At 45.0% G+C, this 65,696-nt stretch overlaps 1 protein-coding gene across 1 annotated transcript; it reads left to right on the top strand.

The window, feature by feature from the left end:
• The first annotated feature begins 7,410 nt into the window (after positions 1–7,410).
• Positions 7,411–44,150, top strand: LOC143928124 (pancreatic alpha-amylase-like). The gene is made up of 10 exons (XM_077452787.1): positions 7,411–7,611; positions 14,610–14,756; positions 32,673–32,870; positions 33,107–33,337; positions 34,772–34,905; positions 35,697–35,819; positions 37,734–37,833; positions 37,940–38,061; positions 41,089–41,214; positions 43,755–44,150. The coding sequence occupies exons 1-10, from the start codon at positions 7,444–7,446 to the stop codon at positions 43,942–43,944; spliced, it is 1,539 nt and encodes a 512-aa protein (XP_077308913.1). The 5' UTR covers positions 7,411–7,443; the 3' UTR covers positions 43,945–44,150.
• The last annotated feature ends 21,546 nt before the right edge of the window (positions 44,151–65,696 follow it).

Below are 65,696 nucleotides of genomic sequence, written 5' to 3'. Positions count from 1 at the left end.
GGTTCATTTCTCGCCAAGTATCAATCAGACCTGCGGTGTGGATCGTGTGGGCAATTTTAACACTCTGTTTCGACAGACGATTGGGTTTGGACCCACCATTCGCAGATTTATCAAGAGAGAAATCAAATGCTACATTCGAGTCTCCTCCTATGAACACCGTGCCCTGAAGGCGGTTCTGCAGCTTCCCCAGCATAGACGCGAAGGAGCTTTGACCCTTGTTGGGCGCATAATAGGATACAAAAGTGTAGCATTCCCCATCTATGTGTCCTGATACCAAGATATATCGACCCTGAGGATCTGTAAAAATCTCGGGTTGTGACAAGTTAATATGCTTGGAGAAACACACTGCTACCCCTCTAGTTTTGTTCTCTGTGGACGCTAAAAAAAACTGAGGATAGTGCTGATGTAAATATGTGAGTTTGAAAGTAGAAGGGAAGTGCGTTTCTTGTAGTAGGAGGACGTCCGCGTGCACGGAACGGTAATGCTCTAGAAGCTTCCTACGTTTGAGCGGGGAGTTAAGGCCTTGAGTGTTGCATGAGATAATTTTAAGGTTGGGCACTTTAGCGGGTGTATCAGGCATGAACCAGAGGGGGGTGATCTACACAGTTGATCAGAAACTCACTGCTCCTACGAAGAGGGCCTCGCTGTCGACGATTCAAGAGCCACCAAGATGTCTCACAAAAGTCTGGGAGTGCTGGCTGGATGCCAAGGCTGGTGTCTAGATTTCTGCAATATACATGTGGAGAAATAAGAAGGAAAGAGATGAACATCAAGAGGGATGAAGAGTCATAGCGAGAAAGGACAGCAGCATGAGAAAAAACAAATCGCATTACCATTATATGGTCAATCATGTACATACCGGGGTCCCCTGACCCCTCCCACCCCCCAGAGTGGTTGGAACCCATCCAACCAGACCTCATCCGTAGAGAATTGGGGCAACCTTGGAGAAGGGTACCCAGTAAGTGGTCCAGAACCGCTGCAAGAGCCTCTGAACCAGGGGGAGCGCACTGAATCCACCACTGCCCCGCCACCTTTCGACTATGTAAACTAAGGGGCCAACAAGGGCCCATATCAAACTGTTAACAGAGAGCCCATTATTAACTGGAACATCAGGGGAACTATAATCGAGGCCTGTATCAAAGGGGTCGACCCCAGTAGCTCGCTCCAACCCCGCCCCCTCCCCCAAAATAGGGAAGGCGGTGGAAGGACATTTCCACATACGAACCATTCCATAAAACCAGCGCTAAAAGAAAAGCGAGTCCCCTGGAGCAACCCTATCAGCCACTGGCAATAGCCCCAACTTTAGTACAGAAAAAACAGTCACGTGTCTGTCCTCCCCGCTGTGGATTTATGCCGCAGGGCTGACAGATCAAGCAAAAGATCAAACAGATCAAACAAGGCATTACACCTTAGGCCGCGTACACACGCGGGGACTGTTCGCCCAACTTTGTCCGTCAAACAGTTTCGGCAAACAGTCCGCTCAAAATTAGCATGGACGGACATGGCCACACACGACGGACGAACAGTTTGCTGAAACCGTGCGCGATGACGTGAACGGCACGTACGACGGGACGAAAAATACGACGTCCTATACACTGCATTATAACTTTCGGCGTGAAAATCCTTTCTGAGCATGTGCGCAACTTTGTTTGACGAACAAGCCTACACACGCGGGGACTGTCCGCTGAAACAAGGTTTCAGCGGACAGTTTTTCGGAATTTCCGAAAAACCTTGTTCAGCGGACTGTTCGCTGAAACTGTCCGCTGAAAGCCCACACACGAGCGGACTGTCCGCTGAAACTTGGTTTCAGCGGACAGTTTCAGCGAACAGTCCCCGCGTGTGTACGCGGCCTTAGTCTAGTTTCGAGTGAAGCAAACCAGGACCAATGTAAAAAAAATAAAATAAAAAAAAATTCCAAATAGAAAAAGAAAGAAATCAACACGCCCTAAATGTTTCCTTACCAGCGGAGACGGTAGCTCTATGCCAAGCCAATTTCCCCTTCTCTTGGAATGCCAAGGCCATATCATACCTTGGGATCCAACTCCCGACACAATTGACTGACCTGTACTCTTTGAATTTCTTGCCATTGTTACATACAATAAAGAAAGACTTACTTAACTGGGACAACCCTTCATTTTCCTGGTTCGGTAGGGCTGCAGTCCTTAAAATGAATATTTTGCCCAGACTTCTTTACGTCATGCAGGCCGTTCCAATCCATATTCCACCAGCCTTCTTTACTACGCTGAAAACCCTATGCTCCAAATTCCTCTGGCGCAACAAACGCCCCCGCATAAAATTTGACCTTCTGGCAACACCCGTGTCTAAAGGGGGCATAGGTCTTCCCGACCTACCAAATTACTACAGGGCCTGCCTGCTCACTAGAGTAGTGGATTGGAACATCCATGCATCTACTAAAAAATGGGTAGACCTAGAAGATCAAGTAGCGGAAATGCCCCTAGCAACAGCCCCATGGCTACCAGCCAATCGCATCCCGCGCACAGCTTCCACGCACATTCTTATAGGCCCCACGCTACGTTGCTTCCACAAAGCATGCTCCAAATCACACCTAGCCACTGTACCGGGTCCTATGACACCAAACCGCACTAACCCGGATTTCCCTCCGGGAATATCCCCAAAGTTTCTGGCCTCTGGGTGGCCACACACTCACATGAGAGTTAAACACTTCTTCCAGGGAAACTCCCTTATGTCTCGGGAAAGACTAGCCACACAAATGAAGGACAAGAAACTTTCCCTATGGCCTTACTTACAAATTAAGCATTTCCTATCTAGCCCTCAACACAGATCACATTGGACCAGAGCTCTGACTCCATTTGAAGCACTATGCTCGGAGTCTGTACCACAAAGACACTTGATATCATATATTTATCAGATCCTTTTTAGTAATCACCCAAGGAAACATAAAAACTGTCATTATTGGGAAAAGGCGCTTGCGATCTCCATTACAGAAGACCAATGGGAACAAATATTTGAATACACTCTCAAGGGCTCAATAAACGTGTTCACACAAGAGAATGGTTACAAAATTCTCAATCGTTGGTATAGAGTCCCAACCCTCATCAACAAATACGCACCGGATACCTCAAACCTATGTTGGCGATGCAAATCCGATCCGGGCTCTCACGTCCACATATGGTGGTCGTGCCCCACACTCCAAAAATTCTGGCAGGAGGTTCACAAATTAACATAAAAAATTACTTCGTACTCTCTGGAATTCTCCCCAGCACAATTATTACTCCATCATACCACTTTATCTAGACGCACTTACTTTAGGTCTTTAACAATGCACCTACTAAATGCGGCAAAGTTGTGCATCCCTGTCCATTGGGGCACATCTAAGACTCCTTCAGTCAAGGAATGGTTTATAAGGATTAATAGAACTGCTGAAATGGAAGAACTCATAGCCATTGCTCAGGAAACCATCACTAAACATAATGCACGTTGGGCCTGCTGGTCCCACTTTAAGACAACCCCAGAGTACAAACGCATTATGCAATTGCATACCAACTGAACAAATGCATCCCTTCTCCCCTCTGAATTTTGCACCTATCTGTACCGTGGGGGGGGGTGGAAGAGACTGGTCAAAGTCCGGGGCTAGATTGGCGGCATGCGCCCCCTCCGGACGGGCCCAGTCTCGTCCTCCCCTTCCCTTCTCCCATTTGCTTCCTCACGCAAAAAAAAAAAAATCCTTTTTTTATTTCCCTTTTTTTTTTTGGGGAAACTCCTTTACGAACTCGAATCTTTAATGTAACAGACTCCCCCCACACACCACCTTCCCCTCTTTCCCCCCCTCCCCACTCCCAATAACATATACTCCTCTAGTAGGTACAACTAAAGAAACCAGCTGGTCTGGTTACCTAATAGCATCTACAGCACATAAGATTCAAAAGATACGCCTGACGTTAGAATGTTCCCCGGACGGACACTTACACATCCTAATTCTCGAAACACGCATCGCTGACTTTCGTGATGCATGTTTCTACATAAGAATTTGTATCGAGACTAGGGTGACATACACTCACGACTACATGAGTACGAAATAAGAAAATCCCTTTTGCATTGTGTTTACAACCATTATCTAAGGTCAGTTAAGAAAAGCTTTTCCTGTAAATCTCGCCTTATATCCTTTGCAGCCTACAGTTATTACTGTTAAAGTATTCTTTTGTAATGACTTTATTTCTGGAATATGTATGACATGTTTGTATATCCGTCACTATACCCTTTTGTTTATATGGTTGTACCTCAACGATCTGTATTATCACTTATGTTCAATAAAAATCTTGAATGGAAAAAAAAAAAAAAAAAAAAGAAAGATCATAAAAATAGTTCAAAAACAACTCTCTTCAGGGAGAACAAAGGGCCAAACATAACTGGCACAATGCGACCAGTCTTCAGCTGAACAAAAGAAACAAAAATAGGGCCCAATTAGGCAGCTCGGGATGGAGGGATTCCTCTCGCTTCCCTCTATAAGGAAGAGGGGGCAAGGGGAGCCCCTAGAATCCCCTGTATTCCGGAACCTGAGGCACAAGCAGGGGAGCTAAAAAGGTCCATCCCCAAAAGGGAGAACACGAGCAGTCTCATGGTGGTAGATTTTCTTTGGAGCGTTTAGAGCTTTGTGTCATCCAGACCTGTTGCAGCGGGCTCGCTGGGGGTGGTCTCTTGGCCAATGCAGGGGTACCTCTGTTAGAGTGTTCTGCCGTGGGTTCCAGCTGCATCAGACCAATTCGAGTCAGGAGTTTTTCGCCTTCCAGGAACGAGGAGAAACCAAAATTTTTGTTCTTGTATGAAAAACTCAGCCGTAAAGGGAACGACCATCTATAAGCAATTTCCTTGTCCAGTAAGACTTGTAGCAGGGGTTTAAACGAGCGTCTCTTCTGAACCGTGTATGGGGAGAGGTCGGCAAAGATTTGGATCTTGTGGCCCTGAAATGAGAGATTCTCCACGTACCTGGATTTACGCATGACCTCTTCCTTCACTGAGTAATAATGAGGTTTGACAATAATGTCCCTGGGTAAACCGTCAGAGCGGGGAGCCGGGAGTGCTCTGTGGGCTCTATCCAATTCCAAATGGTGATCGGGAATGTCCAGGACTAGGTTCTTTATAAGAGACCTCACCACCTTATGGACCTCCTTTTTATATTTCGGGATCCCCCGTACCCTGAAATTATATCTTCTCGACCTATTTTCGAGGTCATCGATTTTTGCAAACGCAGTCTCTAGTTGATCCTGAACCTCCTCCAATCTAGCAGAATTCTGATTTATCCGGGCTACTGCCTGGTCAGTTTTCCATTCTATAGTGTCCATCTGTAGCCCTATTTGCTGCTGATCTGCCTGCAGAGAAGTAGTGATCTGTGCTGCTTGTAATGCTAGGCTTTTGTACAGCATGTGTGAGAATGCAGTCATCATGGAAGGAAAGTCTGTGGGGGCAGGAATATCTTCATGTGCCTCACTGACTGTAAGCAGCAGGCCTGTATGGGGATCCCTCATAGGGGTAGAGGGATATCCCGTGCTCAATCCACCCAGTAGTGACTCAGTGGAAGAGGGAGAGTTAACTGTTTGTAATGGAGCACAATCTGTACCTTGAAAAGGCAGCTGGTCATGGTCCTGGTCCGCTATGGATGTGATTTGTGGCGCTGTGGCCGGGAGGCCTCGTGTTGCCGCCGCCATCTTGGAATAGCTGATGGGGTCGTTTTCAGCCCTCATACGGCCTGACAGATCTCTCCTGGCGTTCGGTGATGACATCCGCGGGATCCCGGTGTGTTCCCCTGCCCGAATCTGCCATTATGCGGTGCGTTAGGGTGCTCTATGTGCTCCGGTGGTCAATACAGGGCTGTGGTGGAGCGGAGCTCTAGAAGCCGGCGGCCATCTTGGGAGACTCCGCGCATGCACTCCGGGTGTACTCACTTTTGTTGCCAGCGGTTTAGACATTAATGGCTGTGTGTTGAGTTATTTTGAGGGGACAGCAAATTTACACTGTTATACAAGCTGTACACATATATATGTAATTTACATGTGACTCTTCCAATAATAAATCTAATGTAATATCAATCAGAAACCTGTCTTGCTTTGTTCTGCTTTATTTTATGGTTTTTGCTTTTGTTTAATTGGTTGCCCTCCTTCTTGTTCCCTTCTTAGGTGTGGTATGCATTTTTTGTGGGGGAAGCTTGTTGCATGAGCTCCCCAGTCTGTGTCCCCATCTCTGTAATTAAAGTGCAGGTTTTTCACATTTACTTGTTTGCTTGATTCCTTTGATTTCAATAGGGCTGATGTATGGCAGCCAAATTTTTTGTCCCCTGCACTCCAATGTGGAGCTCACGGTTTGTTTTTTGAGGATGGTGGTTTCTCTGGTTCTGCATCACATTTGACCTGATCACCTTCTGCAGTGTCCGAATTGGTGTGGATGGCGGAGAATAGGTAATTTCCAGCCTGGACATCTATTTCGGTCTCAGATACTTTTTAGTGACGTCATGGAGGGAGGTGAGGATGGATCCCTTTCGAAACTGTGGGCATTCTGAGATTAGATATTTTGTTTGGGCTCACCCATTGGGTGGGAGGTAGATCCTGGATGTACACAATTGGTTGCACAATATAAGCCAGGTGTTTTTGGGTAGATGTCATGCACACCATTTTTTGAAGAAGACATTGGTATTAGTTTACTAAAACTGTGTGTGTACTGTGTGTGTGCTGTATGTACATTAATTTGGGGACATTTTTAGCCTGTTTGGCTTGTTTCTAAAGAAAATTGTGTTCCTCCTCCTGGCTTTTTCCATGTTTCTATCATGTGCCTTTGTAGTGATTTGGACAGAACTATCGGGGTAAGTAATTATCTTCTCCATTCATTGTTTATTGTGATGGTGTATCTTTCGCTTTTGTAGGCATTTCTAAACTCCCAAAGGAATTAATTAATTTATTGTAACTTAAATTGTTTACAATTTTTGGGGTTTATTTTTTTATTCCTCCTCCTGGCTTGTTCCAAACATTTCTATCAAGTGCCTTTGTAGTGATTTGGACAGAACTATGGGGGTAAGTTATTATCTTATCCATTATTGGGTTGTTTAATGATGTCCCCCTCTGTAGTGTATTATCCTGTCTGGATCTAATACATTCTTCTCACAATCATTTATATATTAATATGGCCCTTGCTTTTTTTTTTACATTGTATAGTTCCCTTTTGGGTCATCCAATGGGTGGGGAACTTTATGCATGTGCTCATCAACAACTCTAGAGTGTGTCCCCCTATTTAATCTGTTTATCTTTAACAAACACTTGCATTTGAGAAAAACAAGCCTGCTTGTGGGAATTTTTATAATATCATCACCTGGCTATCACTATAAACAATCACAGGTGGTCATTTGACACAGTTATGCAACACCCATAGTTTATAAGACTAGTAGAATGAGAGCATGCTGTAACATTAGCAGGCAGGATGAAGCTCCTAGTTCTGTTGGTCACAGTTGGGCTTTGCTCAGCCCAATACAACCCCAACACAAGAGCTGGTCGGACATCAATTGTCCACTTGTTTGAGTGGAAATGGGATGACATTGCAGCAGAGTGTGAAAGATACTTGGCACCCAATGGATTTGGAGGAGTCCAAGTAAGTATACAATACCTCAAACATTACCCAGATAAAACTTAGAATCTCATGTATTTTTTTCACAGTTACAACAGTTGCTTTGTGAAACTATTAAAATGTATCTTTACCCAAAAAGTTTTTTTTAGTTTTGGATACAGTGGGGAAAGGTTAGATCCCTTGGCAGACTTTACTGCTATCTGGGGCTCCACTGGGGATATTTTCCCTTTATTTCTGTTCTGGGGACAAACCTTAAAACAGGAAGTAAGAGAAAATCTAAAACAGGGAAACATACAACAATACAAGGTGAACAGGGGTACTGTTGGTCCCCTACTTACCTAAAAAATGACTGTCTGTGTTATTGGAGAGTTTCCTTTACTTACTGTCTAGCAAAAAGATTGTCATTGGGACAGTGAGTAAGGATAACACAGGAGAGCAGTAAGATCTGACAGAGATTCTAATCTTTCCTCACTCTATCCAAGGCTAAAAAAATATGTTTTGGCAATAGGTGCAGTGATTTGGACAGAACTATTGGGGTAAGTAATTATCTTCTCCATTCATTGTTTATTGTGATAGATGTATCTTTTTGTTAGCAGAGGTAAGCTAGAGAAATTGTTACATTGAGAAAAGTGATACCCTCTATTATTTGTATCTCTAGACTTCTGAGAAGGATTGCCTAATGGATATCTGATATATTGTACTGTTGGTCCTAAATCTTGAATGCTAATCTCTAAGCTGATGTAACCAGATACTCTCTTGTCTAATTTTGTACCACTATGGCCCCTTTCACACAGGTGCCACCACTTGGCAGACTCCACTTTTGATCCCCGTTCAGCAAGCAGATGACAGGTCCGCCTTCACTCACTGTGCAGAGTGGAGACAGACCAATTCCCGCTCTCCTCTATGGGGAAATTAGCAGAAAATGGACCACCTGGCCAATTTCACCCAATCATATCGGATCCTTCTGCCAGATGGATGGAAAACATGACCATCATCCGTCTGGATTTAGCGGACAGGATCGGATCAGGTAGTGGCAGATGTCACCACTGACAGCCTATGTGAAAGGGCCCTATGTGTGTTGATTCACAATTGTTCACTTTTACTCTGCTTAAAACAATAAACAAATTATACAAGGATTGCAATTCCAAAAGAAACCATTTTGTATTTACAGAAAAGGATAGTCTCTGGTATGTGGAAACTGTGGAAGGCATTGTTACGAGATACTATGTAATTACTATGATATTTGAGAACCCAATAAAGAGGCAATACAGGGAATGCTGACAATAATCGGCATAAAGCAGCAAGGCAAACACATCAGTTTGATTTCAATTTAGCATACAGCTGTTATTTGAAACAGAGTTAATTCCCGATAGGTTTCTGTAGTTTACTAATTTTGGATCTCACCAGTTCTCCTTGAATTAGATTTGAATTGAATAATCTCTTACTCTGAATGTCTGTGTCCATCCCCCATGCCCATTAATCCTTTTCCATTTACACTCTCTCTCCAATGCAAAATTACTTCTTACAACTCTATACATATTGGGGTTCTTTTCAAATACCTGCTGCAGGTAAACATTATACATTTATTCAGATGTTTAACTTAATTTTTTAACTTGCAAACAAAGTTAGGACAAGTAGAATCAGTTTACCATACATAAGTACAGCCTATTTTTTTCCTTTCATTTAAATCTAGATGAAATTATAGAATACACAGTATAGAATGCAACCTTCACATTAGCCTACTTGCTTATTGGAACCAGGGCCAGATTAAGAACATCATGGGCCTGGTGCTGAGGATTTTGGCGGGGCCTTTTATAAACAATAAATAAATAAAAATGCAAACTATTTTTTGTGATAACAAATTAAATTAAAGAGAGAGGGGGAGGATGAGAGAGAGAGAGAGAGAGAGAGAGAGAGAGAGAAAGGGGGTGAAAGAGGGGTAAGGGAGGGAGGATGTGAGAGAAAGGGGGGGGTGAGAGAGAGAGGATGCACATGAGCATGTGTGGGAATGACATCAACGCAGCCTCGCCAAGGCAAGTGACCGAAGGCACAGAACCCAGAAGGAAGACCGGGTGAAGATGGAAGTGCCCGGGGCCCCGCCGGTTGATCCCAGCACAGCACTGGAGGGCTCAGTCTGACAATTTAAGTGTACCCTAATGTGCTAATATGCTGTGCATACTTGTACATTATGGCATAACCTACCCCAGGGCCTCTAAAAAGTAGTAATGTTAGAAAAGTTTACTACCGCTTTAATATCACAAGCCTCTCATGGGGCCCCCTACTGACCCTGTGGCCCTTGGGCAGTGCCTAAGTGCATAGTTGTCAACATTTCAAAAATATTTTCAGGGACGCTTTTCTTTACAAGTGCTATATTTATAGTAGCTGACATCCCCCGTGTTCCTCTATACATCACAATAGTAATTACAAAATGAAATAAGTACTAATAATGTGGCAGAAGAAATATGAGGACTGTGAGATTTCCTTTAGTTGAACTGAAAAAAAAGTGCCCATTCTAGAGCTGGTAACATTGAGGATATTCAGTATAATTTTAAAGAACAGTTTTTGTGGGTAAGAGGCATAGTGGAGGAGTATGGATGGTATACAAGTGGGAAGTATGTGCAGGTGAGGGAGAGGAATGTGGAGGGTCTAACAGTGGGCACTATGTACACGAGAGGAGTGCAGAGGGTATGGCAGAAGGCACTTTGTACAGGAGAGGAGTGTGAAGGGTATGACAGTGGGCAGTATGCACAGCAGAGGAGTGTAGAGGGTATGACATTGGGCACTATGTATAAGAGAAGAGTGTGGAGGGTATGACAGTGAACAATGTGTACAGGAGTGTGGAGGGCATGACAGTGGGCACTATGTACAGGAGAGAAGTGTGGAGAGTAGGACAGTAAGCAGTAATTACAGGAGAAGAGTGTGGAGGGAGGGTATGACGTGGGCACTATGTATAGGAGAGGAGTATGGAGGGTATGACAGTGAGTAGTATGTACAGGAGAGGAGTGTGGAGAGTATGACAGTGGGCGCTATGTATAGGAGAGAAGTGTTGGAGGTATGACAGTGGGCGCTATGTATAGGAGAGAAGTATGGAGGGTATGACAGTGAGTAGTATGTACAGGAGAAGAGTGCGGAGGTTATGACAGTGGGTAGTATGTACAGGAGAGGAGTGCGGAGGGTATGACAGTGGGTGCTATGCATAGGAGAGAAGTGTTGGAGGTATGACAGTGGGCACTATGTATAGGAGAGGAGTATGGAGGGTATGACAGTGAGTAGTATGTATAGGAGAGGAGTATGGAGGGTATGACAGTGGGCAATATGTACAGGAGAGAAGTGTATGACAGTGGGCACTATTTACAAGAGAGGAGGAGTGTGTAGGATATGACAGCGGGCGTTATGTATAGGAGAGGAGTGTGTAGGATATGACAGTGAGCAGTATGTACAGGAGAGAAGTGTGGAGAGTATGACAGCGGGCACTATGTACAGGAGAGACGTGTAGAGAGTATGACAGCGGGCACTATGTATAGGAGAGAAGTGTAGAGAGTATGACAGCGGGCACTATGTATAGGAGAGAAGTGTAGAGAGTATGACAGCGGGCACTATGTACAGGAGAGACGTGTAGAGAGTATGACAATGGGCACTATGTATAGGAGAGAAGTGTGGAGAGTATGACAGTGGGCACTATATATAGGAGAGAAGTGTGGAGAGTATGACAGTGGGCACTATGTATAGGAGAGAAGTGTGGAGGGTATGACAGTGGGCACTATGTATAGGAGAGGAGGATGAAGTAATCTGGGAAGGAAAAATGTAAAGGTTTGTGGAAGGATGTTTAGGGACTGCGTAGTGGTTAAGTGGGCCAGACATGGATTGAAATTACACCAATTAAGCAGAGACCAGCCACAGTCGATCTATGTATGGGCTAGCTGGTTTTACACAAGTCAACCTATTAACCAACTTGAGTACATCCAGCCTGTCAGGTTTTCCCCAAAACAATCAGTGCTGCCAGCTATAGTTAGCAACACTAATCATTGTATTCACTGGCAGAACACAATAACACTGTGGGAGTGATCGCCCCATTCACAGGTCAGCAGGTGAGAGGGTGGGTGGGGACAGGCTGGGGAGAGATACTAGTCAGTCCCTGGGTAGGCTCTGGTTAATATCAGAGTCAGATACACACAGGTTCCATATGCCACGATTGTTAGAGCGAGAACAATAATTCTAGCACTAGACCTCCTCTGTAACTCTAAACATGTAACCTGTAAAAAATGTAAAGCAAAATCGTGCTAACTTTAGTGTTTTTTTTTATGAATGAAACAGTTTCTTTCCAAAAAAAAGTTTGAAAAATTGCTGCGCAAATATCGTATAACATAAAAAGTTGCAAAGACCACCATTTTATTCCATAGGGTCTCTGCTAAAACAATATATAATGTTTGAGGGTTCTGAGTAATTTTCTAGCATAAAAAAATGATGATTTTTACATGTAGGAGAGAAGTCTCAGAATGGGCCTGGGTGGCAAGGGGTTAATTATCATAAGTTATCTACAAATAATTATTATAAGCTCTGTGAGGTCATCCTCTCCGTCTGCTGCAGAGTGTTCCAGCTTGTATTTATACTGCCGCTCTGTATGCAGCTTCTGACAGGCTGTGCAAGGAGCCCCGTATCTCCGGAACCATAGATGATAGCAGCCCCATATTTGAACCAGTGCTGGAGTGGGTCTTTAGCTAACTACCCCCCAAAGGTGGGGTCTCTTTGACTCCTGATCGCTGAGCTACAATTCTCGAAGTCAATCTTTTTTTTTTTTTTTGATTTTTTTTTTTTGGGCAAATGGGCCTATCTTGAGAAAGGGGCCTGGAGCTGCAGCTCCAATAGCCCCTATGTTAATCCGGCCCTGATTGGAACATGTACACGAATGTCCCTGCCACAGGGGCCCATACAGTCAGCCATACTAGTGCCAAGTTTAGTTAAAATCTAGTTAATCTATCAGCATATTTCTGAACTGTGAGAACGGAAAAAAAATAAACGGAAACACCTTGCAGAAAACCCCTTGCTAACATTAGCGGAACATATAAGCTCAATTCAGATATTTGTGGTAGACTCTGAGGAAGGCAAGAGTGTTCTGTACTAAGGCAGCCTTAGTTTTACTCATAAGCTTGTTGGCATAGTTTGCCTTTTGAAATATTAAACAATATTAAAATATAAAAAAAAATATTTAATATTAAATAAACAAAAGAATATGCTTCATGTGTTATCATCCCACATTCTTACATCAGGAACCCCAGAATTTCTTGAGTGACGGCCAACAGTGGGACCATCCAAACCAAACTGGGGCAAGAATATAAAAATAAATGGTTTCAGTATTTTCAATTAAAAACGTATATAGATCCAATGGTGATAATGATTAATAGATAGTTAACTGCATTTGAACAAATGGCAATAAATAAGGATAAAGCAAATAAAAACGATCTAAAATATATAACCTATTACTTCCTGTTGGTGATATTAAAAAAATAGTAGGAGTAAGAAAATGGGAGGAAGAAATACATTCATATGAAAAAAACTATATTACATTCATGCGCACCGGGCTGGTTGCTGTACCTGCCTAGTTTGTGCATTTTAATTAGTGGAGTAGAGTTCTGTATAACTTACATTTCACCCACTCAGCTTAAGTTGCTACAAGAGAAGGGCCATAGTACACTTAATCTTCTAGAGGACTCAGGGTATGTCTTGTGTGACTAAAAAATTCTGCTCTTGTTAGGCTGGCTTCACACTGAGGCAGTTTTAGGTGTTTTATCACTAGAAATAGCCTCTAAATAACACCTGAAAACTGCCTGCCATTATTTTAAGTGTGACTTTTCACACTGAGGTGGTGCACTTGTGGGACATTTTGAAAAGTCCTGCAAGCAGCGTCTTTGGGGCGGTTTGGGAGATGAATGGTCTGTGCTTACAAAGCGTCTGAAAAGCGTTTCAGAGGCGCCTCAAAATGGAAACTTTTAACCCCTTCTTTGGGCACTAGTGGGGGTTAAAAGTGCCCCGCTAATGGCCAAAAAGCTCCACTAAAATGAGCAGTGCTTTAGTGCTAACGCTCGTCGGCCCCAGTGTGAAAGTAGCCTTAATGTGATCCTAAAGCTCCATACACACTATCAGATTTTCTGCAGATTTTTGTCTTCAGATTTACCAAAATCATGTAGTGTGAGGGCCTGTCTGATTGCATACAAATTGAAACTCCTAAGGTTTGACCTCATATTATATGGTTTTGGTAAATCTGAAGGAAAAAATCAGCATAAAATCTGATAGTGTGTATGGGGCTTAAGGCAACCTATAGATGATCTGATTTTAAAAAGCTTGATTCCCCCATCAACAGAGTTCATGTTGATGGGGGAATACCTCTCACAGCCCTATTGTGTTTTGCCGGTGGATGGACGTGGGGCTCCATCCCGGCCACCAGAAAACAATAATTATTGCTAGAGGCTATAGCTGTCAGCAGTAATTGCATGATATAAATCTGACAGGCTGGTTGTAATCAAGTCGATTGATGGATTGACTTGGGTAAAATCAGCCTACCCATACATGGATCGAAATTCATCAGGTCCCTGCTAAACTGGCTGTTCATGTATGGCCGACATAAGTCTATCAAGTTAACTGAGTTAGGGGGACGCATTACAAGACAATTGTCATGGGGGGTAGGAAGTATAATACAATCCTAACACAGGTTTACAGGTCTAAAAAGCATAATGCAGATTACCTCCAAATTTTATCCAAAAATCTTAAAACTTGACAACATTTTGTAACTCCATATACAGATTGGCCACAGCTAGTATTATAACAACCAATGTTATAATATTGTTATATTACATTGCACAATAATAATAATCGTATCTATGTGGAATTAAAGTGAATCCATCTAACTGTATTTGTAATGTTACCATTATATCCGATTAATACAAATTTAGACTTTTAAACCCAGTGGTATAATGCAAATTTATAAAGTATTTTCAGCACATTGTATTTGTCTTTGTATTTTACAGATTTCTCCACCAAATGAGAATGTTATTGTTAGCAATCCCTGGAGACCCTGGTATGAAAGATACCAGCCTATCAGCTATAAACTCTGCACCAGATCTGGCAATGAGCAGCAGTTCAGAGACATGGTGTCCAGATGTAACAATGTTGGGGTAGGTGTATCAATAATCAATATTTTTTTTAAAACTATGTTTAATAGTAAAACATAATTTAATATACATTCAGATTTTTCAGATACAGTAGCTCAGCTCTACAACAAAGTAATGTGTTAAATGCATATCATAATTGGTAGGCGCTGTAAGCATAAACAGCAACGGATAATAATGAAGAACAGCAATATTGTGATTGTATATTGCAATGTTTTATGTGGGAAGATTTATGTTTACTAAGCCAGGTTTATTTTTGGATTTGTGTTTATTAAGCTAGGTTTATTTTTGTTTTGTTTAGGTCATGACACAGGAAGGAGTTGATCAGCTGATCTCATTAGCACCCGCCCTGCATCATCTACCCTCAGCTGGTCATCTCCTTCTTGTGTCATGGCCTAAAGTCTGTCCAGGAAGTAAGGCAGAAGTAATAGAGCAGGGTTTTTAAACAGCTCTGAAGAGAGTGAAGTAAGTGTGTGTGTTGAATAAATGGAAAGCTGTTTTTTTTTTTTTGCAAAATAAGTACATTAATGCTATATTGGTACATAAAGGAGCTGGAATAAAAAAAAAGTGAACAAAGGTGAACTTAGCTTTTAACTTTGAAATGTTTTATCTACCCTCTAAAGTACAATACCAGAGTGCCGGTTTACTCACCATGCTCAGATGGAGGTGCAGACCACTTTAACTCCATTTCCCACAATTACCTGCATTCCTATTCCTGTGTCTAGGGAAGATACGTTTCTGAGCTTCCTTTCTTCAGCAGGTTAGTGAGGCAACCCCTGATGAGGCAGAGGTAGTCAGGTAAATGATCTGCAGCCAGGCGAGAGGCCCTCACATTGTCAAAACCAGTGTGCAGGTAGCTAGACAGGAGCCTAATAGTCCACAACTTATCCAAATAATCCAGTTACTGTGGGGAGCTTAAGTCTTACTTAAGTCCCTGGGGGTGTTCCCTGTATCCTCAGACCTGGGATCATTCCAGCCGTATGCTTGTGTTACCAGAACTACCTTAGTCTTTACTGCTGTTTATGAGAATAATCGCATGCCCTCTTTTTAAACCGTTCCTGCTCAGAACCAGGAGTAGTGACCTTGACTTCGCAGCATATCATGGGCACAGCCACCCTCCCCCCCCCCCCAAGAGAACTATCCTACTCTCCTTTGTGTGTGGAGGTTCAGGACTTTTTTTTTACCCGCCTTCTGTGGGTAGGGCAGCTTATTAAAGCGGTAGTAAAGCCGCTGACATTTTTTTCCCTACACCTGTAAGGGAAAAGGCATAATAATAATAACTAGCTCATTATGAAATGCTTCCCTTAGAGTGAGGCGCCGGTATCTCACCGGTCCACGCTAAGGGGGCTGACATTTACCCTCGGCCTTGGAGACTTCTTTCCGGCAAGGTGCAGTGTCTGCCGGACTTTCAGACGAGAATCCCCAGAGCGCATGCGCCACTGAAGTCAGCGGTTTATTGCGAGGGGACTATCGTACAGGTTTAGGAGATATTTTTTTTACCTACAGGTAAGCCTTATTATAGGCTTACCTGTAGGTAAAAGTTAAAAAATTTACTATACTACTGCTTTAATTTCATTGGACTGCCCTTCCCTCAGAACAAGGTTGCACAAGTATGAACCTAGCTTTACACCAATGGGTCTCTCTTTGCCTCTTGAGCTAGTTTCCAGGAGATGTCGCTATATAGGAATCAACAAAAGGAATGCCTTTTAACAGTTTTCTGATGCAAAGGAAGCAAAGATGTTGACATATTTCAGCCATTCCTAGCTACTTCCAGTCTGGGCCAATTCTGACATTTCTCTCATACATGTAAAAATCTGCATTTTTTAGCTAGAAAAATACTTAGAACTCCAAAACATTATATATATTTTTTAAGCAGAGACCTTGGAGAATAAAATGGTTGCTGTTGCAATTTTTTTATGTCACGCAATATTTGTGCAGCAGTTTATCAAAAGCTAATTTTCAGGAAAAGTGCATTTGCATACATTTTAGTGCACATAAAGCACAATATAATACATACATTTTAGGTAAAACATAAAAGGGGAGGTAAACAGATACCTCACATATCACGCTTTAAAATTGCACGCACCCGTGGGACGGTGCCACACTGTGGTACTAAAAATTCTCCATAGGCGACTCCCTAAAAGCCTTTACTGGTTACCAGTTCAGACCTATACTTCACATGTGTGCTGCAATCACCGTTTACCTATGTGTGCAATCGCCTTTGCACAGGGTGGACAGGGACGCTACAAATGTTTTCTTATTTCATTATTTATTTATTTATTTTTGACATTGTACCCTTACATTTTTTTGGATCAACTTTATTGCTATCACATGGGATAGACTCCCTATTAGTGATGGCCGAACGGTTCGCCCGGCGGTCGTTTCGCGGCGAATTTCGGCCGTTCGCGGTCCGCTCGTCGCTCGCCTATTGCCGTCGTTCGCCCCGGCGGACTTACGTGTTTAATGTGTAAAAGAACTTTGACCTATGATGACACGTCTATCATGGGGTACAGGACAGCCAATTGAGACATGACAGCACATGGACACTTGGACATTCCCCCTAACCTATAAATACACCCGATCCGGTGGCCATTTTACATTCTTTCTTCTGTCACTATAGGGAAAGGTTGCTGTGTGGAGTAGGGAGAGATAAATCGCTAGCTATTTGGTACACAAAAGTTCTTTTCAGGACTGGTATAGGTGTTAGGTGTATATAGGTTTGCTGTGCTACTGATTCTTGCAGCAGCCTGAGTGTCTTTTGTCAGTTTAGAGAAAGGGAAAGGACAGTGTGTGCTACAGGGAGAGTCAGTTTAGTTGTCATCATCATCATCATCATTAGCTGTTACTATCAGGTCCACAAAAGAGCTATTCCAGTAACCACTAATTGTTCCAGGCTCCTCTTTTTTGCCACTTTGTATAGGGACAGGAAGGAAGCAGTGTGTCAGGCAGTGAGGGTCAGTTTAAAGACTTGCTGTTACTATTAGTTCCACAAAGGTTCTTTTCAGGACTGGTATCAGTGGTATGGTAATAGGCTTGTACACGTATAATATTCTTTCTTCCAAATATAGAAAGAATATTATACTTGACTGCTGCCCTTCTGCTGCAGTCTGCTAATCATTCACAACTCACTTGTTCCACAAAGCTCTTTATCAGGACTGGTAACTTGGTCTGTCTAGGGTGCTACAGTACATAGGGTTGAGTGAGGTACAGTCTGCTGTTCTGTAAGGACCGCTATTGGTCCACAATAGATAGGGTTGAGGTGCACCACTGCTGACCGCTGCCCTATACTGCAGTAGTCCTTCATTGGTATAGGGACTGAAGTACAGTCTGCTAATCACTAACACACAACCTGCTTGGTCCACAAAAGTTCCTATAAGGACTGGTAACTTGGTCTAGGGTGCTACAGTACATAGGGTTGAGTGCGGTACAGTCTGCTGTTCTGTAAGGACCGCTATCGGTCCACAATAGATAGGGTTGAAGTGCACTACTGCTGACTGCTGCCCTATACTGCAGCAGTCCTTCATTGGTATAGGGACTGACGTACAGTCTGCTAATCACTAACACACAACCTGCTTGGTCCACAAAAGTTCTTATAAGGACTGGTAACTTGGTCTAGGGTGCTACAGTACATAGGGTTGAGTGCGGTAGGGTCTGCTGTTCTGTAAGGACCGCTATCAGTCCACAATAGATAGGGTTGAGGTGCACCACTGCTGACTGCTGCCCTATACTGCAGCAGTCCTTCATTGGTATAGGGACTGAAGTACAGTCTGCTAATCACTAACACACAACCTGCTTGGTCCACAAAAGTTCCTATAATGACTGGTAACTTGGTCTAGGGTGCTACAGTACATAGGGTTGAGTGCGGTACAGTCTGCTGTTCTGTAAGGACCGCTATCGGTCCACAATAGATAGGGTTGAGGTGCACCACTGCTGACCGCTGCCCTATACTGCAGCAGTCCTTCATTGGTATAGGGACTAACGTACAGTCTGCTAATCACTAACACACAACCTGCTTGGTCCACAAAAGTTCTTATAAGGACTGGTAACTTGGTCTAGGGTGCTACAGTACATAGGGTTGAGTGCGGTACAGTCTGCTGTTCTGTAAGGACCGCTATCGGTCCACAATAGATAGGGTTGAGGTGCACCACTGCTGACCGCTGCCCTATACTGCAGCAGTCCTTCATTGGTATAGGGACTGACGTACAGTCTGCTAATCACTAACACACAACCTGCTTGGTCCACAAAAGTTCCTATAAGGACTGGTAACTTGGTCTAGGGTGCTACAGTACATAGGGTTGAGTGCGGTACAGTCTGCTGTTCTGTAAGGACCGCTATCGGTCCACAATAGATAGGGTTGAGGTGCACCACTGCTGACCGCTGCCCTATACTGCAGCAGTCCTTCATTGGTATAGGGACTGACGTACAGTCTGCTAATCACTAACACACAACCTGCTTGGTCCACAAAAGTTCCTATAAAGACTGGTAACTTGGTCTAGGGTGCTACAGTACATAGGGTTGAGTGCGGTACAGTCTGCTGTTCTGTAAGGACCGCTATTGGTCCACAATAGATAGGGTTGAGGTGCACCACTGCTGACCGCTGCCCTATACTGCAGCAGTCCTTCATTGGTATAGGGACTGACGTACAGTCTGCTAATCACTAACACACAACCTGCTTGGTCTACAAAAGTTCTTATAAGGACTGGTAACTTGGTCTAGGGTGCTACAGTACATAGGGTTGAGTTAGGTACAGTCTGCTATTCTATAAGGACTGTTATCGGTCCACAATACATAGGGTTGAGGTGCACTACTGCTGACTGCTGCCCTATACTGCAGCAGTCCTTCATTGGTATAGGGACTGACGTACAGTCTGCTAATCACTAACACACAACCTGCTTGGTCCACAAAAGTTCTTATAAGGACTGGTAACTTGGTCTAGGGTGCTACAGTACATAGGGTTGAGTGAGGTACAGTCTGCTGTTCTATAAGGACTGTTATCAGTCCACAATACATAGGGTTGAGGTGCACTACTGCTGACTGCTGCCCTATACTGCAGCAGTCCTTCATTGGTATAGGGACTGAAGTACAGTCTGCTAATCACTAACACACAACCTGCTTGGTCCACAAAAGTTCCTATAAGGACTGGTAACTTGGTCTAGGGTGCTACAGTACATAGGGTTGAGTGCGGTACAGTCTGCTGTTCTGTAAGGACCGTTATCGGTCCACAATAGATAGGGTTGAGGTGCACCACTGCTGACCGCTGCCCTATACTGCAGCAGTCCTTCAGCGGTATAGGGACTAAGAGTTTTGTCACAGGGTGATTTAAAAAATTACAGGCAGAGGAAGAGGCAGGCCCTTCCGCAGGGGTGGTAGGGGTAGGGCAGGAGCAACAGCCTTGAGCCAAAGTGGGAAGTTGCAGAAGGTGCGTTCAATTACTTTAAAGGACGCACCAGACTTGGTTGAGTGGCTCACTCAGCCTTACTCTTCTGCACCCTCCTCATCCTCTCGATCTGCACCCTCTTCTTCACTCTCTGCTATGTGCACCCCCAAAGACACTACCACCAACAACACCACCACCACCACCACCACCACATACCTTCCGCTTGAGTCACAGGAAATATTTTCCGATCCATATCAAGAGGACATTTCTGATGCGCAGCCACTCTTGGTATTGGATCAGGAAGAGGAGGTAGCAACAACCGCTACTCAGCAGTCTGACGACAGTACCCAGATCAGCCCAAGGAGGAGGTTGGTCCCCGGTGTTGCTGCCTATTCCGAGATCTCTACTTATAGGGGTGGGGAAGGTGACGTTGATGATGACGTGTCTAGTGATGTCACGTGGGTGCCCACAAGAGAGGAAGAGGAGGGGAGTTCAGAGGGAGATATGGACCAGCAGATAGGGAGGAGAAGCAGGAATAACTTACATTGCACAGGAGGGACAAAGCAGACTGCAAATGTATCAGGAGCGAGTCATCGACCATGTACGGTCACATCTGGCACTCCCAGGACACCGGCACATGGCTCTGCAGTGTGGGCTTTTTTTAACGTGTCCGCTGCTGACAATAGCGTTGCCATCTGCAATCTTTGCAGTCAACGCATTAGTCGCGGTAAGCCCAACACTCACCTAGGGACGACCGCCTTAAGAAGGCACATGAGCAGCCATCACCGAGCCCAGTGGGAGCAACGGAACACACAAAGCCACACTGCAGGCTCTCACCGTCCAGCCTCGTCTTCTACTTCTCCTTCTCCTCACAATTGTCCTCCACTCCACCTTCCATCACGCCAAGCTCACGTGTTTCTGCAAAAAGGCAGGCTTCCGTGGGCCTAATGTTCGAGCGTAAAAAAAAGATGACGCCGGATAACCCTCTTGCCCAACGGTTGACGGCTGGCTTGTCAGAACTGATAGCCTGCCAACTACTGCCATATAAACTGGTGGACTCGGAGGCCTTTCGCAAATTTGTGGCCATTGGAACACCACAATGGAAGGTCCCAGGAAGGAAGTATTTCTCAGAGAAGGGCATCCCAGAGCTATATGGCCATGTGCAAGTGAATGTATCTCTGGCACACAGTGTCGGTGCCAAGATACATCTGACCACAGACACGTGGTCTAGCAAACACGGGCAGGGAAGGTATATCACTTTTACTGCCCACTGGGTGAACCTTCTGACGGCCGTCAAGCATGTAACCCGTGGCACCCGTGTAGATTTGGTTTTACTGCCACGGATTGCATGCAGGCCTGACTCTTCTTCTCCTCCTCCTCCTACCCCATCCTCCTCCCTCTCCTCCTCAGCTGCCTCCTCCTTTTCCGCTGCTAGCATCTCTTCCGCTGCACCGCCCAAGCTCCCCAGAACCTATTCCACATGCCAGGTGAGACGTTGCCATGCCGTGCTGCGTCTGTTGTGCCTGGAAGCCAAGAGCCACACTGGCCCGGCACTCCTTTCAGCTTTGCGTTCACAGGCAGATCAGTGGCTAACACCGCTCAATTTGACAGTTGGTAAAGTGGTGTGTGACAACGGTGCCAATCTGCTTAGCGCATTGAAACAGGGCAAAATCACGCACGTGCCATGCATGGCACACGTCTTAAACTTGGTCGTGCAGCGATTCCTTGTCAAATACCCTGGGGTCCAGGACATCTTGCGGCAGGCAAGGAAAATCTCGGCCCATTTCAGAAGATCTTACACGGCCATGGCTCGCCTTGCTGACATTCAGCGGCGACACCATCTGCCGGTCAGATGTCTTATTTGCGATTGCCCGACGCGATGGAACTCAACCTTCTATATGCTTGATAGGCTGCTCCAGCAGAAACGTGCAGTTAACGTCTACCTGTATGAACTCTGCGAAAGAAACGGTTCTGGGGAGCTGGGGTTTTTTTCACCGCGCCAGTGGCTGCTCATGCGCGACGCATGCAGACTTCTGCGGCCATTTGAGGAGATCACCAAACTGGTCAGTCGCAGCCATGGCGCCATCAGTGACATGGTACCTTATGCCTTCTTTATGGAGCGTGCATTGCGTCGTGTCATTGATCAGGCTGTGGAGGAGCAGGAGCGGGAAGATGAGGAAGTCGCAATGCTGGATGAATTCCCAGGGGGGGCTACTCTATCTGAGACAAGTCAACAACAGGAGTCTGATGAGGAGTCAGAGGAGGATGGTGCCGGGGCGGATGAGGAGGAGCAAGAAGAGCATGCTTTAAACCTTTCTGGGATCCCTGTTGTGCGTGGATGGGGAGAGGAGAATGAAGAGGACGACATTATCCTGGATGATAAGGAGCCAGGCCACCACACCGCTTCCACTTTAGTGCAAATGGGGGCCTTCATGCTCCAGTGTTTTAATAGGGACCCCCGTATAAAAAGCATAAGGGTCAAGGACCAGTACTGGGTGGCAACGTACTTAGACCCCCGGTACAAACACAAAATGGCGGAAATGTTACCGCCGTCGCAGAGGGCTGTCAGAATGCAGCACTTCCAGGCCTTGCTTCGAGAAATGCTGCATTCTGCTTTTGCGTGCGCTGGCAGAGGAGCAATTCCCACTCCCAGAGAAGGATTTGCGGGTACCAATCCAACAGCGCCTGCAAGAAGAGGCCGGTTTGAAGATGTGTTGGTGACTTCGGATATGAGGTCATTCTTTCAGCTGACCCATCGACAGGTGTCATCCGGATCCAGCATCAGGGAACGTCTAGACCGTCAGGTGTCCGACTACATTGGGTTAACGGCCGATGTGGACGCTCTGAGGAGTGATGAACCCCTGGACTACTGGGTGGGCAGGCTTGACCTCTGGCCAGAGCTTGCCCAATTTGCAATCGAACTGTTGGCTTGCCCCTCATCCATTGTCCTGACCGAAAGGACGTTCAGCGCAGCAGGGGGGATCGTGACCGATAAGCGTACTCGCCTAGCTCACGACAGTGTTAACTACCTCACATTTATAAAAATTAATGAGGCATGGATCTCGGAGGAATTCAACACATGTGACCAGTAGACCATGTATATGTCTATAAACAATTTTTTTAATCAAGCACACAGACCTTCTTTCTTCATTTGGCTCACTTCCTTGTCCCAAAAAAGCACACTGTACTATATGCCCCTACCCTCCTCTTTGAAGAGGTTAAGCGGTGTCATATTTCTACTGGGGCTGCTTATGATATCCCTGTGCTGTGCTGACTTCCTCCTGGGGGTTCTTATTATGAGGGGATCACACCATCCCTGTGCTGTGCTGACTTCCTCCTGGGGGTTCTTATTATGAGGGGATCACACCATCCCTGTGCTGTGCTGAGTTTCTCCTGGGCCTGCTTACTATGAGGGGATCACACCATCCCTGTGCTGTGCTGACTTCCTCCTGGGGGTTCTTATTATGAGGGGATCACACCATCCCTGTGCTGTGCTGAGTTTCTCCTGGGCCTGCTTACTATGAGGGGATCACACCATCCCTGTGCTGTGCTGACTTCCTCCTGGCTGTTCTTATTATGAGGGGATCACACCATCCCTGTGCTGTGCTGAGTTTCTCCTGGGCCTGCTTACTATGAGGGGATCACACCATCCCTGTGCTGTGCTGACTTCCTCCTGGGGGTTCTTTTTATGAGGGGATCACACCATCCCTGTGCTGTGCTGAGTTTCTCCTGGGCCTGCTTATTATGAGGGGATCACACCATCCCTGTGCTGTGCTGACTTCCTCCTGGGGGTTCTTATTATGAGGGGATCACACCATTCCTGTGCTGTGCTGAGTTTCTCCTGGGCCTGCTTATTATGAGGGGATCACACCATCCCTGTGCTGTGCTGACTTCCTCCTGGGGCTGCTTACGGTGCTGCTGTCAGTGCTGTATATCACGGTGCTGGTGTGAGTGCTTAATGTCACGGTGCTGCTGTCAGTGCTGTATATCACGGTGCTGATGTCAGTGCTTAATGTCACGCTTCTGATGTCAGTACTCTCTATCACGGTGCTGCTGTCAGTGCTGTATATCACTCTGCTGATGTCAGTGCTGTATGTCACGCTTCTGATGTCAGTGCCCTCTATCACGGTGCTGCTGTCAGTGCTGTATATCACGGTGCTGATGTCAGTGCTTAATGTCACGCTTCTGATGTCAGTACTCTCTATCACGGTGCTGCTGTCAGTGCTGTATATCACTGTGCTGATGTCAGTGCTGTATGTCACGCTTCTGATGTCAGTGCCCTCTATCACAGTGCTGCTGTCAGTGCTGTATATCACGGTGCTGATGTCAGTGCTTAATGTCACGCTTCTGATGTCAGTACTCTCTATCACGGTGCTGCTGTCAGTGCTGTATATCACGGTGCTGATGTCAGTGCTTTATGTCACGCTGCTGATGTCAGTGCCCTCTATCACGGTGCTGTTGTCAGATGCCTCTATCAAAGGTGCATGTGTCATTGCTGTATGTCACGCTGCTGGTGATCATCTCCTGCACCCTCTGCTTTGCCTACCCTGGTCCCTGACCTTCCCTCTCCTCCATTGCCTTCATGCGCTCCACAGTCCTGAATTGTCAGAACAATTTCCCTTATAAAAAAAGAATGCTTGTAGTTATCGATCCCAAATTCACCTCATACATGTGTTATGTCATTGGCCATGTGGTGGGACTATGTTTGCCCAGCTAATAATTATCTTGTGGCTGCAAATTCAACCTAAAGGTTGGCGAAGTTCGCCTCCCATTGAAGTCAATGGGGCCCGCGGCGAACGTTCGGTTTCGCGAACGGTCGGCCTCGTTCGCGGTCCGCGTTTGCGAAACGTCCCGTCGGAAGTTCGTCCATCACTACTCCCTATCTCTCCTCTGCCCTCCAAAGCATCTGATCAAACTGAGATCAGTTTCATCAAATGCTTTTACAAGCCATAATGGCTTGTTTACAAAAATCCAAAACCAGAAGTTACCAAATCCTTGTCGCCTCCAGTTTCTAATATCACAGAAAGGAAGCAACAATGTCAGTTCCTTTCACTCTGTCTTGGGCATTGGCATCCAAATCCAATGCCCAAGAAAGAATGAAAGGAACTGACATTGTCACGTTATCTTTACCCTTGATAGGATGGGAGAGCTTGTTACAGGTGGCAGGGAGGGGAGAACCTCCTTCCGCTAACTGCAAAAGTAATTACTTTTACTTTGTAAGTATAAGCATGTTTATTATTTTTATATATATATAAAAAATGAAGCTTTACATCCATTTTAATTATTGCTGCAGCTGCAGTGATAACCAAGATATCACATCCTAAGGACAGGAAGTGGGTAGAGAGTGGTGGCACTCACCATAAAGCGTAGCTCCACCCAAAATGGGAAGCTCCGCTTGTTTGCTTCCTTCCCCCTCCGCTGCCACATTTGGCACCTTTCGGGGGGGGGGGGGTACCTGGTATTGACATGTACCCGTCCCCACTTCCAGGAGACCACGCTGCGATGAGGTCCCTTGGAATTTCGGCCCCCCTCCTCCTTCCCCTGTCGCCAGGCCATTCACAAAGTGCAGCATGCTTTGCGCATGCACAGTAGGGAACCGGCTGTGAAGCCACAAGGCTTCACTGCCTGTCTCCATAACAAGGAATGGTGGCTGCAGCACCTGAGAACTGATTGAAAAATCATCTGGGGTGCCAACATTGCAGGACAGGTAAGTGTCCTAATATTAAAAGTCAGCAGCTACAGTATTTGTTTTTGTATAATTTTTTTGGTGGGGGGGGGGGGGGGGCTGTCTGGAGCTCCTCTTTAAGTTATGAACAATCCAGCATAGTTTTGGTAATTGTTGCTTGAGAAGAGAGATGAGAGACCCATTGCTCACAGGAGAGGGGCCCTAGAGTCCAGCATCCAAGAACAGGAAGATGCAAATAGTCTCAAAAAATCCTTATATTACTGCAGGCTTCACCCCTAAGGGAAAGCTAAATTAAAAAGGCCCAGTTGCATACACATTGAACTGGTCCAGTTCAATCACAGAAAAAAATAATCACTCTCTTTGTGGCAACTAGGGATGAGCCGAACACCCCCCGGTTCGGTTCGCACCAGAACTTTCGAACGGACCCCAAATTCGAACGAACTTTAGAACCCCATTGAAGTCTATGGGACTCGAACGTTCGAAATGAAAAGTGCTAATTTTAACGACTAATATGCAAGATACTGTCCTAAAAAGGGTTTGGGGACCTGGCTCCTGCCCCAGGGGACATGGGTCAATGCCTAAAATGTTTTTAAAAATGGCCGTTTTGGCGGGAGCACTGATTTTAATGACGATTAAAGTGAAAAAAAAGTGAAATATTCCTTTAAATATGGTGCCTGGGGGGGTGTCTGTAGTATGCCTGTGAAGTGCCACGTGTTTCCCGTGTTTAGAACAGTCCCTGCACAAAATGACATTAAACGGAAATAACACCATTTAAAACTGCTTGCGGTTTTAATGTTATATCTGGTTCCTGCAATATGGTTGAAAATCATTGAGAAAAATGGCATGGGTAGCCCTCCCTGCCCATTACCAGCCCCTTTAGGTCTTGTACGCATATTAAGGGGAACCCCGTACCCATATTAAAAAAAGGAAATGCGTGTGGCCCCCAGGCCCTATATACTCAGAACAGCAGTATACAGGCGGTGCAAACAAGACAGGGACTGTGTAGGTTTGTTGTGTTAAGTTGAATCTGTTTGTAATTTTCAACTGGTACATTTTTAAAGTGTAGCTCCAGTCAAAAAAACTATTTTTAAGCTTTTTGGAAAACATAGGGAAGGGTTATCACCCCTGTATAATTTGTTTTGTCGTCCATCTTTTTTCATCTCACTTGCTGTTGTCTCCTTCCGTTTGCAAGTAGGAGATGTTTGTAAATTGGATGTTTGAAAGTAGGGGCCTGCCCTATATGCTCTGCAGAAATGGCGGAACAAGGTGTTGGTTTTGCCACAACATTGTAAGCCCTCAAAGTGACTCTTGGTGGGCGCTGGAGCGCCCTGCTGTGAACGATTATATCAAGAATTGTAATTACATGCCATTGTTGAACAGTGGTAGAAAAATTGACATTTGGTGGTTGTGGTGCTGGTGCCACAACACTATAAGTCCTCACCGTTACTCTGGGTGGGCACAGGAAGGGGCCCTCCTGTGAAATATTATATCAAGAATTGTAATTACATGTCCCTGTTAAACAGGGGCAGAAAAATTGGGCCTTAGGCACTGCTGCTGGTGCCACCACACTGCAACCTCTCCCATATACTCTAGTTTTATTGCAGGAATTAGCCCTGCTGCAAAGCATTGCATCAAAAATTGTACTTAAACGCCCCTGTTAAACAGGGGCAGAAAAATTGGGCCTTAGGCACTGGTGCTGGTGCCACCACACTGCAACCTCTGCCATATACTCTAGTTTTATTGCAGGAATTAGCCCTGCTGCAAAGCATTGCATCAAAAATTGTAATTAAACGCCCCTGTTAAACAGGGGCAGAAAAATTGGGCCTTAGGCACTGGTGCTGGTGCCACCACACTGCAACCTCTCCCATATACTCTTGTTTGATTGCAGGAATTAGCCCTGCTGCAAAGCATTGCATCAAAAATTGTACTTAAACGCCCCTGTTAAACAGGGGCAGAAAAATTGGGCCTTAGGCATCACCCAGAACCAGAAATGCTCTTCCAACATATCAGCGGAGGAGGAAGAGGATAGACAATCAACATAACAGGACAGTCACTCAGCATCAGCATAGGCAGTCTTGAAGGGATGTGATATTTAAAAAAAAATTATTCTGTTACATCAGCTTCAGGTGCTTGGTAGCTGTGGGTGATCCAAGACTGATTCATCTTGATGAAGGTCAGTCGATCAACTGATTCGGTGGACAGGCGCACCCTGTGATCGGTAACAAAGCCACCAGCAGCACTGAAGGTGCGTTCCGAAAGAACGCTGGATGCAGGACAGGCCAGTAGCTCAATTGCATACTGTGCAAGCTCTGGCCAGTGATCCATCCTCAAGACCCAGTAAGCCAGAGGATTTTCGGTGGGAAAGGTGTCCAAGTCTGACCTTGCCCCTAGGTATTCCTGCACCATGTAAATCAGACGCTGGCAATGGGTGCTGGAACCGATCATACCTTGGGGCTGCGGACTAAAAAATTGTCTGAAAGCATCAGTCAGACGGCCACCTTCTCCACTGCTCCTTCTGACCGATGCCTCAGCAACACTTTGTCCAGGACCAGGAGTTTGTAACCTCCCAGTCTCTGGGAACGCGTTGCACAGACCTTTCTGCAAGGCCTCCCGGAGATGTCTCATCCTCTGCTCCCTCTGCGATGGCAAGATAAGGTCGGCAACCTTACCCTTGTACCATGGATCAAGGAGAGTGGCCAGCCAGTAATGGTCCCTCTCCTTGATCCGAAGAATACGAGGATCCTTCCGCAGGCTTTGCAGGATCAGGGAGGCCATGCAGCGTAGGTTAGCTGAGGCATTCGGTCCGGAGTCCTCTGGGTCACTAAGGACAACATGATCCGCAGCTACCTCCTCCCAGCCACGTACAAGTCCACGTGTTTCTTGGGACTGTAAATCATCCCTACAAGACTGCTGCTGCTGCTGCTGCTGATGCTGAGTGCCAGCCTCCACCTCCATGCTGACACAATCATCCTCCTCCTCCTCTTCCTCCTCCTCATCCTCTTCCTGTGTGATGGGTTGCACAGCAGGAACACTGTCTGGATAAAGGGGGCCTTGAGAGGCAAGGAAGTCCTCCTCTTCCTGCCTTTGTTCTGCCTCAAGTGCCCTGTCCATTATTCCACGCAGCGTATGCTCCAAGAGGTGGACAAGAGGTACAGTGTCACTGATGCATGCACTGTCACTGCTCACCATCCTTGTGGCCTCCTCAAACGGTGACAGGACAGTGCATGCATCCCTGATCATGCCCCACTGGCGTGGTGAGAAAAAACCAAGCTCCCCTGACCCTGTCCTGGTGCCGTAGTCGCACAGGTACTCATTGATGGCCCTCTGCTGCGTGTGCAGCTGCTGCAGCATGGCCAATGTTGAGTTCCATCTGGTGGGCATGTCACATATAAGGCGGTTCTTGGGCAGGTTCAACTCCTTTTGGAGCTCAGCCAGCTGAGCACAGGCATTAAATGATCGGCGGAAATGCACACAGACTTTCCTGGCCTGCTTCAGGACATCCTGTAAGCCGGGGTACCTGCCCAAGAACCGCTGCACCACCAGGTTAAGGACGTGAGCTACACAGGGCACATGCGTCAGTTGTCCCTGTCGGAGGGCGGAGAGGAGGTTGGTGCCATTGTCGCAAACCACCATTCCTGGCTTAAGCTGGCGTGGCGTCAACCACCTCTCGGCCTGCCCCTGCAGAGCTGACAAAACATCCGCCCCAGTGTGGCTCCTGTCCCCCAAACAAACCAGCGCAAGCACGGCATGGCATCGTTTTGCCTGCGTACTTGCGTAGCCCCTGGAACCGCTGGTTCTGAGGACAGAGCACTGGAAGAGGCCATGGAGGAAGAAGAAGAGGAGGGGGTGGAAGAGAGAGGTGTGTCACAACCAATAGTAGCATTTTGGAGGCGTGGTGGCGGAACAACCTCCAACACTATTGCACCTTGTCCTGCATCCTTCCCAGCTGCCAGAAGAGTGACCCAATGGGCCGTGAAAGACAGGTAACGTCCCTGTCCATGCCTGCTGGACCATGAGTCAGCAGTAATATGCACCTTACCGCTGACCGCTCTGTCCAGCGAGGCAAGGCCATTGCCTTCCACATGCCGGTAGAGAGCCGGAATCGCCTTCCGTGAGAAAAAGTGGCGTTTGGGGACCTGCCACTGAGGAACCGCACATTGTACAAACTCACGGAAGGGGGCCGAGTCTACCAACTGAAAAGGCAGCAGTTGAAGTGCTAGCAATTTAGCCAAGCTAGCATTCAACCGCTGGGCATGTGGATGGCTGGGAGTGAACTTCTTCCGCCGGTCCAGCAGCTGGGGCAGGGACATTTGCCTGCTATAATCGGACGTGGGTGTACCGCTAGCAGAGTTCCCGGAAGCACTTGGCTGTGACACACCTAATTCTACACCTTCATTCCTCTCAGAGCAGGTTTCAGAGAGGACTGAAGGTCTAGTGGGGTTGGAGATGCCAGCTTATGAGGAGCAAGGAGAGGTCCGCTTTGTTCTTTGGTGTGGGTCTTTGAGGTACGCTTGCCAGCGAGCTGCATGGCAGGTCAACATATGTCTGGTCAAGCATGTGGTGCCCAAGCGGCTGATGTTTTGGCCACGTGAGATACGCTTGAGACATATGTTGCAAATAGCAGCGGTGCGATCTGATGCACTCATCTCAAAAAAGGCCCACACCAAAGAACTTTTAGAATAACGCGCAGAGGCAGCGCTCTGCACAGGCAGAGCTCTGCGGTGTGATTCAGTCGGTGTGCTGCCCCTAAGCTGGCCCCCGGAGGGCATCCTGCCTCGTTGGACATGTGCCTCCTCCTCCTCCTCCTCCTCTCTCCTTCCAGGCACCCACGTGGAGTCAGTGCCCTCATCATCCCCTCCCTCTTCATCGCTGTAGCAAACCTGGCAGTATGCTGCAGCTTGTGGAACATGACTGCCAGATTGCTGTCCTTCTTGAGCATCCCCTTTCTCTGCGCTCACGCTGCTGCCTTCCTCTAGCTGAGTGTCATCATCAGAGCCCACAAAACACTGGGCTTCCTCCTGGAGCATGTACCCAACACTGTGCTCAAAGAGTTCAGGAGACTCCTCAGGAGGACGTGGTGGGTCTAGGGAAGGAGTCACTGATGATGACATTGAGAGGAGGGAAGACGATGCGTTGGCAGCTGCTTTGCTAGTACCCTGAGACTGGGTGAGAGAGGATGAGGAGGATGAAGAGGGTTTGGTCATCCACTCTACCAAGTCGTTGGCATGTTGCGGTTCAACATGTCCAGCTGCCGAAAAGAAGGACAAGCGTGTCCCATGGCCACGTGCTGATGACAATGCACCGCGTCCACGACCAGCACTGTTGTCTCTAGACACAGAGCCTGCTTGCCCTCTTTTATCGGCTCGCGCCTGTCTGCCTCTCCTTGCTGGCCTTCCAGACATGGTAATGGCCTGAAGGGAGTTGGGTAAAAAAGCAGTTGGGTAGTGTATATTGTGCTAGAGGCACACAACACCCACTAACTCCTGCAGATGCCTTTATTATAGAACACCAGAGATAAAGGGGTATATACAGATGTATACTGTGCTGTGCTGGAGGCACACACAACTTCCAATAACTCCTGCAGATGGCAAGTGGTCTCAAATAGAGAAGAGCTATGTAGGTGGATATAGCGGTATGTACTGGGTACAGAGCACGCAGACAGCACGCACTATCTCCTAACACTACTGACTGCAAGCTCTATTATAAAAGATAGATCACTAGCTATATAGGTGAGGTGAATATAGCGGTGTATACTGCGGTCAGGGCACGCAGACAATAACCACTACACAACAGCAAGATCGAAAATCGGCCGAAAACGATCGGTGTGTACTGTGTTGAAGGTACACAGAACACCCACTGCTTCAGACGCCAACACACTACACAAGGCCGCCGCGCTGGCGGCCTTATATAGTGTGGGGCGTGCACTACACAGCCTGAGCTATGATTGGCCACAGGCATCCTGCCTGTGGCCAATCATGGCTCTCCTCGCTGCTGGCGCTGCGATTGGCCAAGCATGCGGGGTCACAGTGCATGCTTGGCCAATCATGAGCCAGCAATGCACTGCGCCATCGCAGTGCATTGTGGGCCGTGAGCGCCACATGAATTTGGCGCGAACGGACCAAAATGTTCAGACTTCGCCGAACGGACGAACAGCCAATGTTCGAGTCGAACGTATGTTCGACTCGAACACGAAGCTCATCCCTAGTGGCAACTAACAAAGGAAACTGCTTTCCTAATATATCTTTACCCACTCCTAGCAGACAGACCTGCCACTTATCCCAAGCAGCTCCTAAGCTGAATTTATTTCGAAAAGCTATAGTGGCATCTAGTGGCCAACCAGGGGAACTAGAACAGGCCACATCCATGACCTACAGCACAGACATTTGTGTTCTAAACTGTTTTATTGAAGTAGCGATTCTCAGCTAGACTCTCTGTTATAGCATCTTATAGAGACTATGCTATGTAGCCACATGTTACTCTGATTAGGCTGTAAGAACATTTCTGTGAAGAATACGTTTGCTTTTATAATCGTCTTTGTGTTATTCTGCAGTATATGCATGCTAGCTACCATTCTCCATGTTTTGCATTATTGATTCTAATTTTACACCTGATTAGTAAACTTCAAGTTAGAGTTACCATCTGTTTGGTCATTGGCCAATTACCAGTCCTGTAAGTACAGTTCCATTTAGTACAACTATCCATTGGTGTAATAATTTTAGTACACAAGTAATTTTTTTTAACTGACATCCCTAATTTGTTAAACTACAGTAAATGTACCAATAATACATATTTATACACCTAAAGTTTCAGACACTTTGCACATGTGTATAATATATTATTCTGGTTACTTCTTGTACAGGTATACATCTATGTGGATGCTATCATTAATCACATGTGTGGCTCTGGCATGGGTGCAGGCACACATTCAACTTGTGGCAGCTATTTTAATACAGGTTCAAGAGATTTCTCTGCTGTTCCATATTCTAGTTGGGATTTCAATGATGGAAAGTGTAGGACTGGCAGCGGTGAAATTGAAAACTATGGTGATCCTTATCAGGTAGAAAACCTGTAATTCATTAATTTTTCTTTGTGTCTACCTGCATGTCTACTGTGTGTATGTATGTATTTATCTATCTATCTATCTATCTATCTATCTATCTATCTATCTATCTATCTATCTATCTATCTATCTATCTGCAAGGAACGTATTGTAGTCATATGCACATCATCTTATGTGGCACAGTGGAATTTATAAATGGCCAACAAATAATGAAATTATTTTCCCACATCTAGGTTAGAGATTGCAAACTTGTTGGCCTTCTGGACTTGGCTCTAGAAAAGGATTATGTGCGTGGAAAGATTGCAGACTTTATGAACAATCTCATTAATATTGGAGTAGCTGGTTTTAGATTGGATGCTGCAAAACACATGTGGCCTGGAGATATTAAAGCTATTACAGACAGACTGACGAACCTCAACACCAGATGGTTCCCTGGTGGAGCTAGACCTTTCATTTTTCAAGAGGTAATCTTAAGTATAAAATCCTACAAAAATATTTTTTTTTTGTATCCTGAAGTATATTCTGTGGACCTACATTGTAGATAATATTACAGTGAGGTAAGTTTACCCTACAAATGTTTATACATCTACTGTTTCTAGCCCAACAATTTTACAGTTATTGACCAATCTGTGTCTTTAAAGCAATCTGCTAAACTAAATTACAATTTATGGATTAATCAAAGCCTTTAAAGCACTTTTCTAAACACTGTTTGCACGAGGGTTGGGCTTGTAGACAAAAAAATTGAAAACAATTATAGTTTCATAGTTTCATAGTTAGTTAGGTTGAATAAAGACACCAGTCCATCCAGTTCAACCTGAGTGAGGGTCTACAATTGTCCCCATCCCTGTACATTGCACACTCATGTTGGTCCCTACCCTCAAGGAGCCCACAATCCAAGGTCCCCATTCATATACTAGGGCCAATTTTGAACAGAAGCCAATTTACCTACCTGCATGTCTTTGGATTGTAGTATTATACTGACTTGCTTATCCATGAGCACTACCTTTTTGAAAAAATAAACCTAATATTATAGCATTCTCATCCTTGTTGGCTGAACAGTGACTACATCCAGTCAGATGCAGTCACTGTTCTGGTATTCAGCAACCATAGGCCTTGATGGCTTCTGAATACATTAGCAGTTTAGCATGGATGGAGGTGTCTATTAGATTTTTCTAAAATATGCACATATGTCTAGCCTTACATGCATTCACAAATGAAGACGTTTGCCTTTGGCTTCTGAATGTGGCCAAACAGGTCATAAATGAGTAAGTCTTAACAAAAGCTGTAAGTGGTAGTCGGTATGGGGTGCAGGGCACAAATGCCTGGAATATTGTGTCAATATGTGATCAAAATGTTCCCTCCTGTATGAATGAGGCAATTTCAGTCTCATCTTCTTATGGTCAATTAGAACCACCATTACTTTGATTGTGTTGCAATTGTAATGGAATAAAAGTTTGATTGCTCTATCAACTTTACAAGTGAACACAAAGACCAACCTGTAGAGTTTGCAAATGCAAACAAAAGACGTGACTATTTACACTTTTCCAAGCCAGTTTTTAAAGAAAAAAAGAGTCTCTTACCAGGCACTACAAAGGCACCTGTTAGATAACACGTTCCACCTCTGATGTCTTCATAGCTGGTATACCTTAAGTATGAATAATCATATTAGTCCTTGACCCCAGTGACCATGCATTTTAATACCTGTAGCATTTCACTGGTAAAATTCAACTCCCAAGAGACAATGATCACTGTTCCAACGTATACTGCTTATAAACCACGAGATGTAGAGTTCTAGAGTGTACACATTACCTTTTTACATTTGTGACAATACATTAATCATTTACATGGATGGACTTGCCCCATGATGCTGCAAAAGTATCATATATAACATGTTTCAGGTAATTGATCTTGGAGGTGAGGCCATTTCTGCCAGTGAGTACTTTGGAGTTGGCCGTGTCACTGAATTTAAATATGGAGCCAAACTTGGTACAGTCATCCGTAAGTGGAATGGAGAAAAGATGTCGTATTTAAGGTAAAAAAAGGAAATGATGTTAATAATTTTTGTTGGATAAGTTGAGTCAACATTTATATTACTTTGCTGCTACATTCAAGTCATTGTAGTGGAAGAAAGTAGAAAAAGATTGGAAAGGTCACGCATTGACCATTCTTTCTCAAGTACCTTCACAAAATGTGAACCAAACTAAACCAACTAAACCAAAATGTGCATTGATATTCACTTAAATATGCCTAATGATGCATATAATTAACATTCCCTATTACCTCTGCTACTGCTACTACCCCTGAAGGGATAGATGTCTCCTAAGTCTTACTTCCTGTCCCACTCTTCCTTACATTGCTGTCTTTTTTTTTCTGTGTTGCTGCATTTATCTGTAATGTTTCTATTACATTACTCATTATCTTTGCAAATAAGTGCATTCATATAAAAAAAAATGCCAGGATGGGTTATAAAACCCCAAAGAAACCTAGCACAAGGTGTTCTTTTAAGAAAATTTCAATAGGTACTTTTTATTTTTATACTGATTTGTTGTTCTTCATGACTAATGAATATTTTGGGTCTGCTTTACATTTGCTACTATTTAGAAGTAATTTTAGTCTCTGCTGTCTTTTCTGTTTCTATCATGTTTTGTGACTTACTGTATCATTGGCATAGAATATAGCTTTTTTTTTTTAGAAATATGGCAGTAACCCAACTTGTTGAAAAGATTTTCTAAAAGATTGTATCTTTGGTAAAAATATCAATAAAAAGCAACTGATGTGTTAAATTATTTTTCTAAAATGCTGTTCATTATTTTACCTCCGTAGGAACTGGGGAGAAGGTTGGGGCTTTATGCCAAATGATAGAGCCTTGGTCTTTATTGACAACCATGATAACCAGAGAGGACACGGTGCCGGTGGAGCTTCTATCCTTACTTTCTGGGAACCTCGGTAGAATTTACAAATAACTAAAGAATGTTTTTGTGTGTGTGTAAAGGAGTGTGTATGTGTGTGTTTTTTTATATACAGTATGTACATATATATGGGTTTTCCTAAGGTGCTAAGATTAAGTAGTATCTAGTCACCAGCAATGCATCCTAAGTGTTGAGCCCTCATATTTGCACCTCTGGCAACAGGTGATCTGCCAGAAATGGCAATCATTCAGCAGGCAAGAAAATATTAGTAACAAGTTGTGATTAGAGCAGGTAGCATTTAGCTAAAACTATACACAGGTCCATGGTGACATTATTTATGCAAAGGTGGTGACTGGAAGAAGACAAGCATATAGGAAAATCCAGAATACTATTCAAATTTGTTAGCAAAGAAAAAGGATTTACAAATTAGACTGTTGAGGTGGCACAATGAACCATGAAAAAACTTGCTCATGTGCTGTCCCATTACACTTAGCTCCCCATCTTCCCAAAGTTAACAACCTAGTGTAGTAGGTTTATAGATTAGTAATAATGATAGGGTTTCTAAGTGTCTACCATGCTTCCCTGATACCAGTTCAAATGTCCATTGGTATTTGATCGCCTGATCTTTTCAGATGAAGAGACCAAAATGGTCCAAATAACAGTGGGCTTCCCTCAAAACAACTACTTAATCTCCAGTTGTGTGCAACTTAACCCAGTGGGGAAAAGAGTCCCTTTGGACATTTTAATTGATCAGTAAATGCCCACTCTCCCAATTTATATTACATAGTCAGTTGATCCAGAGGAAGGTGAAAAAAACCCAGCAAAGTATGCTCCAATTTGCTAATAATAAGAATGGTGATCTGCCTTTGTAAACAAGGGGGATACCCATTCTGACAGGAGACATGACAAAGATCTACTGTTCCCAGTGATCGGGAACAATGATCTCTGTCGTGTCCCTGCCAGCCCATCCCCCCTACAGTTAGAACACCCTGAGGCAACACATTTAACCCCTTGATTGCCCCCTACTGTTTACCCCTTTCCTGACAGTCACATTGATCAGTGCATTTTTATAGCACTGATTAATGTAATAATGTCATTGGTCCCCAAAAAGTGTCATTTGGGGTTAGATTTGTCGCCGCAATGTTGCAGTCCCGCTAAAAATTGCAGACCGCTGCGATTACTAGTAAAAACAATAAAAAAATAAAAATAAAAGGCCTCAAATCTATCCCATAGTTTGTAGACACGATAAGCTTTGCGCAGACCAATCAATATATGCCTTTTGCATACCAAAAATATGTAGAAGAATATATATTGTCACAAATTGATGAATACATTTGTTTTTTTATATAGTATATTTGGATATGTATTATAGCAAAAGTAAAAAAAAAAATATTTTTTTCAAAATTGTCACTTTGTTTGTTTATTGGCTCTAATCACGTGTTTCAAAAAAATAGATTAAAAAAACCCTCATAGAAATCCATGCGTCTGGTGCCCTGCATGTAGATTAGCCCATGCACCCCTAATGGATGAGCCGCCACTGCTTGAAACTCAGTTTGCTCTCTTCCAATGATCAGAATTGTCCTGACACACCCTCCCTGCTCATCATTTCACTGGGAAGTTCAGTGTACTGCAGCTTCTCCTCTCCCTGCCCTTATGCTGCTGAGAACAGAGGGCAAAGGGTGTTTATCATTTTTTTTTATATCCATACAAAAATGTTTTGCCTTTTATTTCTATTTAAGATGAACGGTTTGTTTTTCAAGGTTTACATATACGTTAAGCTTTGACAGTAAAACCTGGAAATTTATTGGTTTCTATGCAGAACTGCACCAGATTGTGCATGTTTTATTAAATCTCCCCATTGCATATAAAAATGGTGATGGCACAAGATCCTCTATAAATTATAACAAATAGTACCCCATCTATTTTTTTGTCTTATGATTTTTCATTCCAGTCCTTACAAGATGGCTCTTGGCTTCATGTTGGCTCATCCTTATGGTTTTACACGTATCATGTCCAGCTTCAGATGGCCAAGAAACTGGGTGAATGGCAAAGTAAGATATGCTATCTTTCACACAATAGGTCAGGATTGACATTACTGTCATGTGATATTTATTAAAAGTGTATCCAAATTTGTTTACATTTTCACTTTATTGATAGGATCAAAATGACTGGATTGGACCTCCAAGTTACTCTGATGGCTCTACCAAGTCAGTTACCATCAATGCAGACACCACTTGTGGCAATGACTGGGTTTGTGAGCACAGATGGCGTCAGATTAAGTGAGTATCTGGTCATTACCTCAGATTAAATCGAAATGGAGAATATCCTTTTTGGGTTAAAATACACATTGCTATGTATCACAACCATGAAACTTAGGCCCAACAAATAAACTATATCAATGTATAATGAATATTACCTAATGAGATGTTGTCAGTATACAGTTGCAATAAAAAGTATGTAAACCCTTTTGGAATGATATGGATTTCTGCACAAATTGGTCATAAAATGTGATCTGATCTTCATCTAAGTCACAACAATAGACAATCACAGTCTGCTTAAACTAATAACACACAAAGAGTTAAATGTTACCATGTTTTTATTGAACACACCATGTAAACATTCATAGTGTGGGTTTAAAATGTGTCTCCTGTAAGGATGAGCTGAACACCCCGCGGAGGAAGGAAGGAAAAAAAGTAATTTAAAACTGTTTGTGGCTATAATGAATTGTCGGGTCTTGGCAATAAACTCATTGAAAAAAATGGCATGGGTCCCCCCCACCAGTCCATTACTGTATTAAGGGGAACCCCAAACCAAAAATTTGGTATGGATATTAAGGGCGTAGGGGGTCCCCCCAAAATCCATACCAGACCCTTATCTGAGCACACAACCTGGAGGCAGCAGGAAAAGAGGGGGGATGAGAGAAAACCCCCCCTCCTGAACACTACCAGGCCACATGCCCTCAACATGGGAGTTGTGCTTTGGAGTCACCCATAAAGCACCTTGTCCCCATGTTGATGGGGACAAGGGCCTCATCCCCACAACCCTTGCCTGGTGGTTGTGGAGGTCTGCAGGCGGAGGGCTAATCTTAAAAAAGGGACCCTCAGATCCCGGCCTCCCCCCCATGTGAATTGGTAACGGGTAAATTGTACCCCTACCATTTCACAAAAAAAGTGTCAAAAATTGTAAAAAAAAAGAGAAACACTTTGGGACAAGTCTTTATTAAAAAGTAAAAATGTCTCACGATGTAAATCCATCTCACGCCACCTGATGGACCAGAAAAAAAAGGCTCCCACTGAGTGTGAGTGATGCTTCTTCTCAGTGACAGCTGTTATATAGCTGAGGACGAGGCTACCCAGTGATGTAAACGTGTGACCCCCCCCCCTGATGCTACGTGATGTCAGAGGAAGACGGGGTTGCCTGTTTGCCATTGAAAAGATACGTCACTCCATAGGAGCCTCCCATGGAGGCGGAGCTGTTGCAGCTTTTTTTATTTCCGTCAGGCGGCATGCGATGGATCTACATCGCGGGACATTTTTATTTTTTTATTTTTAATAAAGGACTTGTCCTAAAGTGTCTCCTGTCTTTTTTACTATTTTGACACTTTTTGGTGAAATGGTAGGGGTACAATGTACTTGTTACAAATTCACATAGGGAGGGCCAGGATCTGGGGGTCCCTTTGTTAAAGGGAGCTTCCAGATTCCAATAAGCCCCTCACCCACAGACACCCACAACCACCGGGCAAGGGCATCAACATGGGGACAAGGTGCTTTGGGGGGCTACTCCAAAGCACCCTCCCCATGTTGAAGGCAAGTGGCCTGGTACGGTTCAGGGGGGGTGCTCTCTCATCCTCCCTCTTTTCCTGCAGCCTGCCAGGTTGGATAAGGGTCTGGTATGGATTTTGGGGGACCCCTATGCCATTTTGTTTTTACATTTGGCATAGGGTTCCCCTTAATATCCATACCTGACATGAAGTCCCTGATATGGATTTGGGCGAACCCCCACACAATTTTTTTTTACATTTTTGGTTTGGGGTTCCCCTTAATATTCATACCAGACCCAAAGGGCCTGGTAATTGACTGGGGGTGGGGCATGCCATTTTTTTCAATAAGTTTTATCTATATTGCCGAGACCCAAAAATTCATTACAGCCATGATCAGTATTAAATGACTTTTTTTTCTTTAGAAATGTCATTTTACTGTGGTACTGTTCTAAACATGGGAAAACTGTGCCATTTTACAGGCATACTATAGACACCCCCCAGGCATGATATTTAAAGGAATATTTCATTTTTATTGTTTCACTTTAAGCATTATTAAAATCACTGCTCCCAAAAAAAAACTGCAGTTTTTAAAACTTTTTTTTTGCATTGATACATGTAACCTGGAGCAGAACCCAGGTCTCTAAAAACTTTTTATGGCAATAACTTGCATATAATCTTTTAAAATGAGCACTTTTGGTTTTTCATGTTAGTGTCCCATAGACTTTAACAGGGGTCCGCAGTGGTCCTGCCGCGAACACCGCATAATGTTCGTTGTTCGCCAAACATCCAAACAACCAAAGTATGTTCGGCCCGAAGCGTTCGTCCATCCCTAGTTTCCTGTACGAAAAGTACTTGAACTCTTTGCTTATTCATATTATATAAGATCTGTGATCTCTTCTGTGGGGTATTAAGACCCCTAGCAATAAGTCACCCAAATTGTATTGCCTCCATAGTGAATATTACAATATTTTAATACATAGTTTATTGTTGGGCCCTGTCTGCCAGATGCCAGGAGAGAAAGAAAAAAAAGAAAAAAGAAAAAGTTGACAGCTAGTGATAGGCTAGTGTGAGATTTGCACACTATAACACCTCTTCTATTGACACTGACTCAAGTCGCTCTGATTTAGAATAATGTTCCTGCACTACTCGGGGGTGACCTCAAATCAGCTTGCATTGACGTCTATTAAAGAAGTTATTTGCAAGTCATGCTGTGTGGGGCGGCTTCAGAGTTGGGTGACTTTGAAACCACCCCACTGTGAACCGAGCCTAATAGAGGGGAAATATTCCAATGGGGACACAAAATCTTTTGACCCCGGTGACAAGCAGGGGCTCCCTCACTTTGGAGGGATTTTCTCCCATTTACTATTTTGGCTGTAGTATAAAAAGTGAAGGGACATCTCCTCAAAGGTACATACTGTAGTTGTAAAAAAAAAAAAACATTGACAGGGGGTATAACCCTCCTATATGCATGCCCTTGGTTCTGCTTTAACATATATTTCAATTTCAGCTAATCAATGTCCTAATAGTAATGTGTTTTCCTTGTTAGGAACATGGCCATCTTCCGTAATGTGGTAGATGGACAGCCCTTTTCTAACTGGTGGGATAATGGAAGTAATCAGGTGGCCTTCGGTCGTGGAAACAGAGGTTTCATCATCTTTAACAACGATGACTGGTAAATGCGTTGATTGCTGTTTTGTGCATATGATTACTGGAATTGTGATTTTATGTTACAGATTAGGAGAGTAGTAGCTATATAGACATGGTGTAAACATATGTGACTTCTTGAGATTGGAAGAAAAAAAATCCATCCTGTAGGGACTTTATATATGATAGTTTATTTTATAGCAAGGAAGAGCAATAGCATATGATGGCATTACTTAAAGTGGTTGTAAAGGCTGAAGGTTTTTTACTTTAAAGTGGAACTATACTCACTCATACTTCAGCAATGCGTCCTCCCTGAGCTCCCCTCCTGACCACTAACATCTTCGGGTGGTCGGCTTCCGGGTCTTGCCCCTTACATTGGTCGGGCAGGGATGACATCACTGTCGCATAAGCAGGGGTTCAGTCCGATTTGGCATTGCCGCGTTCTCACAGTAAGCTGCGGGCGCGTGGCTCACTGTTCAAGGGCATATGGGCAGGTAGGTAACTTTAATGCAGAAGAGACAAAGCATGTCTCTTCCGCATTCAAATTTCTGCCTGTTTGAACTTTTTTTCATTTTAGGCCTAAAGTTTCACTTTAAGGAATAAAAAATCTCTGTGCAGCTCCCTCCCAACCAACCCTTATACTTAACTGAGCCTAATCTCGAACCAGCGCTGTGAACCAGGGCAGCACCTCTCTCTGGGCTGGTCTGTGCAAAACCATTGCACAGAGCAGGTATGTATGAAATGTTTGTTATTTAAAAATAAATATGTATTTACAATCACTTTAAAGTGTTTGGAAAACACAATGTATTAAAAAAAAAAAGGCTTTTGTAGAACAATATATAGAATTACATGGGCCATCATCATTGGTATCAGTGGAAGGAATAGTGCCCCATCATTGGTATCAGTGGAAGGAATAGTGTCCCATCATTGGTATCAGTGGAAGGAATAGTGTTCCATCATCGGTGTCAGTGGGAGAATTTGATCCCTATCTCTGGGGTCAGTGGAAGGAATAGTGTCCCATCATTAGTATCAGTGGAAGGAATAGTGTCCCATCATTGGTATCAGTGGAAGGAGTAGTGTTTCATGTTTGTTATTTAAAAATAAATATGTATTTACAATCACTTTAAAGTGTTTGGAAAACACAATGTATTAAAAAAAAAAGGTTTTTGTAGAACAATATATAGAATTACATGGGCCAAAACACATTTATGTTCTTAAACATATTTTTGTATCATGGCCCTTTTGATCACAGGGGGGAATAAGTCTGCTTAGTAGGGGGTGGGTTTATTAACACACACACACACACACACACACTTTGGGGAAGTTCCCCATCTACTGCATATGTCACATACAGCAGGCTGATGGGTAGACTGGACTACATGACATACATGATATACATGATACAGAGGGTAAGCTGTCTTACATCCTGTACAGCAGAAAATTAACTGCCCCATCTGGGTGTGCTGTGCTGTGCTCCAGAACCAGCATCAAATTTTATAGCAGCTCCCAGTGTGTGTGAGAATTAACTCCCCCCCCACTAAAATAAAAAAAGTTGGGGGGCAAGGCCACACAACTGCCCACAGGAAATACATGCTCATCGTGCGTCAGCATGTCAACCTGTAATGCCGCGTACACACCACCGGACTTTCCGGCAGCCTAGGTCCGAAGCGATTAGTCTGTCGGACAATCTGATCGTGTGTGGGCTAGTCCGATTGTTTTTCGAAAAATAAATTTAGACGGACCTAGAAATAGAACATGTTTCAAATCTATCCGACAGACTCAATTCCGACGGACTAAAATCAGGAAAACCGTTCATCTGTTTGCTGGTACGACTCAAGGGAAGCTATTGGCTACTGGCTATTGAACTTCCTTGTTTAGTCCCGTTTACGCCGTCACGTTCAAAGCGATCGGACTTACGAACAGACTTAGTCCATCTGTGTGTGGCCACATCCGTTTGTTTGGAAAGTCCATCAGCACTCCTCTGAAAGTCCGTCAGGAAGACCATCGGATCTAGTCTGCCGGAAAGTCCGGTCGTGTGTACATGGCATAACTCCCAGCAGAAATCCCAGGGCCACATATTGACCACAGCAGTATGGATCTACTTCTCTGCTTGTCATGGTTTGAAACAGGAACCCCGAGTAAATGCCAGGATTACTAGTTTTTTTAACCCTTTCCCACCCACCCCGGTATCCCTTGGAAATGCCTAGGGAAGGGAAGCATCAGCGATCATATGACCACTATCACAGTGGTCACATGATCGGAAGCCTGTCCCGTGGGTTACTGGTCTTTAACTAGGACTCAGAGCTGACTTTGACAGCTCAGCCTTTGTGCTGGTGAATGTGTTCTCAACACATAAATATCTGCCACCCAGTGACGCAGATATGCAGCGTTTGGGGGTTAAACCTTACGTTATTGCCTTTGTGCATATGTGTTGGGTGGTCATAAAGGGGTTAAAGTGATAAAATAATAGATAAAATTTTAATATACTGTAACTATATGTATAAACATGGAAATGTAGTGAATCTTAATTTTGGGGGTAAAATACACTACCTGTTATTTGACTTGCAGGTACATGGATGTTACTCTGTATACTGGTCTTCCTGCTGGTACCTATTGTGATGTCATCTCAGGCCAAAAGGAAGGTTCTAGTTGCACCGGTAGACAGATCAGTGTGGATTACAATGGCAATGCTCGATTCCAGATCAGCAACAACGATGAAGACCCCTTCGCTGCCATCCATGTTGATGCCAAATTGTAAAATGCTATAAAAATGAATTTTATTAGAACATCTATTTCACATACAGTGAAGTGACCTCTCTGTTGTGGAGAAAGCTGAGTTCATATTTGGATATATGTAGCACATGATAGACATGCACTATACAATGACTGGAATGTTTAGTTAGTCTACCTGCATCGTTTCTAATCCTGTCTATATGTACAATTAATAAAGTAGGGAGACTACTAGTCTGTGTGTGTTTCATAATTGCTTATATACAATAAGCCAGAAATATACCCTGTAAACCTTCAACATTACATTTCCCAAACTAATTTTATTCTAGCATATGGATGGGCATCAAAGGGTTCCATATCCACTAAACCTAATCTAATTTTCTTTTAAAACATAGTGTGGATATACATTACTTATATTGATACTCAGGGAATGGGATTTATATTATTATTGGTGGTAATACAATTATAATTATTAACAAATTGCATACTTTATAGAGACATTCAGTGCTTAGTTGACTAAATAGGAACAATCAGGAACAGCCTGGAGGCCGTAAATAAATATTCTTAATTTCCAAGCCCAAAAGAAATTTACATTGTGATTTCCATCTGAATTATAACAAGCTCTAAGGAAACGTGTTTGTTTACCTAGCTAATGAACTAGTTCTAGCACACCCATAAGTGTTGGGTTTTAATAAGAATGGGGGTACAGCTCCCACTTGTGTTTTGTGATACCCCCGAAATCCTGGGATACAGTGATAAAAAGATTATAAATAATAGGCAAACTCATTCAGGTGTGGCTGCACGTTGAAAATGGAAGAAATGTTTAAAGCAAACAGAGGTCAATAATTCCAAGTGGAATCACAGTTTTGGCATTAGAACATCAGTAAATATTGTATAACGGTTCACCTTCCCTGATCTAGCTATGCTAACTGCAGTATAAGTCCAAAACTTGACCATTAATGAGCCCTGAAAGAGTCTGTACTGGGGCTCTGGACAACTACACAGTAACAAATGCTTCTTCAAATTAACAAATTAGTAACCAATGTACGGTCTGATTGGCCCCTTTCATACGAGCTGACCGATTGGGTCTGCCTGTCTGTTTTTCAGGCAGGCCCGATCGGACCACCCATTGTTCTCTATGGGGCGGCGGATTTCCGCTCAGATAAAATCTAATAAAAACAGCGTGTGGCGTTCACCATCCATCCGATGGATCAGATGACAATCAGATGGAAATGCACATGCAGTATTTTTTCATCGGACTGCCCCATAGAGGAAAGTGGGCTGTGTCTGCTCTGCATAGCGGACCTGCCAGTCGCCTGTTCAGAGTGGATCAGCGGAGAGATTCCATATTGAGCAGGCAGATGCGCTTGGATGGATCCTCTTCTTCTGAAAGGGGCCTTTAGGTTATTACACATTGAAAGAAAAAATATGTGAAACACACATTAAGAAGATTGGCCATGAACAGAGATCTTTAAACTGCGGCCCAGGGGTTGTATGGGGCCCTTTGCCTGCCTTTATCTGGCCCCTGGTGCACTATTTGATACACAGATACAAGACACTCTTTCTCTCACTGACACCAATGATGGAACACTATTCCTTCCACTGATACCAATGATGGGGTACTATTCCTTCCACTGATACTAATGATGGGACACTATTCCTTCCACTGACCCCAGAGATAGGGATCAAATTCTCCCACTGACACCAATGATTGAACAGTATTCCTTCCACTGATACCAATGATGGGACACTATTCCTTCCACTGATACTAATGATGGGACACTATTCCTTCCACTGATCCCAGAGATAGGGATCAAATTCTCCCACTGACACCAATGATGAAACACTACTCCTTCCACTGATACCAATGATGTGACACTATTCCTTCCACTGATACTAATGATGGGACACTATTCCTTCCACTGACCCCAGAGATAGGGATCAAATTCTCCCACTGACACCGATGATGGAACATCATTCCTTCCACTGATACCAATGATGGGACACTATTCCTTCCACTGATACCAATGATGGGGCACTATTCCTTCCACTGATATCAATGATGGGGCACTATTCCTTCCACCGACCCCAGAGACGGGGAACTAATTCTGCCGCTGACACTAATGATAAGGCACTATTCTTCCTCCTATAGACCATAGGCATTATTTTCCTTTTTTGACTCCCACTAACCACCAAGTCTATGGCATTATTTACTCCCACCAATGCCAGGGCCATAGTTGTCGACATTCTCCAAAAATCTTTAGGGACACTTTTTTCCTGTAGGTGGAGTATTATTTTAATTAGGGGATGTGCAATGCATTGTAGGTGTGGTCTAGAATAAGCAAAGAAAATGGAAAGAAAGAGGGAGGGAAGGAGAGGGAAGGGAATAAATAAGAATGGAGGGAGGGAGGGAGAGAGAAGGAAGGAAAGAGAAAGAAAGAAAGAAAGAAAGAAAGAAAGAAAGAAAGAAAGAAAGAAAGAAAGAAAGAAAGAAAGAGAGAGGGGGGGGGGGGAGAAGGAAGGAAAGAAAGAGGAATGGAGGGAGGGAGAGAGAATTAAGGATAGAAAGAGGGGTGAGGGAGGGAGAGAGAGAAAGAAGAAGAAGAGAGAGAGAAAGAGAGAGAGAGAGAGCTGGGTGCTCAGCCATAATGCACTCTGTTCTTTGCAGACAGAGCGAGATTCTACTACAGTTAAGCCATAATAAACTTTGTTCTTCCTCACCTCATTCACTAACCCAGCTGGCCTCTTCCCAAGGCAGCTCCATGCCACAACACATGCAGTAACACAGCAATGAACAGCGTACCCATTGGCTGGGAGGTGGGGCAGGCGGCCTCCTGCTGCTTCCTCAGCCAGTAGCTGGCTGAAGTTTTCTGTGACATCCCTCCCTCTGCTTCCATCATCCATTCCCAAATACCAGCCCACCCTGAATGACACATTTGCCAAACATGCTCACACAGGGTGACGGTGCAGCTTTATTATGGGGGATCAGACCCCCAGTCTTCCCCTGCCTGGGACAAAGCATATTTTTCTGGATTCTGACCAGGACAGGTCAGACCGGGACATTGGTCTGCATTCCATGAATGTCTCAGGCAAATCGAGACTGTTGGCAACTATGCAGGGCCCCATAAAGTTTGAAAAGCAGTAAACCGGCCCTTTGTTTTTAAAGTTTGGAGACCCCTGCCCATAAAGGAAGAGCTTTTTTAATCAGTTCACTTTATCCAGCTGGAACTGCTGTAAAGCAACTGTCTACTTTTATCCTCTATATGTAACTGACAATCTTTCCTTGACTTTGCAATACAGTGTATGCAGTAGCTCCTGGTGAGATGAACAAATAGCTGAAGAAGTAATAGTACTGTGTTGCAGCAATGTAAAGCAATCTAGAAATATGATTAATAGTCACTGTAGTATAAGCAACTTACTTATAAGAACTGTGTAACACTTACTGCATTAGCAGGCAGTAGAGATATGCCCTTCCAAAAAATGTATTTGTTTTTTTGTTTTTTTCTTTTGATTTTCGGGTCATTCGTTATGATTGAAATTCGTTATTTCGAATTAATTTGTAAATTCAGAAAAATTTGAATTCATTACGTTCCGTTCATGTAGATGCGGTATTCGTTATTTCGATAACTCATAAAAAAATTCTTAAAATTCAAAAATCCAAAAATAAGAGCGAAAAGCCGAAAATTAGAAAGAACGAAAATCCAAACATAAGAACCAAAATCCAACAATACAAAAATCCAACAATATGAAACTACAAAATAATAACTAATTAACTAACTAATAATGACTAACAATTAAATTATAGGTACTGGAATTTCCTTTCAAATTTGACTGTTAGTGAACGTAACGAATACAAATTTATCCAAAGTTACAAATTATCCAAAATAACAAATGCTACATCTAAACAAATGGGACATAAAAAAATTCATAATAATAAATAATAATAATATATTTTTAAATTAATATTATTATTATTTATTTTCATTAATTTGTTACGTTCCATTCATTTAGATGTGGCATTTGTTATTTTGGATAATTTGTATTCGTTACGTTCACTAACAGCCAAATTTGAGTGGAAATTCTAATACTTATAATTTAATAGTTATTATTAGTTAGTTCACTATTATTTTGGATTTTCAAATTTTTGGGTTTTTGAGTTTTCGGATTTTCGTTCTTATTTTCGGATTTTCATTCTTTCGAATTTTCGGATTTTTGTTCTTATTTTCGGATTTTTGAATTTTGGATTTTCAAATTTCAGATTTTTGTTCTTTTGAATTTTCAAATTTTGGATTTTCATTCCAGAAAAATTTGTTAAACAGGTTTTTGTTAATTCAAATATTTCTGAAATAACTAATTTGTTGAATTTCATCCAAAAAATAATTCGGAGCAAAACGAATTGTACATGTCTAGCAGTCAGCTCTCCTCAGTCTAACCATACACACACTGCTAGCTTCTTTTTTGTTAACCCAGCGAGTGGAAAACTACAAATGTACATGAGCTGAAAAAAAAAAAAAAAAAAAAAAAGATCAGTAAATAATCAGTAAATAAATTAATAAAGTGTAAATTAATAAAGATGCTCCAAGAAAAAGACTACACACCCATTTTACATCAGAGCCCCCCTTGCACATCCTCATCTCCCTGTCCTACCTAAGAATCTTTACCCCAGGAGCAGGATGACAAAGGGTGGGAAGCAGAGCAAGCCTGGAAGGAAGGCGGGAGGTAAATCAGGTCCTCCTATGAATGCTGGGTTGGCGCTGGATGACAAGGCGCTAGATCAACATCATACATTTCTATGGTGGTATTGGGCTGACCAGCAGGCCAGCACCATTACAACAAATGATGCCAAGTGTCCTGACTGCTCAGGCTCATAGGTTGCTAGGGTGCAGGTGGCTGGCATGCCTGCACCATTGAAAAATACATGACACAAATGCTGGACAATTTTGTGCATGACAGATGTGGCCTATGGGCCATAGTTTAGAGATCCCTGGTTTATCGGAAAGGTTAGAATTACAAATTGATTGATCAATTCCTTCTTTAGCTGCTCTAAAGTAGCTCTGCAACAGAATACACGGGACCCATCCCTGACTGCTTCTTAATTGTGTATCTATTTATAGTGAAAATTGATCCTATCTTCACTAATAAGTCTCAGATATTTGCAATTCTGTTGTAATTATCTGACCAGGATTACAGAAGCAGAGGTCACAAATATACAGAAAAACTGTTGCATAGATTTTGCTATATGAGAGACTGCCTGATTTGCTTGGTAAAGTGTCTGCATTGCCACATGTCAATGCTATATGCCTTCTTAAACAAGTAGAGTTCTGTTCTCTTTTGTTTTCATATTCTGGAATGCTGAGGCCCTCATGTGGTCATTTTAGATAATTACATTTCGGCATGTCTGATAAAACAACAGAAAATTGTACCATACTTACCGTAATTTTCTTTTCCTGGTGCCTATCCATGGCAGCATACCTGTGACAAGCTCCGCCTTGGCTCCTCCCTCAGGACTAGTGAATATTATAAAAGAAAAGGTTAGTACAGCCCCCGCATTCTCCGTAATATAGAATACCGAGGGTGGGATTGTATGCTGCCATGGATAGGCACCAGGAAAAGAAAATTACGGTAAGTATGGTACAATTTTCTGTTTTCCTGGTGCCTCCATGGCAGCATACCTGTGACAAATAACTAGCTGAGATGGGTGGGATGCTTAGAAGTCTATTTTAAAGAAATTATTATTTAGAAGAAGCGAGGGCTGATGTGACTGCCTGTCTGCCAAACTCCACCGATGCAAGAGCTCCTGGGTCCACCCTGCAATGTTTCAGAAACGTATGTCGGGACGACCAAGTCGCTGCCCCACAAATAGTTTCAATTAACACATTCGCTCTTGCCACCCAAAAGGCAGAAACTGCTCTGGTGGAGTGCGCCCTGACCGCCAAAGGGGGTTCCAGCCCCTTTGTCCTGTACACCTTGTGAATGAGTCTAACGATCCATGAGGCAATCGTTCTTGCTGACGCCTCCTTGCCTTGGTGTTTGCCCCAGGGAATTATAAACAGCCTGATGGAATCCCTGAATGATGCTGTGGCCTGCAGATAGCATTTCAAAGTGGAGGCAATGTCTAGCTCATGAAGAGAACCAGAGTCCTGTTCTGAAAATGTTGGGAGTGCCCAAGGTTCTGACATGTTTAAGGATGATGCGACTTTGGGAATAAATCCTCGCACTGTTCTGGGTTCTACTCTGTCCGGATAGAATATGATATGATTATGATCTGCTCCTAAAGCTTGGAGCTCTGAAATCCGTCTGCCAGAGGTTATAGCTATCAGGAAGGCTAGCTTCTAGGCTAGATTCCAAAGCGATGCTGACTCCGAAGGGGCAAAAAGGTGGACTGGCTAAGGACTCTAGGATAATAGCAAGGTCCCAAGTGGGAAAAGATTGTTTAGTTGGCGGTCGGATCTTTTTGACAGCTTTGAAGAATTGTATTATTAATGAGTCCTCGGCCCATCTTCTACTGGTTTGCCAATGAAAATGCTGATACCTGTACTTTTAGTGTACCTAGTGCAAGACCTAGGTCTAGGCCTGCCTGCAAAAACTCAAGAATTTGAGAGGATGATGGGGAATCTGGATCACAGCTTCTGCCAATCATGAAGGCCCTGAACTTTTGTTTGTGGATGATTTTCTTGCCTTGAGCGGGGTTGCGATCACTTTGTTGGAACACCCTAGAGATTGGAACCTTTCCCTTTCAGCTGTCAGATGTGAAGATCCAGCCTGCGGGGATCTGGAAGGGTGTGACATCCTTGCGAGAGGCGAAGAGGTATTATTGGAACCTTGACTGGAAGTCGGGTACTTAGATACATTGCTGTGGGGAACCAAGGGCGTGTTGGCCAGTACAGTAGGACCGTTATCACTGTCGAGGTTTCATAATCATAAGCCTTGACAGGAATCTTGGAATGAAAGGCCGTGGAGGGAAGGCATAGGCCCGATTGCATGCCCAGGGGGCTGAGAGGGCATCTAATACCTCCGCTTGGGGTTGAGGAAGCCTTGAGATGCACCTTGGAAGCTTGGTATTGAGTGCTGTTGCAAATAGGTCTATCTCGAGGGGACCCCACTGGTTCACTATCCAGTCGAAAATCTCCGGGTGTAGAGACCATTCGTTGGCATCCGCAAACTTGCGGGAAAGGCGGTCGGCCCTCAAGTTGAGATGGCCGGGCAGATAAACTGCCCTCAGGTCCTTTAGATTCCTTTCTGCCCAGAGTATTATGGGTTCCACCTCCTTCAGGAGGGACCTGCTGCGTGTCCCCCCTTGCCGGTGTACATAGGATACCGCAGCCCTGTTGTCCATTCGGAGGAGAACAGGTTTCCCTGTAATCTCGAACCTTAGGGCTAGTAACGCAAGGTAGGCCGCTCTGACCTGCAGGACATTCGACACCAGGCCTGTTGTATGGAAGGACCATCTACGCTGCACTGAGATCCGGTTGCAGTGTGCTCCCCAACCTGCTGCACTGGCATTGGTATTAACTGTGATCCAGTCGACATGCCCTAACGGCGTGATTTCAGAAGTGTCTGTTTCTTCATCTACCAATGCAGACTCCTGAGCATCAAGGTCGTCAAGTGTATGGGTTGGGATAGATACCACCTGTTCCACAGTCTTTTGCCAGCAGTAGAAGGTCGTCCAAGTAGTGGCATACCCGAAGCCCCAATTCTCTCAGAGGGGCTATGATGGCAATTGGGGTCTTTGTGAAGACTCTTGGCGATGCGCAGAGGCCCAATGGAAGACTCTGGAATTAGAGATGTACCTGCCCCACCGCCAATCTCAGATACTTCTGGAAAGGAGGGAGTTTGGGTATATGCAGGTAAGCGTCCTGCAAGTCTATTGACAACATCCAGCCCCCTGATTGGTCTACACAAATAATCGTTCGTAGTGACTCCATTTTGAATCTTACTAGGAAGAAATAACGATTTAGACTTTTTAGGTCTATCACGGGTCTCCACCCTCCATTTCTCTTGGGGACTGGAAACAGGGTTGAGTAAAAACCCGAAAATCTCTCTGATGGAGGCACTGGAACTACCGCTTGCTGTTACTGCAAGGAGAGAAGAGATTGCTGTAGCACTTCCGTTTTTTAGGGGGGAACCTTGACACCCTTGTCAGGGAGAAGAGGACCTTGGGAGGTTTGTCTAGGAACGGCCCAAAATGGCCATATTTGACTGTGGAGACTACCCAAGAATCCCTGCACTTTTGCTCCCAGATCTTTGAGAAGTGTTTTAGCTTGGCCCACACAGGAATCGCTTGGGCTGGCCAGGCGTCGAAAGGATATAGTAGAATCCTGTGGGTTAGGCATTGGTCTCTGTCTTCGGGTTTTGAGGAACGTGGACTGTGTGCTTTCCCAATTATGCCTGAAGCCTTTTCCCTGCCTGGACTATCGGTAATCCTTATTCTTGGAGTATTGGAATATAGGTGCGATTGTCCTGGAGCGCCTAGATCACCTGTCTTGGGGTAGCAGGCCTGATTTTCCACCAGTGACTCGAGAGATGTCCTTGTCCAGTTTTTTTCCCCCAAACAAGGCTTCACCATCAAATGGTATCTTGCACCAGTTCTGTTTGGAGGCGATATCTGCTGCCCACGGTTTCAGCCACAAAGCCCATTTGGCCATAACTGTGTGGAGCATTGCCCTTGCGGAGCAACGAATTGAATCGATGACGGCTTCACCAATAAAGTCTGCTGAGAACTTCAGCTCATCCAAGGCCTTGATTATATCCTCCTCTGGGATGTCCTGTTGGACTGCTGACTCTATATTATCTGTCCAGACGCGTAGCGCATTGGACACTGATGTCAGGGCTATGACAGGTTTACAGGCGTTGTCTGCCATCTGGAGTCTTAAAAGAAGTTGAGTCTTCCGGGGGCAATGTGACATTCTTTGCCAACCTTACCACTGCTGCATCGACCACTGGAGAACCCTCCAGCATTGCGGAATCAGGCTATGAGAGAGGGAATAACTTTCCCAACCGATTAATAGAGAACATTTTCTCTGTCTTTTCCCACTCTTCCTCAATCACATCCCTGATCTCGTCCATGAGAGGAAAAAACGGAGATCTGACGTTTGAGAAAGGGGAAGTACGATTTAGACTTCTTAAACCTTTGTGTTGGTCTCTCCCAGCCGATCGCTTGTTTAGCTGCCTGTACATAAGGCTGGACCATAGCGAAAGCAAAGCCAGAGGCATCTAGGTCATCAGATGATTCCTCTGAGATGGCATTCTCTTCCTGATGTTTAGAGGAGGATGCCGGCAACAGACGAAAAATTCCACTTGTGGACATCCCCGGGATGGAAGCCTCAGCCGTTTGCTCCTGAGGAGGAGACGCTGGTTGTTGCGTCGTCATTGTGGCTACCAATTCCGCAAGGGAGTCCTTTACTGCTTTCTTAAGTAGGTCCGCCATTTGCAGACCTTCAGCTGCATCGTCCCTGAGGCAATCTCAAACAGATCAGTTTGTCTGAAAGTGGGGCAGCTCCACATGCCTGACATCTTGGAGATCTAGGTCTCGGGGAGCATGAGTGATGGCGCCTTTTGGCCGATGCTTTCTGCCACTTCTATAATCCCCATGCCAGGACGACCTGTCTCTGCTGTGACTAGAGTCATCATCGCCTTCATGTCGCCTTGAGGTCCTCTTAGACATCTTCTGGCGTACAGGACTGAAATACATAAAGTACCAGCCTGAGTGCACTCTTTTTTTTTTTTTTTTTTTTTTTTTTTTTAAAGTGTATCAACTTACCTGGACGTAGGTCCTTACCTCAGGTGTAGAGTAGGATCTTGTGCGGGTGGCGAATGGCTCATACTAGACGGATTAGCAGAAGCAGCAGCTAAGAAAAGAGTTTTAGAGGAGAAAAATCAACCAACCGTGTCCTTGACTGGAAAAAAGGGACTTTAATAAATACATCTAAAATACGTCTAAATCTACATTTTGTCCTCCTGTCCTTTTTTTTTTTTTTTTTTTGGGGGGGGGGGGATTTAAATTATATCTATTTAAAAATTTTTATTTATTTATTTATTTATTTTTGTAAATAAAATAACTTATTTAATTATTATTATTATTATTTTTTTTTGTAAATAAAATAATTTATTTAATTATTTTTTATTAATTTTATTTAATAATTTAATGTTTATTTAATTTTATACTATTTAATTAATTAATCCATCTTCTCTTTTTTTTTTTTTTTTTAAACTCAGAGTTGCAGTTCTCCCTGCAGCCACAGGCGTTCCACTGAGGCCATCAGGGAGATAAACAGTAGAACAGGAGAGGCAGGGCACGCCTCTATCCTGTCTTTGAGATTTTGAGGGCACAGACGTCACTGTGCCCTTATCAAAGATGGCCGCCGCGGCCTCCGAATCCACTGCGCATGCGCCGATCGGCGGACCAGTAAGCTAGAAGCCTCACGCCGCCGGCGCATGCGCAGAGCACGGCGGGGAACGCCGAAAGTTAAATAAAACGCCGGCGCTGAGCGCGCGCGGCTCCTATGGAGCCGGGAATGGCGACAGGGGCTAAGAGGGAGATTGTCTGAGAGAAACCAACAAATGGGAGGTCAAAAGAAAAGAAACAAAGAAAGAAATGGAAGGTTGGGGAGGGGAAGAGAGCAAAAGAGAGAGGGAAGAGAAAAGGGAAAAGATAAAGATATAAAACCTAAAAAAAGGGAAAGGAAAGGAAGGAAGAAAAGAGAGAAGGGGAAAAAACAAAGAAATGTAGAAATAGCTGCTGCCTCCGTTACCATGAATGAGCTGGTGCCTGATCAATTTGCAGATAAAGCTCTTACTTAAGAGACAAACTGCTTGTCCCAAAAGATCCTACAGAAGGGACTTCCAACCTTATAAGCGTGTTTAGCTGCCCAAGAGAAGGAACTGCGTCCGGGAGAGGCTTGAACCCGGACGGACGCTGCCGAATGCAGAAGGTAAGGACGCCGACCAGGATTCACTGCCATGAGGTATGAGGAAAAAAGGAGAATGCGGGGGCTGTACTAACCTTTTCTTTTATAATATTCACTAGTCCTGAGGGAGGAGCCAAGGCGGAGCTTGTCACAGGTATGCTGCCATGGAGGCACCAGGAAATCTGCTTTATCAGGATGAGTAGTTCTTTTAATAGCGATACCAATCAGCGCAAATAAATCCCTAAAAAAATGTACAGAAAATCATTAAAAAATATTGAAAAATATATATAAACAGAAAATCGTGAAAAAAAATATATATTTTTATATAATATAGATTTGATAAACATTTGTGCAACTATCATGAGATGTAAAAAAAAAAATCTGTAGCATTTTATTTTTCATTCTACAGACTCCATGATTTCAGAAAAGATATGATTTGGCAGGGTCTTTTACTAACTTCCAAAATTTTAAAAAAATGACAAAAATGGTAAAGCCAGCTGCATTAAAAAAATGGTTATTCACTAAATATCATTAATACCTAGATACCCAGACATAATTTAGCAATGCCAGTATGCATTGTTGATTCATTTAGCAATATCTTTATGACTAGTTTGCATACTGAAATAATTTTTACTTTTTTTTTGGTACACTATTTTAATGAAGGTCCTGGTCATGTTTTATTTTAGTCTGATAAATGATCTAAATATAAGAATGTATTTTCCCTATTTTACCCATGACCGTTTTAAATAAGCTTTTGTACTCTATTTCATTGTTGAAACCGTAACCTGCAAGCTGCAGCTGTCAGTGTGCCACACTCTGTGGGAGGTAAAGGGAGCTGGCAGGTTTGATTTTAAACAAAACCATTTGATCACCAAACTGAGAAACAAGAGCAGATCCTGCTCCTAATTAAGTAAGATTTGCTTTACCTTCATCATGAAGGGGTTAAGGATTATAAGCAGTGGTGGCTGTGCTCAAAATGTTTGGGGGGGTTGAGCGCAAACTGAAAAAAAAAAACATCAATTGCAGCCTCATTGTGCCCATCAAATGCAGCTACTGTGCCCATAAATTGCCACCACTATGCCCATCAAACGCAGCCACTGTGCCCATCAAACACAGCCACTGTGCCCATAAATTGCCACCACTGTGCCCATCAAATGCAGCCACTGTGCCAGCAAATGCAGCCACTGTGCCCATCAATTGCTGCCAGTTTGCCCCATCAATTGTCGCAAGTTTGCCCCATCAATTGCCGCAAGTTTGCCCCATCAATTGCTGCAAGTTTGCCCCAAAAATTGCCACCAGTGTGCCGCATCAATTGCCACCAGTTTGCCCCATCAATTTCCACAAGTTTGCACCATCAATCGCCACCAGTTTGACCCATCAAATGCTGCCAGTGCCCCCCCCCCCCCCGCCTGGCACTTACCTGTCTCGGGTCAGCTCATTCCACCACGCTCCCTCCGAATCCTCAAGGTCTTCTCCCGTCCTCTTCTGCTATGATTGGACGCCCGATAGGCATCCAATCACAGCGCCTGTCGCTTCAGTCAATCAGGTGACAGGTAACCAGACCCGGTGTACCTGATTGGCTGAGAGGCGGGTCAGTGTAAGGGAAGCAATTTATTTTTAATTCAGATGTCCGGCGCCCAACAAGGGGCCGGACACCTGAATGGGGGGCGGCAGTGGCGACAATAGATAGATTCATGCAATGCATGAATCTATCTATTGAAAAACGACGAGTGCAGGAGAGAGGTGGTGGTGCTCCTGCGCCCTCTATGGACGCACCATCACTGATTGTAAGGCTGAGTTCACCCCTATGCGAATGGGATGCAGCCGGTTTCTCCGCATCCTATTCGCATAGCAGGAGATTGTGACCGGCTCTCTATGGAGACGGGTTCACACATCTCCGCAGCAGGGAGTGTTTTGCAGGAAAAACATGTGCCTTTATGGTCCGTTTCAGGTCCGAATTCAGCCCAAAATTCGGGCTGAAATAAGACCTGAAACGGTGAACCAGCATGCATCGGACCCCTTCTGTGTAACAAATGTGGCTCACATGTGAATCGAGCCTAATGGTTGCTGTAGACACCAATCCTGTATCTCCTGTGATGTTTTCAGTGGAGAATGTCAGACTATAGCAAACCTCAGGAATGTCCTTTGCTTGCTAGTTAGAGATCCTCTTTTATCGACTTGTGTGTTCTTGTATTTGGAAAAGCAGTATGGAAGAAGGGTTACAAAAGTACTTTCAGTAGCCCAGTTGGTATCACTAGTATTAACACTTCTGGTAACAGGTGCAGTAACTAGTATGATTAACTACTTGCTTATTGGGCACTTAAACCCCCCTTCCTGCCCAGGCCAATTTTCAGCTTTAAAATGCTGTCACTCTTTGAATGACAATTGCGTGGTCATTGAACACTGTACCAAAATGACATTTTTAAAAAAAAATTCACACAAATAGAGCTTTCTTTTGGTGGTATTTATTCACTGCTAGGTTTTCTATTTAAAAAAAAAATACTAAAAATGACAAAAAAACTAAACAAATACAGTTTCATCGTTTGTTATAAAAATTTGAAAATAGGTAACTTTTCTCCTTCACTGATGTGCGCTGATGAGGTGTCACTGATGGACACTAATAGGCTGCCCTGATGGGGACTGATAGGGTGGCACTGATGAGCACTGATAGGTGGCACTGGTGGGCACTGATGAGGAGGCACCGGTGGGCACTGAGAGATGGTACTGATGGGTGGTACTGAAAGGTGGCACTGATAGGCATTGGTAGGTGACACTGATTGGCAGCACTGGTGGGCATTCATAGGTGGCACTGGCGGGTAGGACTGATAGGGAGCATTTATATGCAATGGAAGGTGGCACTGGTGGGCACTGATAGGTGGCACTGGTGGTTGGACTGATAGAGAGCACTTATATGCAATGGTAGGTGACACTGGTGGGAACTGGCAGGTGGTACTGGTGGGCACTGCAAAACACCAATGGCTCTCCATGATCGTGACCAATGTCCCTCTGACAGAAGCCGCTAATCTGCTTTTTTTTCTCCTCACACTGTCAGTGTGAGGGGGAAAAAGGCAGATTACAATCTTATGTTTACTTCACGTGATCAGCTGTCATTGGCTGAAAGCTGACCACATGGTAAGGGGCCGGGACCATTCTCAGGAGGAGGCATTCCCGGGAGGACGCACATGGATGCCCTCCTGGCAATTAAGGCCCACGCTGTAGCCATCTTTCGGCTATAGCCTGGGCGGGAGGTGGTTAAGTTTGAGTGCAGACATTAATGGAACAGAAGATAGAGTAGGGCAATACTGGTCTCACTTGTTTGTACTAGTAGATCACACAGTATCAACACAGAAATTCAGAGGTTTTTCTTCAGACACAGTAAGGCACAATATAGGCAAGGCCAACTTTATTGGGACAACATCTGCAGGAGGGGTGGCTGACTGGTACGGTGGCAGACTCAGCTAGCAGCTCTGAAAGGCTTGTGAGAGGATTGCAGACACTTACCTGTCCACAAATCCAGCGGTGCTTGCACCCGAGCCAATTTTTTCTTATTGGCTCTCAGGTGCTGCCACCACCATCTCAGGTAAGGTAAACTGGCAATGAAGCCTTGCGGCTTGACAGCTGGTTCCATAATTCGCATGCGCGAAGCATTCTGCGCTTTGTGAATGGCTTGCGGCGGGGCAAAGGGGGGTGGTAGACTTCTGGAGGGGTGTCTGTGAAAACCAGGTACCTGCTACCCCCCTCAAAGGGTGCCAAATGTGACAGCGGAGGTGGGAGGAGGCAAATAAGTGAAGCTTCCTCTTTTGCACTCTATGTTTCTTGTCATCTTAGACAGCACTAAAATGAAACATGTTGCATAACAAAAAATGTAAAAGACAGCTAGCTGAGGTTTGTATTTCTGCAGCATTAGGAAGTTTGTATTAAGGTTGTAGAGTAATTGTGTGTAGGAGCAGTAACAGATATGTATTCATATAAAATAGTGCTGACAACAAAAACACCACTGGAGTAAAAAAACAGCAATGATGCAAACAAGAGTGGGACTTTATATGAGGCTCATGTTGACAAAAAGGAAAGCCCGGAGCGAAAAGTAATAAAATGAAGAAATAGCGTAGGGCTGGGCATGACAGTGTTAACAGGGTGCAGAAGTGCGAGGGCTTGCATGATTGGAGGAGCTTGGGGAGGAGGGGACAGGAGAGTAAAAAGGAGCTGGCCCCTCCCCCAGGTATCAGTTCAGCGTACAGGAGCAAGCTTCCCACCCACCCTTCCTGTTTTGCTTTCTTTGATAAATTTGTCTTCTTTTTTTTAACAGATTGGTTTGTTCTCATGATGTCGTGGTAGCTGGCGGGTGTTGGTCTTTGCAGGTGAATGAAGAAACCTCGGATAAGGAGAGTCCGGGACCCATGGTGGTATGGTTCCCGATGGTGGTATTCCAGCTAACGGTGGTTTAACTGGAATTTGGTTAACGGGTGCACTGCGGTCAGTTGGTCGTCTCCTAGCCAGTATGTCGGCGAGAGGCCTATTATCAGATTGAAAAGGTACCGCAGTGCATTACTATTATTAAACAGATGGTATGTGGAGTGCCTGCAAAGACCAATGCAAATATCAGATGTTGATGGTTATGTTCATTTAAATTTATGGATTAATAAAGGGGCTGCTACGGCCAAAGTTTACTCCAACCTGGTGTGGTCTCTATTAATGGGAAAATGGTAAGGGGGCTATAGCAAGCATTGGTCAGGCAGTATGGAAGCACAGTACATCTGTTATACAATAGTCATGAATAGAGTGGCGGAAAATTAAGATGGTTTAAACCACTCTATTTTGTCATCACGAGCTTCATATAAAGTCCCACTCTTGTTTGCATCACTGCTGTTTTTTACTGCAGTGGTGTTTTTGTTGTCAGAATTAGTGATGGACGAACTTCAGACGGGACGTTTCGCGAACGCGGACCGGGAACGAGGCGGACCGTTCGCGAAACCGAACGTTCGCGGCGCGCCCCATTGACTTCAATGGGAGGCGAACTTCGCAAACCTTTAGGTCAAATTTGCAGCCACAAGATAATTATTAGCTGGGCAAACATAGTCCCACCACATGGCCAATGACATAACACATGTATGAGATGAATTTGGGATCGATGACTACAAGCATTCTTTTTTTATATGGGAAATTGTTCTGACAATTCAGGACTATGGAGCGCATGAAGGCAATGGAGGAGAGGGAAGGTCAGGGACCAGGGTAGGCAAAGAAGAGGGTGCAGGAGATGATCACCAGCAGCGTGACATACAGCAATGACACCTGCACCGTGATAGAGGCATCTGACAACAGCACCGTGATAGAGGGCACTGACATCAGCAGCGTGACATAAAGCATTAACACCAGCACCGTGACATACAGCATTGACAGCAACACCGTGATAGAGAGCACTGACATCAGCAGCGTGACATAAATCACTCACATCAGCACCGTGATATACAGCACTGACAGCAGCACCGTGATAGCGAGCACTGACATCAGAAGCGTGACATACAGCAATGACACCTGCACCGTGATAGAGTCATCTGACAACAGCACCGCGATAGAGGGCACTGACATCAGAAGCGTGACATACAGCACTGACATCAGAAGCGTGACATACAGCACTGACATCAGCACCGTGATAGAGAGCACTGACATCAGAAGCGTGACATACAGCACTGATATCAGCACCGTTATATACAGCACTGACAGCAGCAACCGTGACAGAGAGCACTGACATCAGCAGCGTGACATTAAGCACTCACACCAGCACCGTGATATACAGCACTGACAGCAGCACCGTAAGCAGCCCCAGGAGGAAGTCAGCACAGCACAGGGATGGTGTGATCCCCTCATAATAAGAACCCCCAGGAGGAAGTCAGCACAGCACAGGGATGGTGTGATCCCCTCATAATAAGCAGGCCCAGGAGAAACTCAGCACAGCACAGAGATGGTGTGATCCCCTCATAATAAGCAGGCCCAGGGGAAACTCAGCACAGGACAGGGATGGTGTGATCCCCTCATAATAAGAACCCCCAGGACGAAGTCAGCACAGCACAGGGATGGTGTGATCCCCTCATAATAAGCAGGCCCAGGAGTAAGTCAGCACAGCACAGGGATGGTGTGATCCCCTCATAATAAGCAGGCCCAGGAGAAACTCAGTAGTGTCAGCACAGCACAGGGATGGTGTGATCCCCTCATAATAAGAACCCCCAGGAGGAAGTCAGCACAGCACAGGGATGGTGTGATCCCCTCATAATAAGCAGGCCCAGGAGAAACTCAGCACAGCACAGGGATGGTGTGATCCCCTCATAATAAGAACCCCCAGGAGTAAGTCAGCACAGCACAGGGATGGTGTGATCCCCTCATAATAAGCAGGCCCAGGAGAAACTCAGCAGTGTCAGCACAGCACAGGGATGGTGTGATCCCCTCATAATAAGAACCCCCAGGAGGAAGTCAGCACAGCACAGGGATGGTGTGATCCCCTCATAATAAGCAGGCCCAGGAGAAACTCAGCACAGCACAGGCATGGTGTGATCCCCTCATAATAAGAACCCCCAGGAGGAAGTCAGCACAGCACAGGGATGGTGTGATCCCCTCATAAGCAGTCCCAGTAGAAATATGACACCGCTCAACCTCTTCAAAGAGGAGGGTAGGGGCATATAGTACGGTGTGCTTTTTTGGGACAAGGAAGTGAGCCAAATGAAGAAAGAAGGTCTGTGTGCTTGATTAAAAAAATAGTTTATAGACATATACATGGTCTACTGGTCACATGTGTTGAATTCCTCCGAGATCCATGCCTCATTCATTTTTAGAAATGTGAGGTAGTTAACACTGTCGTGAGCTAGGCGAGTACGCTTATCGGTCACGATCCCCCCTGCTTCGCTGAACGTCCTTTCGGACAGGACACTGGATGAGGGGCAAGCCAACAGTTCGATTGCAAATTGGGCAAGCTCTGGTCAGAGGTCAAGCCTGCCCACCCAGTAGTCCAGGGGTTCATCACTCCTCAGAGTGTCCACATCGGCCGTTAACCCAATGTAGTCGGACACCTGACGGTCTAGGCGTTCCCTGATGCTGGATCCGGATGACACCTGTCGATGGGTCGGCTGAAAGAATGACCTCATATCCGAAGTCACCAACACATCTTCAAACCGGCCTCTTCTTGCAGGCGCTGTTGGATTGGTACCCGCAAATCCTTCTCTGGGAGTGGGAATTGCTCCTCTGCCAGGGCACGCAAAAGCAGAATGCAGCATTTCTCGAAGCAAGGCCTGGAAGTGCTGCATTCTGACAGCCCTCTGCGACGGCGGTAACATTTCCGCCATTTTGTGTTTGTACCGGGGGTCTAAGTACGTTGCCACCCAGTACTGGTCCTTGACCCTTATGCTTTTTATACGGGGGTCCCTATTAAAACACTGGAACATGAAGGCCCCCATTTGCACTAAAGTGGAAGCGGTGTGGTGGCCTGGCTCCTGCTCATCATCCAGGATAATGTCGTCCTCTTCATTCTCCTCTCCCCATCCACGCACAACAGGGATCCCAGAAAAGTTTAAAGCATGCTCTTCTTGCTCCTCCTCATCCGCCCCAGCACCATCCTCCTCTGACTCCTCATCAGACTCCTGTTGTTGACTTGTCTCAGATAGAGTAGCCCCCCCTGGGAATTCATCCAGCATTGCGACTTCCTCATCTTCCCGCTCCTGCTCCTCCACAGCTTGATCAATGACACGACGCAATGCACGCTCCATAAAGAAGGCATAAGGTACCATGTCACTGATGGCGCCATGGCTGTGACTGACCAGATTGGTGATCTCCTCAAATGGCCGCAGAAGTCTGCATGCGTCGCGCATGAGCAGCCACTGGCGCGGTGAAAAAAACCCCAGCTCCCCAGAACCGTTTCTTTCGCAGAGTTCATACAGGTAGATGTTAACTGCACGTTTCTGCTGGAGCAGCCTATCAAGCATATAGAAGGTTGAGTTCCATCGCGTCGGGCAATCGCAAATAAGACGCCTAACCGGCAGATGGTGTCGCCGCTGAATGTCAGCAAGGCGAGCCATGGCCGTGTAAGATCTTCTGAAATGGGCCGAGATTTTCCTTGCCTGCCGCAAGATGTCCTGGACCCCAGGGTATTTGACAAGGAATCACTGCACGACCAAGTTTAAGACGTGTGCCATGCATGGCACGTGCGTGATTTTGCCCTGTTTCAATGCGCTAAGCATATTGGCACCGTTGTCACACACCACTTTACCAACTGTCAAATTGAGCGGTGTTAGCCACTGATCTGCCTGTGAACGCAAAGCTGAAAGGAGTGCCGGGCCAGTGTGGCTCTTGGCTTCCAGGCACAACAGACGCAGCACGGCATGGCAACGTCTCACCTGGCATGTGGAATAGGTTCTGGGGAGCTTGGGCGGTGCAGCGGAAGAGACGCTAGCAGCGGAAAAGGAGGAGGCAGCTGAGGAGGAGAGGGAGGAGGATGGAGTAGGAGGAGAAGAAGAGTCAGGCCTGCATGCAATCTGTGGCAGTAAAACCAAATCTACGCGGGTGCCACGGGTTACATGCTTGACGGCCGTCAGAAGGTTCACCCAGTGGGCAGTAAAAGTGATATACCTTCCCTGCCCGTGTTTGCTAGACCATGTGTCTGTGGTCAGATGTATCTTGGCACCGACACTGTGTGCCAGAGATACATTCACTTGCCGCTTAACATGGCCATATAGCTCTGAGATACCCTTCTCTGAGAAATACTTCCTTCCTGGGACCTTCCATTGTGGAGTTCCAATGGCCACAAATTTGCGAAAGGCCTCCGAGTCCACCAGTTTATATGGCAGTAGTTGGCGGGCTATGAGTTCTGACAAGCCAGCCGTCAATCGTTGGGCAAGAGGGTTATCCGGCGTCATCATTTTTTTACGCTCGAACATTAGGCCCACGGAAGCCTGCCTTTTTGCAGGAAAATGTGAGCTTGGCGTGATGGAAGGTGGAGTGGAGGACAATTGTGAGGAGAGAGGAGAAGGAGAAGTAGAAGACGAGGCTGGACGGTGAGAGCCTGCAGTGTGGCTTTGTGTGTTCCGTTGCTCCCACTCGGCTCGGTGATGGCTGCCCATGTGCCTTCTTAAGGCGGTCGTCCCTAGGTGAGTGTTGGGCTTACCGCGACTAATGCGTTGACTGCAAAGATTGCAGATGGCAACGCTATTGTCAGCAGCGGACACGTTAAAAAAAGCCCACACTGCGGAGCCATGTGCCGGTGTCCTGGGAGCGCCAGATGTGACCGTACATGGTCGATGACTCGCTCCTGATACATTTGCAGTCTGCTTTGTCCCTCCTGTGCAATGTAAGTTAGTCCTGCTTCTCCTCCCTATCTGCTGGTCCATATCTCCCTCTGAACTCCCCTCCTCTTCCTCTCTTGTGGGCACCCACGTGACATCACTAGACACGTCATCATCAACGTCACCTTCCCCACCACTATAAGTAGAGATCTCGGAGTAGGCAGCAACACCGGGGACCAACCTCCTCCTTGGGCTGATCTGGGTACTGTCGTCAGACTGCTGAGTAGCGGTTGTTGCTACCTCCTCTTCCTGATCCAATACCAAGAGTGGCTGCGCATCAGAAATGTCCTCTTGATATGGATCGGAAAATAATTCCTGTGACTCAAGCGGAAGGTATGTGGTGGTGGTGGTGGTGGGGGTGTTGTTGGTGGTAGTGTCTTTGGGGGTGCACATAGCAGAGAGTGAAGAAGAGGGTGCAGATCGAGAGGATGAGGAGGGTGCAGAAGAGTAAGGCTGAGTGAGCCACTCAACCAAGTCTGGTGCGTCCTTTAAAGTAACTGAACGCACCTTCTGCAACTTCCCGCTTTGGCTCAAGGCTGGTGCTCCTGCCCTACCCCTACCACCCCTGCGGAAGGGCCTGCCTCTTCCTCTGCCTGTCATTTTTTAAATCACCCTGTGACAAAACTCTTAGGCCGCGTACACACGCGGGGACTGTTCGCTCAACTTTGTCCGTCAAACAGTTTCAGCGAACAGTCCGCTCAAAATTAGCATGGACGGACTTGCCCACACACGACGAACGAACAGTTTGCTGAAACCGTGCGCGATGACGTGAACGGCACGTACGACGGGACGGAAAATACGACGTCCTATACACTGCATTACAACTTTCGGCGTGTAAATCCTTTCTGAGCATGCGCGGAACTTAGTTTGACGAACAAGCCTACACACGAGGGGACTGTTCGCTGAAACCAAGTTTCAGCGGACAGTTTTTCGGAATTTCCGAAAAACTTTGTTCAGCAGACTGTTCGCTGAAACTGTCCGCTGAAAGCCCACACACGGGCGGACTGTCCGCCGAAACACTGTTCAGCGGACAAAGTTGGGTGAACAGTCCCCGCGTGTGTACGCGGCCTTAGTCCCTATACCGATGAAGGACTGCTGCAGTATAGGGCAGCGGTCAGCAGTGGTGCACCTCAACCCTATGTATTGTGGACCGATAGCGGTCCTTACAGAACAGCAGACTGTACCGCACTCAACCCTATGTACTGTAGCACCCTACACCAAGTTACCAGTCCTTATAAGGACCTTTGTGGACCAAGTAGGTTGTGTGTGACTGATTAGCAGACTGTACGTCAGTCCCTATACTGCTGAAGGACTGCTGCAGTATAGGGCAGCGGTCAGCAGTGGTGCACCTCAACCCTATGTATTGTGGACCAATAGCGGTCCTTACAGAACAGCAGACTGTACCGCACTCAACCCTATGTACTGTAGCACCCTACACCAAGTTACCAGTCCTTATAAGGACCTTTGTGGACCAAGTAGGTTGTGTGTGACTGATTAGCAGACTGTACGTCAGTCCCTATACTGCTGAAGGACTGCTGCAGTATAGGGCA

This window comes from Lithobates pipiens, unplaced genomic scaffold, assembly GCF_037356315.1.
Source record: "Lithobates pipiens isolate NorthernLeopardFrog02 unplaced genomic scaffold, aLitPip1_a1.2 Scaffold_23, whole genome shotgun sequence".
In the NCBI taxonomy this organism is placed as follows: Eukaryota; Metazoa; Chordata; class Amphibia; order Anura; family Ranidae; genus Lithobates; species Lithobates pipiens.
This window is presented reverse-complemented; position numbering and strand designations above follow the sequence as displayed.

Excerpts from the sequence above, each read along its gene's own strand:
- LOC143928124 (XM_077452787.1), top strand. The coding sequence starts at position 7,444 with ATGAAGCTCCTAGTTCTGTTGGTCACAGTTGGGCTTTGCTCAGCCCAA. Across the intron at positions 33,338-34,771 it reads GACCTTTCATTTTTCAAGAG|GTAATTGATCTTGGAGGTGA; the intron begins GTAATCTTAAGT and ends AACATGTTTCAG. Across the intron at positions 37,834-37,939 it reads GAAACTGGGTGAATGGCAAA|GATCAAAATGACTGGATTGG; the intron begins GTAAGATATGCT and ends CTTTATTGATAG.